Raw genomic sequence first — 72,089 nt, forward strand, 5'->3', positions numbered from 1 at the left:
CTCCGGTGGTGGAAGAACCCATGGCACTTTGCTGCTCACAGTCTTATCAAAGTTGAAGCTATTATTGAAGAGTGTGTTGACCTCCTGCTGGACGGTATCCGGCGAGGTTTGCCTTCTCATCTGGCCCCGCCTCTTCCCTCTGTTGCCATGGAATCTGCCTTTACCATACCGTTGACCACGCCCTTGGTCATGAGAGTGATACTGGTACTCATATTGCCTCTTGTTGCTTCTCCACTTGTTGTCATGGTAATGTCCACGGGGTGGGTTTTTTTGCCCTTCTGTTTCCATCATGGAATTAAGTTCACGGCAGATTAAAGCACATCTGATGAAATGATGAAACAAGATTCCAAAATCCCCAAGACTGCCAAAGGTTGCGTATCTACGGCCTGGATGATTTGAAATACAAATAGTGGACATCATGATGCAAATTCAACTGAGATGACTTCTTCTACTGATCTTATCCAGAAAAAAATAAAATAAAATAAAATAAAATTGTACTTACAGCAAATCACTAACTACATTTTGTATATCCAAAAACAGAAAATGCATGAGACAACACACTTTTAAAATTGTATTTGACCGTCTGTTGCTTCGCAGCAGCTGTGTGGACAAATCCTCATTTGGATTCAGAAATTCCTCTGAAACATAAACAAATCACAATCCTCATCTTTTAATCCTTGAAAAAGAAAATATATATCAGTAGTGGTGCAATGGACACCTCCTTTATCTAAAAGATACTCAAAGGATAAAGGATATCAATGATAATGATGTTACAAAAAATGTAGAGTAGGATCCTACACATAGTAATAGTAGGGGCCTATATGTACAAAGTAGGTCCTGCAATCAAACACTGCAACACCATAGTCCATCATCACCCTTTTGGGCTTTTGGCCTTTAGAAGGATTTGAAAACAAAAATCCAGTTTGGTTTAAATGGTCATGAAGTTACCTGACAAACGAGTTGCCTATCAAACCGTTGTCGATAAATATATTATTATTGATTTTTTATTGATTTTTTTTTTTTTTAAATCAGATTTTCCTTTGTGTGACTGAAATAATTTTCCTCCCATCTAACTTTGGTCCAACTCACTCTGAGTCACTGTCACACACAGTGACCACTGGTGATACAGTGAATGAATGAGTGGCATATTGATTTAATTATGCAAGATTATGATTTAAATATAACATCTGTGAGACCCCACACTCACAGCTAAATTTACATCTACACTATACAGTACAAGTGTAGAACCCCAATCCATCAAGCATACATCAAAAAGAGAACGAGACTTCATCTAGCGCACTGCTGCCACGAGTAGTACATTGTAGTACCTGTTTACTAGTAGTAGTAGCCTAGTACTACTAGTCATGCTAGTAGTACTAGACCTAGTAAATTTAGTACACATAGATCTACAACGTTTTGTTACAGCGTGCACTGCAGCTGCAGTGCCACTGGGGCACTGCTACTTACTTTTTTGCACTGTACATCTGGCTCAGTTCAAGTTTTGCCTGGTTCTTGGATCCTCATTGGCAAAATTAAGCCCAAGACAGCCAAATGATGTATCGTAAAATACGGTCATTCGATGCAGATCGAATGGGGCAGCAGAGGATTGGGTGAAGCACCGACGACGTAACCCTCTAACGTTAGGCCTCTGCTGCCTGACCGCCGCGGTCCTGCTCGCGCCCTGTCCCAGGTGTTATTCCAGGTGCGTAGGGCTAGCAGCTCCCTAACCGCACCTTTGTTGACCAGCGACCCCAACCCATACCGACCGAGTGAGCGCCCCGCGCCGGGGTTAGCAGCTCCCATGCATGGCCCATGTCCAATGGTGCGGCATGAACTGCGAGCCTTTTTTTTTTTTAAGCTTTTCCAACTTTAAAATGAAATCGAGTAATATACAGCCTCGACGATGCCTACAATCTGGAAATCTTCATCGCCTTTAGTGGTCGTCCCAGGGTACATAATACCACATTTTCGGGCACAACATCAACACAGCATCATCGCTTCCCTAATCAAACATGGACGCATGACCTAGGCCAATAGAAAAAGGCGGGTACTTAGTATTCTCAACTAACTCGGGGATTCCCCCTCACAACCGGGCCGTGCGCGCGTGAGTTAACTATGTAGGCCTCTATACATCAAAATTGCGGGAAATTTCCCCTCGATCAGATCACATGCAGAGTAAAGATAGGACTGGTTCAACAAAAAGTGAATTGTGTTCATAAAATGCATGTTTGAATTTTCATGTAGGCTTATTCGTATTTACATAATTTTCGAATGAGCATTTCTTTTTTTTCTCTTTTTTCTCTTTTTTTTTTTTGAAGAATAATTTATCTATTCCATATCATATTCAAATTCCATTTGATTTTGTATTCAATTTCAAAGTATGAGTAAACTTTGTATTGTGATCCTGTCCAATCTGTGGAACAGCTCTTTGATGTTGACATCAAAACTTGCCCATCTGTCTAGCAGTAACTGTAGATCTAAATCTAATATATATTCTTTCACACGATTTACCCTTCCTACATTATATAGATGAAATTCAATTCAATTCAATTCATTTTCACAAACCATTCACATGTAACACAAACCCTATGTCATGTGAGAACAAGTTTTTTTTTTATAGAATATACAAAAAAAGAACTACTAGTTCTTTAAAACTAGTAAGTTGATGTTTACATGGAATGTTGCGAGGGACCTTGGAAAAGCATAGCTTGTTATACCTTTTGTCTCATTTCGTCGGTGAAAACATGAACCGACGTTTCCGACCCGCAAGTGCGCAAATGTGAATCGGAGAAAAACGCGTTTGAAAATATGGACTTTTTCAACGGATGAAATCACGTAGTTATCGACTGTTAATCTAGACAAACGTTACACCACAAGAACGCCCAAGACCTGTTCTTTCTAACCATTGTAAATTTATAACATGATTATCTGCATGCAGTGAGTATTGACGTGGGGAAAATCAGGTTGAAATTTCGAACAGTGATTTTCTGCCCGTTACAGCGCGCGAGGAGGTTTGCGTCGGTTCATGCAATCAAGTCTTTTGCGCGTCTGGTTGTAAACAGACGTATACGCTTAGATACGTCGCTTCATTCGCGCACAGTAGGTGAACGCGTAGCGCAAGCACCGTCTCATATGGGTATGCTTACACAGGCGCTCAATATGGGTCAACGAACTTTTCTGCAGACTCGAATGCACACGTTGGTTGGGTTTTTGCGTATTACAATATTTACTGTTTTCTAACTGAAAAATTCAACATGTTTGTGATTTGAATGTACGGTGAATATACCTATGACTTTTCATATCTTATAACAGCCCACTTAGTGCCAAACAAATTACACTAAGAATTTGACAGATTGCTCTGGCAAGCGAATGTAAATGAGTGACATCGCTAAATGAAGCAAACGATTACTTTTACTTTATGCAATATTGATCTTTATTTTTCAAGTGCTCATGTGAGGTGACTTGTACCAGTGTGTACTGGAATTTTGTGTACATTGTAAAGAAAATTATGCATCTCTTATTTCTTGCTGCTATCAACCTTGTAAAATAGTGCCAAATTACGCCAAATTCGGGATTTTACATGGCCGGTGCCAAGCTCCCCCCCCCCCCCCCCCCCAAAAAAAAAAAATAATAATAATGATAATAGAATAAAAAAGGGGACACTTTATTCTTTTGTTGCCACTCCCGTGTTACATCAACTAACATGCAAAAAAAATAATAATAATAATACATAGTACAGTGAAACCCCGTTATAACGAGTTCGGTTATAACGAGGAACCGCTTATAACGAGGTGATCGCGTCGGTCCCGTTTTCCTTTGCGTGTAAACCTATGGCAGAACGAATCGGTTATAACGAGTTCGGTTATAACGAGATTCCAGTTATAACGAGGACAATTTCGGTGCATCATGATAAAGAAAAACATAAGCAATTTGATCGGATATAACGAGGTTCCATTTCTTGACTAAATTGCCGCTTTCAAACACGCGACAAACGAAACCCTGAAAACCGAATCACGCTATCCACGTCTTTTTCCGTTTTGCAGAGAACCGTTCCTTCCATGTTTTCTTTTAAATCACGCGATAAGACACAGGAATGTCTTCCGATGTTCCTACTAAATCATTAAACATAATCATTCGATTTTCTTTTCCGCGAGATACGCGTGCGTGATATTAGGGCAGACCACACCGCAACGAGAAATAAAAAAGATAACGCATTCAAAAACTTTTCATGTAGCGACACTTGTGGCCAAAAATGGACAATTGGAATGCGTGTGCAACTCATTATTATATCCTTTCCATTTTTAGTTCCGACTTCCAGTTCTTTTGCTGCTTAGCAAATATGAGTGTGGATGATTAAAGCCGAAATAATTAATGAAATCATCGCGATCCCGTCGGGTGACAGTAGCGTAAAAATAGTTGAATAACGCATGTTAATCTCCTTAATCGGTGTTCAGAAAAAGAAACGAACGCATTTATTAATTTGAATAGATCTGGATTTGTTCATTATCATTAACAAATGATTTTAAATATGAGTGTGTATAATTAAAGCCGAAATAATTAATGAAATCATCGCGATCTCGTCGGGTGACAGTAGCGTAAAAATAGTTGAATAACGCATGTTAACCTACTTATAATCGGTGTTAAGAAAAAGAAACAAACGCATTTATTAATTTGAATAGATCTGGATTTGTTCATTATCATTTAACAAATGATAATTTAAATATGAGTGTGTATGATTAAAGCCGAAATAATTAATGAAATCATCGCGATCTCGCCGGGTGAGAGTAGCGCAAAAATAGTTGAATAACGCATATTAACCTACTTAATCGGTGTTCGGAAAAAGAAACAAACGCATTTACTAGTTCAAGGATGTACAAAACGCGAAGAGATTTTCGAAAGAAAGTAAAGAACGCATTTTTAATCCCGTCGGACGCAACGATCATACATTGTATAAAATTACAGCCGAAATGATTCATGAAATTATCTAATTCCCGCTGGGCTCCAACAGCGTAAAATACCTCTCAAGTTAACGGTAAATAACGCATTTATGTTACTCTGAAATTATCGCGATCTCGCCAGGTGACAGTAGCGTAAAAAAATAGTTGAATAAGCATGTTAACCTAAATCAGAAAAAGAAACAAACGTATTTATTATTTTGAATAGATCTGGGTTTGTTCATTATCACAATTTTAACACTGCATTTCACAATGAAGATTTTTCTTTCTTTCAGAATGGTCTATGAGGTACAGATTTGCGTAAAAAGGATCACAACGTAACCTTCCACATTCAATCCTGTCGCATATTTTTCAAGAACGGATGTACAAAACGCGAAGAAATTTTCGGAAGAAAATAAAGAACGCATTTTTAATCCCTTCGAGCGCAACGATCATAAGATTATATTGTACAAGATTACAGTCGAAATGATTCATGAAATCATCGCATTCCCGCTGGGCACCAACAGCGTAAAAATACCTCGCAAGTTATGGTAAACAACGCCTGTATTTTACTCTATTTGCGCTGGTGTTAGGAAAAATTAACAAACAAGAATTACAATAAAGAATTATCTCATTTCAACATCTACTTTTTCGTCTAATTCACAAATAATTTCCCTTTATTATCTCAATAATAATGATCCATAATCGTGTAATAACAACGCAAAGGATGGGTATATTCCGATGTCGTGCTTATGTTTTTCTTTGTTTTTGATGCGTACGGTTATAACGAGGTACCGGTTATAACGAGGTAATATCGCCGGTCCCACGGACCTCGTTATAACGGGGTTTCGCTGTAATAATCAAAAGGCCTTCAGCGGGAAAAAAAAAAGGACCTATCACGCTCATACTTTTGGTTTCATCTTTCTTCTAGTTCCACTACCGTGGTAAAAAAAAAGAAAAAGAAAAAAAAGTAGGGGCATACTTGTGACACCCTAGGTATTCCTATGCATCGTCCAAATAAAATAATAATAATAATGATAAAAGTGGGGTGGCATTTTTTTGTTCTTAAACAACAATTAGAAAATTTTCTAAAATTAGAAAAAAAAAACACACACGTATAATGCTTACAAGTTATGGTGAGCATTCAGTTGCCACACCATTTACTTCATTTTTTTAAAGTGATCTCTTGTACATTATCACTGCTAACAGTATGGAAAAATTGATAGAGACAACACAAAAGCAAACTCATTTTTTTTTTTTTACATTCAAGATCAATTCACATTAAACACTTATAGTGGTTAAGATATGTATTACTTGATTTCATCTTTAAACAAGATGATGCCTCTGACAAATCAAGATTTACTACCAGTTTGCAATACTGAAACTGTCTTATTGTTTTTCTAGCAATCTGGATATTAGTGAATCGAAATGAGAATAAAATCTCCACATGACAATATGTGCGCTCATCCATCACACACATCTTCACACATGAAACACTGCACATTTTTTTTTTTTTTTTAATGAACACCTTTATTAACAGTAGCCGGTAGATACTAATACATAGTTGTATACATAGTACAAATTGTGCGTCAACAATATTACTCAGGACTTACTATCATCAGAACATACAATACAGAAACATGACAGACCTTCAATTGAAATTAAAATATAAGTTGGTAGATGTAGTATAAACAGAAGTTTGTTAGAGGACACTACTATGAGCTTACTGCACAAATACATGACAAATTAATTTGTACAAACAAGAGTGATGATATAACGTGATTATGTTCGTAATCTAAAAACATTACCATTAACATGGGATATCAATAGTGTGAGCAGCTTGTATCTACTGTTACAGTAGCTAAAACGAATACAGTAGCAAAGAGAATGACAAGTAGAGTAGAAAAATGGAGAAAATCACAACTGCATTTAAAATAAGAAAAATGTGCAATAAGTCTGTCAAGCAGTAGAAATCCAGCAAATGCAGCATCATTGCATTGCAAAATCAAGTCTTAGCCACAGTACAACAGCATGTCACAACAAAAGCATGCAGTATAGTCAAATAGAAGTGTCCATTTCAGCATGTGGTATCATGGCATATTTTGACTTAAAAAAATAAAAAGGCAAATGTCAAGCAACATCTCACCTGCATACTGCAGTTTGTGAGTTGAGTACATTTCAACATAAGTTTATGGACCTTTGACCTTTAATGAGTTGACGACAACAACGACTGAAAAGTGACACTTATGTCTTCCTTCTGCTACGCAGGCAAGACAAAAACAACAACAACAACAACCACTTCTGGTAATTAGTGCATTCATGTCCAGGGAGCAAAAACACACTAGCTTCCCTTCCAGAATGAATTTGATAACACACAAATCTTTTAAGAGAACATAATGCATTCAACTGAAATCCACCAGTGGAATGTATTCCTTGATAGCCACAGAGTCACAAGAAATGAATTACTAAAGCTTCTAATTCCTACATGGATTTCTTAGAAATTTTTACAGTACTGAGCTGCAAGGCATTTTATGTGTGTTCTTAGCCTTACTAGTATTTGGTTGTGTGCATGTGGGGAATAGGGAAATTTCACACACACACACACAAATGAATAAAAAACATGACAAGCCACAAGAAGTTCAACAAGGCAAGGGTAGGGAAAGGAAAGGAAAGCAAGAATGTTGGGTTATATTGTATCTTAGCAACATTGACATTTGTGCAATAGCACAGCCGTCAACATGAACCAATCAAAACTACACTGTACAATGTACCAAATTCTTGGTAGAAATCCACTTGTACACTTTCAATTACAATGTACATTTCCTATTTAAAACAACATTATGATATCTAGAGTAAAGGAGAACCAGAATTATGTTTCCAGGCTCAACACTACTAATTAAAGAAAATTCTGGAAAGCTGGCAGCTATGCAGCAAATGAGAAATTAAAAGCATGGATGAGATTTGGGGAAAAAAGTCAGGTGTGTTATGCTGAAATGGTATATTGACAGGCATGGAATAGATGAAGATGAGAATGATTAAAGACAACTCAAGGGCTGGTTTGATATTCTCAACTTATTTTTTGGTTTCTGAGATTTATGGCAGATAAACAAAATGATTATGCTGTGAGGGAAATAGAAAATACAAAAATTTGAACGAAGAATAAGGCTAATAAAAAAATATCACTGCATTGATCATAAGAATATTGACATGGATTCATGATGCGTGCATTCTTGTGAATCTGCCAATTAAGCCCTGCTGTTCACATCTGCTACACATCAGATCTTGACAAAGTCATATTTGTCCATTCTCACTACCATTGCAATTGACCTATGATATGAAAAAAAAAAAGTGAGTGCAGGAACAGATGACACCTGACAATGTGGTATCCTTGGGTAGAGTGGTACCCTTGCAGTTCCTTTGGAGGGACAATTACAGCCACTTTTTTAACATTGGGAGCAGTGATCAAAAAGAAATGCTCATATCATCGCACATGTATGGTTCATTTGTGTCACGAAACACCTTGGCGTACAAAAATTTTGCAACAAAACCACAAACATAAGGAGATAGTACTAATTTTCTCATTAAACTATCACAGTGACGGTTTATTCTAGAAACGGTTTTTATTCAACTATTGTGAACAGTTTGTTTATCTTACAATACCCTGTACTTAACACTGATTGAATAGAGATTAATATTTTCATGTTGGTGATTTTTTCTCCCTGACTCATAGTTAGAAACTACTTTGAACCACGACAACAGTCTGTTTTCTTCATCTGCAAATGTTAGCAAGGTGTTTTAAGTGCTGCTGTAACTGCCATTGAAGAGGTGCTCTGCACTTGAAAAAACAGTACCTGGGTGGATACCAAGTGGTACTGTTCCTGCCATTGAAGGGGTGCTCTGCCCTTGCAGACCAGTGCCGTGGTGGTGACCAAGTTGTGCTGTAGCTGCCATTGAAGGGGTTCTCTCCACATGAAGACCAGTACCTTGAAGGGGACAATTAAAGTCACTTTTTAACATTGGGCACAGTGATTAAAAATATGCTAAAATCATCACATTTGATGCACATGTATGCTTCAGTTGCACTGCAAAACACCCTAGCATTTAAATAGTTTGCAATATTGTCCCAGTGATGGTTTATTCTAGTAACAATTTTGATAAAACTATTGTCCACATTTTGTACATTTTACAATACCCAATACTTAACATGAAATAAATACAGATAAACATTTTAATGTTCATGATTTTCATCCCTAACTCACATTTAAGAATTCTTTTGAAGCACTAAACCATTTTTTTTTTTCTTATCTGCAGTTGTTGGCATAGAATCTGGGTGGATACCTTTTGTGGTACTATTCCTGAAATTGAAGGGGTGCTCTGCCCTTGTAGACCAGTGCCATAGTGGAAATTACATGATGATGCTGTTGCTGTCATTGAAGGGGTGCTCTGCCCTTGAAGACTAGTACCTTGCTTGGGAACAAGTGGCATTGTCACTGCCAGTGGAGGGGTGCTGTGCCCTTGAAGAGTACCATGGGAGGGAGCAAGTGGTACTGTTCCTGCCATTGACGGGGTGCTATGCCCTTGCAGACAAGTATCACGGTGGGGACCAAGTGTTGGCATTGAAGGAGCACTGTGGTCTTGAAAACCAGTGCCATGGCAGTTGCCGATTGGTGCTGTTGTTGCCTCCGACTGGCTGCAGCAGCTCTGCCCCTGGTCTGTTCGGCTTGCACAAGCTGTACAAATAGTATAATCCCATGCAGAAGAGCCTGAATGTTATACGTGTGCATGTAATTTATGATGTATGTGGATAACAATATTAAGAAAATATAAAGAGACTACTGCAAAAATTCATTAAAAAAATGAAAATAACACATTCCATCAACTTGATGCAGACATAGGTTATGGGTAGCAATTATTCCTCCTGCTTTCTGAAAGTGGTTAGTCAAGTGCTCTTTCATTTTGATAGAAAAGTTGATTTTCGGCTCCAAGGCCCAAATTCACTAGGGTGGTTTAAATTTAGACCATGGTACAAAATAAGCGTAAAATGGGTGTACCTTTGATGAGTGCAGATCAACGTGCGATTGTTATTGAGCATCTGCCAGCGTATGTATGCTGTCACATGCATTTACGCAGAGGGAATTGCATAAACCATGGTCTAAATTTAAACCACCTTCGTGAATTCAGGCCTAAAAGTACAAGTTTTGTAAAAATCTATATCCATTTACGTAAGTATACTGACACTAGAACAGCGCAAGATATCTAAAGATAAATACCTAACATCATCATTAAGATAAAACTCATTACTAAACCAAATTCTGATCGTTGATATTTGCTTCCTACAGAGATTATTTGACTGTATGAACTACAATGACACTGAAGTTGTAATCCACATATTTCTTATTCAAATGGACCTCTGTAAAATGTAGGATCTTGATGTAAACAAGTTAAATGACAATACCCTGATTGATTTTAAGGTCCAACCAGACCATCTATCTTTTCATACAGCTTGATAACTCTAGAATCTGAACAATGTCTCTCAATCTTAGCAGTTGTCGTTTTTTGCAATAACCACTCACCATTACTAGAGATATTTCTTTTACACGCACTGTTCTCTCTCTCTCTCTCTCTCCCTCTCTTGTTAGTATAGTACTGCACACACCAGACATCAGCTTCGCAAAAATCACTCTCCCATAGACTTTGCATGTTTTCAAATGCCTCCATCAGAGTCCATGTTTATTTCCACATGACTGACAGCGGACAACATTTTGTTGTATTGCTTGTTGAGGCAAGGTCCCAAAAGAGCCATTTCAACTAGTTCTAAAATCTGATTAATATGAGTGGATTTTTTCCTTTTTTTTTTTTTGGTTTAGACCTGGAGAAAAAAAAAAAAACATAGCCATAACGTAGGCGTAGTACAAGTACTAGGCTCCTACCAACCTAGTAGAACTACTGCTACTACAACTAGCCTAGGCTGGACAGTGTTTTGATATCTAGGGTAGACGCCTATTGATACAATTACAAATAGAAAGTACAATTAAAATAATTTTGTGTCTTTTGTAGATATCTACATGAATGGAAATTTTCTCTAACGCAATTAACAGGGGAGCTTTAGTGAATTCTAAAGCGAAAATAAGCTTTTAGTGAGAGGTATTCAGATACAGAATCTGTTAGATAAAGGCTACAATGAACACAAAGAATTAAACTCTTGCTGATTGTTCTTACACGGTTACTAATGAATGGGACTACAATAATTGAGACGGCAACTAGGTTACATAAAACTATGAAAATTACAAACTTGGTTATATTTCCACGACATAGGCCTCCAAAAACAAATGTGAATGTGAAATAGGCTGTGATATACACCTCATAAGTGAATTTTAACAGAAATTTATTCTTCTTTACCTGTTTGTCATCTTGATCACTGACAATACGCCACTTCATCCATTCACTGAGGATTCGATGACGAGCAGAGGACCGGCGTTTCTCCCCCGAAGTTATAACGTGCGATCCTATGCGATGCGTCGGTTCATTCACGCACTTGCAAAATACGCGCTAGTTCATGAACAGACGCATGCGGATGCGTCACTTCATGCAGTCAGTGCCACAACAGCAGTGACAAAATAATGTACGGCGTGTGCGGAGATCATAGCTTTTGGCTGTAATTTGAAGTCCCCAATTTGCTACGATGATAGGTGCAAGAGAGAACAGTGGAATAAGGCAAAAATCTCATTTTCGATAAAATTGAAAAAATTTCTCAGATACGTCGGTTCATCTTTTCACCGACGATTTGTAGGGTCTATTAATTGTCTCTTAATTTTTGTCTTTGTTTTGTTTTCTTGTAGGAATACTTGTATGTATATTTTGTCTTTGTATTTTGTTTAATCAAATGTCTGTTACTTCTCATGAGATAATGAACCCTTGGCAGACATTTTGATGGCCCTGAATCCCACTCAATGAATTATGTTCGTATTTTTTGTTTATATATTTTGTGTTTGAAGTTGCTCGCATGGTATTTGATTCAATGCAGTTGTTGTCTCGTTTATTTTTGTGGAAATTAATGAGAAAAAAGATATTAATATTCATAAGGAGAGGCTAGAATCACCATCAATCTGCCCATTTGAGATTAGCGTGTATACTAAGGCGTGTGGCAAAACGACTGCATGTATAACAGCGTCGATCAAGAACTGAAGCATTAATTACAGTTTGTAGCCCCCCCCCCCCCCAAAAAAAAAAAAAAAAAACCCGAAAACAAACAAACAAACAAACACGATTAAATGACATTACTATAGGTGGGCTTATATGCACTCTATGACGTGGTCCAGCTTTTATGGCCCAAAATGAGGTTTGCAATATCGGGCAGGCCTACAAGCAGCTAGAGACAATCACAAGCTGTGAGTTAGGCATTTATTACAGTCACGTAGATGCAATTTACAGAATAAAATATCAAGTATACAGCTGTGTCAAATTGATTTTGATGCCATTGTTTCGAATAAAACGACCATAAATTTTTGAAAAAGAGAAATATGCATTATAAACATCCCCATTGGTTAATGTGGCGGTCGTTACATTTTAATTATGACAACTTTAAATGGATGGTACATTATTGGTGGAGATGAGAATTGGGCTTTTAACTTTTTGCGAGATACCAAGAAAACACTTATGATATAGTACAGAACATACCATTTTAAGGGGAATTCAAAGTTTATTTGATGAAAATCGGGTTTGGAATGACTGAAACGTCCAAAAACAAAGTAAAACAAAACGATCGTAATAAAGTGTGGGTCCCATACTTTATTAGAATCACTCTTTTTGGATATCTCGGCCATTTCAAAACCCATTTTCATCAAATAAACGTTGAATTCCTCATAGAATTACATGCTCTTTCATATTTCATAAGAGGTTTCTCATTATCTCACCAAAAAATGTTAGAAACCTGAAATTAGGTCTCAACCAGAACTGTACGATCCCTTTAAGTGTAACAAAGAAAATGAATGAAAGTTAAGTAGGCCTACAATGAATATCAATGAGCATGGTAACTCGGAGATGAAGAGGCTGGTCCCTCTAACAAACATGATAGAGAATAGAGAAATCCGCAGGGGAAAAAGAAAATGTATACTAGTCGCTGATGAATCATAATCATTGATAGATACGTATATAGATAGATAGATAGATAGATAGATAGATAGATAGATAGATAGATAGATAGATAGATAGATAGATAGATAGATAGATAGACAAACAAGATAGATAGATAGACAAGATAGATAGATAGATAGATAGATAGATAGATAGTTAGATAGATAGATAGAAAAGAAAATATAAGATGGCAGATGATTAAACCACCATCTTGTTCAGAGAAGAAACACGGGAAGTAGAGCAGAGCAGAGAAAAGACAAGAGAAGAGACGAGGAAAGAAAAAGAGGGTATAATAAAGAGCAGAGAAGGGATGAGAGGAGAAGAGAATGAGGAGATATTTAAGATAAGATACTATAATTGAAAAATGTGTGTGTGTGTGTATGTGTGTGTGTGTGTGTGTGTGTGTGTGTGTGTGTGTGTGTGTGCGTGTGTGTGTGTGTGTGAGAGAGAGAGTTTGTGGGGGGGGGGGGGGTACCCGGAAGGGATGAGGACTGTTCAAACATCATGTTGCTTTGACTCACAGAAAGAGGAAAACAGCATGAATCCCTGACATCATTGGTGTTTCAACTGCAGAAACAAGCATTTAAGCAAAACAAACAAACAAACAACCATGCAAACAAACATTTAAGAAAAAAAAATATCCAGCTTTGTTTGACCTTATTATTCATACTCAAAAGAAATCAGGAAAGTGTGATCAGGATTGTCAGTCATTCTCCCTGAAAGATCCCCCCCCCCCCAAAAAAAAAAAAAAAAATACTGTGGTATAAGGATTTATCTTGTTTGTTAATTACAGTGTGATTGTAAAGTCTCATTCCCCTTTCTTTCTTTCCTTCGCAGGCGCTTTCGTCACAAACTATGAGACATGGGCTGTCAGGGACGATATACTATGTTGCTTGAGTTTGCTGGCGCTGTTTTTGAGTTGGTATATTACGCATGTTATGTGTGATTGATGTTTAGTAACAAAGTAAATTGAATAAGAGGTTTTGTCATCGAGGAACTGCAATGACTCTTTATTCTCCCCTGATTGTTATTATCTGCTAGTCTATCCATCTATCTATACGTCCGTCCGCCTATCTATCTATCTATCTATCTATCTACCTATCTATCTTCCTTTCTATTATCTACTTATCTATCTATCTATCTATCTAGCTATCTATCTATCTATCTATCCATCCATCCATCTATATCTATCTATCCATCCATCCATCCATCTATATCTATCTATCTATCTATCTATCTATCTATCTATCTATCTATCTATCTATCTATCTATCTATCTATCTATATCTATTAACTTGTTTATCAGGGTCTTAAAATTGCATTTATATGAGATGCCTCCTGTTTGTGTTAACTTTCACATGAATGTGCTTTCACTAAATAACAGTCATAATATACGATAACGATATGTGAATACTGGTACATGAAATGTGTGGACTTAAACACCCTTGATTAATGAACGAGTAAGAATAAAAGTAATCATGGATAAAAAACTATCAGTGCAGCACAACTTGATATGAAAGGTTTTAGCCAAACCTCTTTCTTCGGTGCAGCGCACAAAGCAGAAGAGAAAATAATGGCCTGAAAAAAAAAAAAAAAACCCAACAACATCAACAATATGAGCTGACGAGAGGGCGCTATATTGATCGGCGCAGAGCGGGTTGATAGATATCTATCAACCCGCTCTGGATCGGCGCAGGATCGGCGGCACGCAAGCAAGAGACTGGCAGCCGACCTTTTTACCTACAACTCACGAGCAGCGACCACAGCGACTCGCCAATAGTATAGCATAGCATGCATGCTAGCAGTGTATGAGAATTCCCATATCTTACAAACGGATAACAGTCTTCACACACATTGCATGTGGTTAGCCTAATCGTCGAACATATGGGAAATTCGTTGAAGTAACCATGAGTTTACCAGCATTCATCAATATTCCAGAGGCGGAACAGGTAACATTTAACACTTGAAAGGTTTTGACTTGGTGTGGAATGAAAACTGCTTTTTCAAAATGGCCTAATCTTCACAGTTGCTCAGTGGTTTATAATACAGGCCCCATATTATTTAGATCTGTGTAAGTCAACTGATAAATATGCACTTCCATGGATTCCAGACATGCACAATGCATCATGGTCCATCATGATGAGTATCTCAACTCACTAGTTCGTCTAGTGGTCTAAGTTAATATAATGCAGTCACATCACTCTAACAGTGGACTTTTGCCTGAACTTACCGGTTATGCACTTGTCAATGTAATGACGCACTCCACTATACCCCCGGACATGGGTAGCTAACATGGGTGCGTCATGGTTAGATACTCTCATAGGAAAATAAATCTACACTTAAACTTGTCTAGAGGACTGTCACTGAATTCAGATGTATATCAAATGTCATGCGTGATGCTTGCTTTTTAGGATATTTGTTTGGAATCCAGAATAAAAAGAGAGAAAACTGTCCTTGAATATGTCTAAAAGTATGTAGATCTAGGTCCTAACTAGGCCTATACTAAAATTCTGTCCCATGAGAATTCGATACAGTGAAACCCCGTTATAACGAGTTCGGTTATAACGAGGAACCGCTTATAACGAGGTGATCGCGTCGGTCCCGTTTTCCTTTGCGTGTAAACCTATGGCAGAACGAATCGGTTATAACGAGTTCGGTTATAACGAGATTCCGGTTATAACGAGGAAAATTTCGGTTCATCATGATAAAGAAAAACATAAGCAATTTGATCGGATATAACGAGGTTCCATTTTTTGACTAAATTGCCGCTTTCAAACACGCGACAAACCAAACCCTGAAAACCGAAGTCACGCTATCCACGTCTTTTTCCGTTTTGCAGAGAACCGTTCCTTCCATGTTTTTTTCTAAATCACGCGATAAGACACAGGAATGTCTTCCGATGTTCCTACTAAATCATTAAACATAATCATTCGATTTTCTTTTCCGCGAGATACGCGTGCGTGATATTAGGGCAGACCACACCGCAACGAGAAATAAAAAAGATAACGCATTCAAAAACTTTTCATGTAGCGACACTTGTGGCCCAAAATGGACAATTGGAATGCGTGTGCAACTCATTATTATATCCTTTCCATTTTTAGTTCCGACTTCCAGTTCTTTTGCTGCTTAGCAAATATGAGTGTGGATGATTAAAGCCGAAATAATTAATGAAATCATCGCGATCCCGTCAGGTGACAGTAGCGTAAAAATAGTTGAATAACGCATGTTAACCTCCTTAATCGGTGTTCAGAAAAAGAAACGAACGCATTTATTATTTTGAATAGATCTGGATTTGTTCATTATCATTAACAAATGATAATCTAAATATGAGTGTGTATGATTAAAGCCGAAATAATTGATGAAATCATCGCGATCTCGTCGGGTGACAGTAGCGTGAAAATAGTTGAATAACGCATGTTAACCTACTTAAGGTCGGTGTTCAGAAAAAGAAACAAACGCATTTATTAATTTGAATAGATCTGGATTTGTTCATTATCATTTAACAAATGATAATTTAGATATGAGTGTGTATGATTAAAGCCGAAATAATTAATGAAATCATCGCGATCTCGCCGGGTGACAGTAGCGTAAAAATAGTTGAATAACGCATATTAACCTACTTAATCGGTGTTCGGAAAAAGAAACAAACGCATTTAACAGTTCAAGGATGTACAAAACGCGAAGAGATTTTCGAAAGAAAGTAAAGAACGCATTTTTAATCCCGTCGGACGCAACGATCATACATTGTATAAAATTACAGCCGAAATGATTCATGAAATTATCGAATTCCCGCTGGGCTCCAACAGCGTAAAATACCTCTCAAGTTAACGGTTATGTTACTCTGAAATTATCGCGATCTCGCCAGGTGACAGTAGCGTAAAAAATAGTTGAATAAGCATGTTAACCTAAATCAGAAAAAGAAACAAACGTATTTATTAGTTTGAATAGATCTGGGTTTGTTCATTATCACAATTTTAACACTGCATTTCACAATGAAGATTTTTCTTTCTTTCAGAATGATCTATGAGGTACAGATTTGCATAAAAAGGATCACAACGTAACCTTCCACATTCAATCCTGTCGCATATTTTTCAAGAACGGATGTACAAAACGCGAAGAAATTTTCTTAAGAAAATAAAGAACGCATTCTTAATCCCTTCGAGCGCAACGATCATAAGATTATATTGTACAAGATTACAGCCGAAATGATTCATGAAATCATCGCATTCCCGCTGGGCACCAACAGCGTAAAAATACCTCGCAAGTTATGGTAAACAACGCCTGTATTTTACTCTATTTGCGCTGGTGTTAGGAAAAATTAACAAACAAGAATTACAATAAAGAATTATCTCATTTCAACATCTACTTTTTCGTCTAATTCACAAATAATTTCCCTTTATTATCTCAATAATAATGATCCATAATTGTGTAATAACAACGCAAAGGATGGGTATATTCCGATGTCGTGCTTATGTTTTTCTTTGTTTTTGATGCGTACGGTTATAACGAGGTACCGGTTATAACGAGGTAATATCGCCGGTCCCGCGGACCTCGTTATAACGGGGTTTCACTGTATCGCGATAACGGCTTGCTATCGCTAGGCAAAGGCTACTACGCGTCCATTACGCGCTCTGAAATACGAATCTTCTGCTACCAGCTCGGTCGCTAGCCTCGCGAGATTGCGAGCCGCAGGATGTGTCGCGTCCGGTTCGTGTCGCCACTGCTTTCGCCGCCCTGAACTCCGGGGGCCAAGGCCCACCACCATAGGGCCGTAAGTTGCGTGAGCCGCCGAATTCTCCATCCTTTGCAAGTTTACCGTGCCACTATTACTAGCGCATGTTGACAGTGAATGGACCAGAATAATGCGGTCATCTGCATTTTTATCATGATTTATCGTAAGGAAACGACAGTATGAAACTGCTTTGGACATCGACACATACAAAATTCTGCCAACGAAAGTACTCTTGCCATCATCGCATCATATTCATACTGTACCTCCATTCACGCAACACGTTATCGTACTATACAGTATAAATGCATAGACGCGCGCTCGGTTCCTTCCCGCGCCACGGCATTCCCGCGAATAACTATACACAGTCCAGTCGCTGTACGCAGAGATTCGCACAGCGTACTCTCTAACGGTGTTCGCGCATCTGGTCGGGTTATCCCACGAGCAGAAAATGGCATGCGGCAGGCAGTTTCTTCTGCTGCCGCTTCTTTTACTGTCAAAAATTCGCCTTTGTCACCACAAAACATTATTTAGACGCACATTGTATTGGAATATAAACAAACTTTCTACAATAGCAATGTGTGTTGGTGTTGCATCGCAATATGCAATAGGCACTAAGTGTTTCGACAGTAAAGGTTGAACTAAGTTGTTACATCGCTGAACAGTCCCTGGTTTGAGATTGAGTGTGCATGATTTCATGGGTTTGTTGGAGGGAAAATGTGAGGAGAAAGGGTGGCTTTTAAATCATTTGCTTGCCAGATTCTGGCAAGCATTTTCCCCTCTTATTCCAAAACGCTTCCCAACTTCGATTTTCACTTGCCGCGGGAAAGCGCTCACTGTAATTTCACTCGCGGTACGTGTATCCGGTACTGGTATGTTAGCGTGCAAAAATGTGTGCAGTTTTCCATAGCCAAGTTGCGTACCATGACGCACTCCTTGGTTCAGAGTAATGCGTGTTATTTTCCATAGCCAAGTGACGTACCATGACACACCCCTCGGTCAAAAATTTGACCGACAATGGTGGGATTTTGACGCACCCCTCGGTCAAAAATTTGACGGACAAAGCTGGTAAAATGACGAACACCTGGGTCACAAATTTGACGGACCAAACGAGTAAATGACGCACCCATGTCCGGGGGTAGTGGGGTGAGTCATTACATTGACAAGTGCATTACCATCACTAGCAGTGCTTCTCAATGGTTCTGTATGCAATGGTATGTAAGTTACTTGTAAGCAGGGAAAAGTAGTAAAATGTGTTGATTGGTTTTCATCGTTGCCAGGCCATGCTGAGCTAACTTCGTTAGAGCTTAGCATTAACTACTGTACATTACTTAGTAAATCTTTAACTATTTTTGCTACTTTTTTCCTGTCGATTTTGTGACAATTAGACGTTCTCTAATCTCTATTTGTGACATTACACTTTTATTTCACAATCGCACAATTAGCAGTCCTCAGAGAACAATCTTGAAATCTGATTTTTATGAAATTTGAGTTCTCTTCTGAGATGACTAAACAGACAATTTCCTACCGCAGCATGGTCATGCCATGCCAAGTACGCAATTTAAATTCTGTGCGCAAACTGAAACAGGAGCTTGTCACTGTTGTCAGACAAGATTTTGACAAATTTCAGTGCAGGGCCGGTCTGCCGCAGCAATATTTAGTCAGCACACCAGGCGGGCAGGCCCGGTCAGAGCAGATGTGCTTGTGCATGCGCTTGACTGCATACATTATTATGCAAGCAGTGTTGAGCATGCCAAACTCTTCCACTCAATGAATGAGAAAAATCTGGGCAAAGCTGGAGGTCAAAATGCTGTATAACTGTATTTTGCACAAATACTAGCAGATTTTGAACTAAAAAAGTTTTTAAATGTCTACATAAGGCAAGTAACTAGATACATTCTCGGGTATAATTTATCTTCCTGCAGAGCTTCAGTTTTTTTTTAATGGTTTTGACGAATTATATGCCTTTTTTGAAATATCATTTTTATGCTTTTATATGCATAGAGTATTGACTATTAACAAAAATAACTGTAACTCTTTCATAAAGCATAGCGAACACATTAGAATATTGCACAGTGTACATATCTCTATGGGTTCAATATGAGAGGATTTAGTATTTCCAATAGATCAATTCAATGGGGCAACTGTCACACTTTACTATATTGTCAAAACAACAATGTGTACAGCATGTCTCACCTCATGATAAATTTGGGGAACTCTGTTAACTTTGTGTCCTTCCTAGGCAGGAGAGCTGCGCTCATTTCTCCATGAAAAGGGGGCCGATATTTCAGAAACGATGAGCGAGGGCGGCCTTCAGGTTGACCTGGAGACGATAATCGACAATGTAGGAGTTGTATGGAAGCTCTCCGATTTCAGTGGTAAGTGTCATCTAGATATCTCCAAAGCCCTTGGTCTCATTTCTTTTAGGGCATTACAACTTTATTTGAAAAACAAAACATATCTGTGCAGTCATAAAATAATCAAATGGCCCATTGTGAATTGACTGCAAAAGCAACCAGATTCTGCATAGATGTATCTTCTTTGTTGTAAAAGAATCTGTTTTGTGTTGTTTTATGTTTTGTTGGTGCAACTGAAAAAAAAGAAAAACTGTCATTCATACTGACTGAGTAGACTGCATGCTGAAGTAGCTGATTGATGTACCAGTAGTAGACCTGCAGAAGTGCGAAGTGTCTAGTTCAGTTCAAATTTCATGAGGAAAGATAACCACATACTGTACATGCTCATTATTCAATTTGGGGTCCATTGCTTTGGACTGAAAAGTGACTATTCTATAAGTGTTGTGACCTTGTGTGTCTTAACTCTTTGTGCGCTCTGAGTGTCGATTGGCACAAAAAAAACCCATACCTTTGTACACACTGTTGGAAGTCCCGCGGCACAGAAAGGGTTATGCTTGTTTATTCTTCTTTTTAAATCTTACACAGAAATTGAGGGAGTCTTCAACAGTATCCTGTCACTCATCATCTACTTCCCACCGGAGACGATGGAGAAGCTAGTCCCAAAGCTCTGCGATCACCTCACCAAAGCCGGCACCCCGGAGCAGTCCTTTACGAGACTAAAGATGTAGGTGCAGTGCAGTGTCTTCTCTGCGTTAAGTCTTGATTGTTCCATGTTTCTTAAAGGTCCAGTTTACCTTTGGGAGCAGTGTTTTCAAAAATGTTCAAGATATCACATTTGATGCATATGTGTAGGTCTGTTGTATCATAAAACATCCTACCATATGAAATATTTGCAATAAAACCTGAAATATACGATCAATACATGACTGGGTGACTGCAAATAAGCTGGCCCTGAACTTACAAAAAACCCAGTACATGATATTTGGTTCGCCACATAATTTGTCAAAAGTGTCTCACGGTATTTGCATCAGTGTAAATGAACATCAGCTTTCACAGGCTGACGCTTTCAAATATCTTGGAGTCTGGTTAGACCCATCGCTCACATGGAAGGAACACATTCAAAATACCAGCAAAAAGATTGGCGCGAGAATTGCTCAACTGTGCCGCGTCAAAAAATACCTACCACGAAGTAGTTTGAAACTTCTTGCAAATTCACTCATTATGCCCCTCTTTGAATACTGCTGCAATGCCTGGTCAAATTGTACACACAATACAAAGGATGTAATAATCAAACAGCACAAAAAGATGGCTAGAGTTATTACAGGAGCTGATGTTCGAACGCCGACTCAGGCAGTATTAGATGAATTGAGATGGGTACACATTGAAGAAAGGTGGAAGTTTCACAAATGCAAAATGGTATACCATGCTTTAAGTACTGAATCACCGTGCTATCTGTCAAACATGTTTGTCCAGTCTCAATCATTGCATAGTCACAGAACTAGAAGTGCTGTAAATTTGGGTCTAATCTTGCCAAAAACTCGTACACAGATGGGAAGACGCAGATTCTCCCATGAAGCAACAATAATCTGGAACCAACTCCCAAATCATATTAAACAGGCATCCTCAAAACAAGCTTTTACAAATCTGTACTGGAGGAGATGGTGAGACATATTTGAGAATGAGCGAAATAACTGGGTTACTAAGTTATCATTTTTTTTCAATTGACTTTCTCTTTTTCATTTCATTTTTTCATATGATATTAGTATGTGTGCCAAATGTTTTGTAGTGAAACATTTTTTTTTTCTAAAAGACAAGAGTAACAGGAATACTGTGTTATTTAAGTGTAAGAGACAAATAGTATGTTTTGTATAGTATTTTTTTGTGTTAAAACGGTGTTATTGAGAGTGATATATGGAATGATAGTAATTCCGACTGCAGATGTAATATTGAGAGTATTTTTTTATTCTTTTCTTCATATGAATTCTGTGATCTCTAGTGTTGTATTTCATATCATGATGTACGTTTCATTATGCATGGATTGTGTACAAAATGATATCCAGTAATGTATTTTTTTTTTTTTTTTTGTTCAGAATAATGTGTATGAAATGATTTTTTTTTTCATTTATTTGACAGCGTCTTAATATACTTTTTTATTTCCTCAAACAATGTTACATATGGTTGGATATTACGAATTCTACACCATCAGATATGATACTGATTGAAACAGGATTTTTTTCTCTCTCTCTCTCATATGCTATAGTATTTCAGTAATTACATTTAATGAATGAAAGAAAGGTTCTGTGAGCAGGAAATTTGTGTTTATTTAGCTAGCCTGTTTTTAAAGGCCCTGTTATCATATAATAATAATAAAAATGAATGAATTTGTGTGTTGATTGTTTCTGAAAAGGATTACAATTAGGCCTATGTAATCTGAGGTGATATGAAGAATTATGGATTATGCAATATATACATGTGCTGTAACCTAGACATTTTGATTTTTCTTAGATATGTCTTGGCATATCACTTTCCAGTGAACTGTAATGATAATAATGATGTTATTTATTCTTTTTCTGCCATCCTCCGCAATGCTCAATTATTTGGCCATGTTGTAAGTGTACTGTAATTGTACATTATGTTATTTTTCTTGGTAAATGTGTCTACAATGTATTTCGTGATGTACGTTATTATATGTGTAGGGCCTCTGAGAATAACAGTGTTTAGCCACTGACAGAGCTACCCTACTGAAACAAAACAAATAAATAAATAAATAAATAAATAAATATAAGGAGATATCAGGGTTTTTCTCAGTAAACCGTAACTGTATACGGTTTAGTCTGGAAACATTTTTATTATAACTATTGTTCACATTTTGTGTATTTAACAACACTTAACATCGATTATACGGATTCAAATTTTGACAGTGGTTGTTTCTATCCCTAACTCACATTTTAGAACTATTTTAAAGCACTAATGCTTTCATCTGCAAATGGTGAATTATGCCTTTAATCTCTACTTTATGGCTTTAGCTTTGAAGCCATGTATCTTTTAATGCTGTTGTTGCTCTTGTTTGTCCTGAAACATTTAATGAAATGTAACTTCAAAGTACATATAACAATATTTTCTACCTACACATGTTAAAGGTCCAGTTTACCTTTGGGAACAGTCATTTGAAAAATGTTCAAGATATCGCTTTTCATGCATATGTGCAGGTCTGTTGTACCACAAAACATCCTCCTATGTATTTTTTTTTTCTTGCAATAAAGCCTAAAATATAAGGAGATGCCAGTATTTTTTCTCAATAAACCGTAACTGTAGACGGTTTAGTCTGGAAACATTTTTATTATAACTATTGTTCACATTTTGTATATTTGTATTGTTACGGAGGTTAACTTGGCCTAACGAACCATCATAACCCCCCAAAATACCCAGACTCTCAAACAAGGTGTTTGGTCGATCACGGTCATCTTGTTGAACTCTTTATTTACATATTCCTCCGCGGAACAATCAAGTGCCCAGAAATGATAGTACAATGCACATGTATCCATAACAGTATATTCAAATTTTCACAATGGTTGTTTCTATCCCTAACTCACATTTTAGAACTATTTTAAAGCACTAATGCTGGATTTTTGTTTCATCTGCAAATGGTAAATTATGCCTTTAATAGTGACTCTGACTGTGAAACAGGATTTCAATTGTCAGGGATGAAACATGAGTGAAATAATATTTTCTCCGTCAAATTAGATTCACTTGAGCTGTAACTTTTTAGGGGCAACTAAACATTAAGAGCCAAAGATTTGACATGTAATTTCTTGCTCTGTCATACTTGTAGTCCTTGTCCTCACAAAATTGCTTTGCATTGAAATCACTCAAGTAGTCTTTCCTGTCACATATGTGAATACACATTTGCTGATACTAATCTTACCTGGCTTGTTTTCTCTTTTGCACAGCTTAAATAGTTTATTCCATGGAGTTGGAGAGTCGAATCCCCTCACATATCATGTCTACTGCGCCAGTTTACGAGTGGCTGCCAAATGTGAGAGCACAGAACAAGTCATCACAGACCTCGATAAGGTAATCTCCTTTGCAAGTAGAGCACTTCTTAAAAAAGGTAGATGTAACTTTGTTAGAAAGAAAGAAAGAATAAAGGAAAGACAATACAATTGAGAGAGAGGAAGAATTGGAGAGGAAGAAAAATGATATGGATTGTAGGAGATGACAGGGCTGAAGAAAGGCAGAAATAAAAGAAAGTAAAGGTAGGAAAAACTAGAAGAGAGAGAAAAGTATGAGCACAAGAAGTGGTATTCAGGAAACCAGTGAAATTATGTAGGTACAGATGACTTTGACTGTTACAAATAGTGGTGATTGTTATCAATAATATCAATATGATTGTTAAGTTTTAATGTATTTTTGTATAGGTATTCAATATTCTTCTTAACCCTATTCCCATCGGGAGGGGGCATTTTGGCCCCCCTCAAAGTTTCGCATGATTATTCCACAATGCGATGCTGTCGCTGCGACATTTTGTGACTTTTTTCTTTCAAGTATCGCGCAACTTTGGAGACCAAATTTGTTGCTCCCGGGCATACCGTTTGAAGCCACGCCCCTTTGAAAAAAATTTGTCGACCCAAAAATTGCTCAAAAACATGAGTTTGTGTACAAATCCAATGTAAATTGTGTTTTTGCAATTAATTCATATAAAAATAAATATTTGTACTTACAATGGCTGATAATGATTTATTTTAGCCTGATTATGCTTTAGAAAGTTTCTGCGACAAATTTTGACGAAAAAACAACAAAACAAAAAGTAAAAAAAACAACGAAATACATAAGAAATTCAATAAACAATAGAATACATAAGAAATAATTATGAAGCCAAATTTTTGCTTCAATATTATTGTTGAAGACATAGAGAAGAATATGTTCACGAAAAATTAGAAGTCTTGGAGCTTTGTTTCTTTTATTTATAGGCAAAAAAAATATTTTTGTATAAATTAGCATAAATTAATCAATATAAAATACATAAATTCAAATTTGAAAAATCTATCTATGCAGTCTTGTAGATTACAAAATTCACAATTTTTTTTTTTTCTGTTGCTGTATTCTCTAGAAACTTCCACATAACTACAGCTTAATGCCATCAGAATATTCTTTTGCATGTCTTTGTTGAAACATTAGTGTACTGCTAAACATGCAAGGGTAAACCTGATGGTTATGTTAAGTTTGTTCAAAGCAGTTTGAAGGGGTAATAGGATATAAATGCAAGAGTCAGGGTGTTACCGGTCAGCTTTGAGAGTGTCTGAAAGTCTGTTGCTATGGTAACAGCATCATGCTATACCCCCCCCCCCCAAAAAAAAAAAGGAAACAAAAAACAAATTGATCTACTGTGAGTGATATTTGTACTGACTTCTTGTGTTGTCCCTTCTATAGGTCAAGAAATGGACTGTCCAGTGGGAGTTGAACAGAGATAGAATCAATAATGTATACAGACTTCTTTATGAGGCCCTCAAGGAGAGCAAGCAGAGGTGAGTAGAAAGAGAGAAATCCAATCTGTAACTCTTTCTACGTCAGGGATTTTGTATACTATGTACAATGCTGTGGGGTTTTCTGTGCCATTGGATACTAAAGCACACAAGGGGTTAACCTGATGCCATTTTGCAGGAGGGATGCTCTGTGAGGTGAAGATTTCATTACATATCAACATGCATTTAACCTTCTAGTTCTCCATGGGATTCATTTCTCCATTCTTTCAAAGAGAAAAGTGAGAGGTGCAGTTTGTTACCTGTATTGATATTTTGATGTCTTTCTCATCTCACTTTTTTGATGTCCATGGTTAACAGTTTGCATGGGTAAATGGAGCTATAACCAAACAGGCATTGTTAGTTGATACTGACGAGCACATCAAAATATTATATAGTGAGATTGATGACATAAATGACCAAAAAGAAAAAAAAGAAGATAGAACACCACAGCATACACAGACAGCAGTATGCTTACTTTGTGACATCCTACACCCTCTTCATTTTTTTTTTTTTTTTTTTACCATCACTACACTGTATCTCCGTTTTAAGAGACTGTGCTATATTATGTGTAATGATAAAGTCCATTATACTCTGTATGACCCTTATGAAATAAAAAAAGAAATGCCTCTCAAACATTTTTATGGCATTGAAATACTCAAAGTTTTACAAAGTTGTAACAGCAGAGGTTGACAGTATAAGGATTCAGTGATATCCAGGAATATCTACCATGCCAGTGATCATAATTATATACAAGCCGTGAGGAAAATCAGTCGTAATATAACATGTATGTCTGATTCATAATATGGATCAACAGCGATGATGATAATGATATGCAAGCTGTGAGGAAGATCAGTCGTAATGTATGTCCGATGCACGATGTCCTTCGACAGCGATGAGGCAAGTGTCGTCATGGTGGAGCTCCTCGGAACGTACACAGAAGACAACGCGTCCCAGGCCCGGGAAGAAGCCAACAGGTGCATCGTCAACGCCATTGCTGACCCCAACGTCTACCTCTTTGACCACTTGCTCACACTCAGGCCGGTCAAGTTCTTGGAAGGAGATAGAATTCATGACGTGAGTGGAAGGCTCTTGCAATATGCGACTAGTGCTGTAATTAGATTTTGTAAACTTCAAGACTGCTGTGTTTGTTTATTCTTGCAACTTTTTTATTTGTGCAAATCTAACTTCAAGGTATGAATATAAGAGTCACATGTGATGTGCAAGCAGAGTAAGTTTTCATTTAGAATGGCTGTAGACACAGAGAAAGAAAGAAATTACTAAGACATCACAGATGTCAGTATACAGCGCACTTTCGTTATAACAAGCTCAATTAGAACGAAATTTCAGATCCAGTGAAGTAATATTCACAGCCCAAAATTATCATTTAGATATCTTTATACACTTCATTTGTTTGATAAGTAACAAAATGTCATTATGACAAAAGGACACAGCCGTTCCCATGGGCTTTGTTATAACGGGAGTCGCCTGTATCAGTCAATATCTAACACAGAGATCAGATCTTGACTTGTGCCCTGACATTCTGTGACAGCTAAGTATGCTGCAAAGAATCACATACTGGACACATCTGAAGTGATTGTGTTTGCTCGTCTTTGTTGATATTTGCTTTCAGTTGCTGACCATCTTCGTATCAGGGAGATTAGATGACTACCTGAATTTCTTCAACTCAAACCAGGACTTTATCAAAGGTTTGGGTAAGTCAGGCTTGGTCTCTTTGTTGCTTTCATTTCATTTCATTTCATTTCATTTCATTTCATTTCATTTCATTTCATTTCATTTCATTTATTCATTGTCCATAAAATGGAAAATCTTCATGCTTACATTATTTTTGCTTTGTTTTTGTTTTTGTTTTTTTCATAAAAGAAAATTTTGGTATTTTTTTGGTGATAATTCGTGATGATGAAAAAACAATGATTTTAATCAGTGTGATAATGACAGTAATAAAGATGATAGAAAAAGAAGAAGAAGAAAAAGAATATGAAAAGCAAAAGGCAAAAAGAAAAAGAAGGAAAAAGAAAAACAGAGAAGAGATGAGTTAAAGAGAAGGAAAGGGAAAGGAGAAAGAAAGAAAGAGAAAAAGAAAAAACAAGAAAGAAAAAAAGATGAAGAAGAAAAAAGGAGAAGATGAAAAAAAGATGAACAGAAATTGATGAATGAGGTGTGGAGAATGAGAACAAAAGTGATCACTCTAACAGCTGCATTCAAAAGACCAACAGCAGTAACAAAACTACCACCCAGCAGCCAAATGGATACCTGCTTTTGGGCGGCAAAGTACTTTCCCCCAGAGGGCCATATATTTTAAATGTAGTGAAAAGTACACTGAGTGCAGTCAAAATGAAGCAATGCTCAAAGATGATTACTAGTTACATTTTAGTTGCCATGTTAACTGCAATGAATGTGGCTTACAGTTACTGTAAAATGAGCCCAAATTTTATTGTTGCATCAGTCAAACTGTTAGGATGTGATGTTTACTTAGTTGTGACAAAAGTTGTTTTGGAGATTAGAATCAAACATTTTCTACATGAGGCACATGCAACATTTCTCATGAGGGATAGTATAGTATTGGTTTAGGTGAAAATTCAGCACTAAATTTTTTGCGAGATACTTAGAAACCACTTAAGAAAAAGTTATAAGGCATACAATTATAAGAGGAATTCAAAGTCTATTTGATGAAAATTGGTTTGAAATGGCTGAGATATCAGAAACAAAGTAAAACAAAGTGCTCCTTATAAAAGGTGGGTCCCACCTTTTATTAGAATCACTTTGTTTGGGACATCTCAGCAGTTCAAACCAATTTTCATTAAATAAATTTTGAATTCTTCTTTGAATTCCATAAGAAGCTTCTCATTATCTCAAAAATTCATCTTCAAAAAAAGATGTTGGAAACCTGAATCCCATATCAACCGAAATTGTACTATCCCTTTGAGGGATAACTGCATCTGTGGTAGTCACCTGACCTGACTTTTGTCACCTGACCCTTTGCCCCACAGACCTGTCACATGACGAGATGATGAAGAAGATGCGAATCCTGACCTTCATGGGGATGGCGGTGGACACCAAGGAGATCAGCTTCGAGCGTCTCCAGGAGGAGCTCAAGATCTCCAGAGAGGATGTGGAGGGTTTCGTCATCGACAGTAAGCACTCCGGTCACTTTTTCTGGAGCACTCTTGCTCACTACCCACAGCAGTACTTTACATTATATAAGAAATGTCTGTTACAGATACAGCACTGCAGCACACAGGGGCACTTTTTTTCCAGAGTGCTCTTGCTCACTACCTACAGCAGTACTGGCATTATATGACAAATGTTTGTTGCCAGCTAACCCTCTTCCATGTCACTGAAAAAGAAGAAGAAAGAAATGAAGTAAAGTGTCACTTAATATTACTGCCTTGCCTTCAAAACCTCTCTGACAGGAGAATACTCTCAGCTTTAAAAATTATTGAGGACGAGCTGATTCTGCTACATAGCAAGCATATCCCTAGATACCTGCCTGAGTATAGGGCCTACTCAGGACTAGTCTTCAACAGGTTAAAGTGTAGCTTGTCGACCCACTCAGCTTAAATGAAGAAAGCATCGCACTTCAAAATGAGTCGGGGTGAAAATGAAGAGATCATTATGGACTGTTCATAAGGCTTTAGTTGTTTGTGTCTCCCAGTAATATTGTGTAAAGTTGGGTTATTGCCACTAGTTGTGAGCCGAGAAACAAGATGCATCAATATACACCATTCAGATTGGGCGATATCATTTCCTTTACACTTTTTTGAGAACTGCATCTGCCTTTCTTTTTATGGGATGGAGTATGACAGTCAAAAAGATTTTCATTTACATGCTGATAATAGTAATGGATACATGTAACTTGCAATGCATACTCATAAGATAAAAAGTGAACAAAAGCAGCATGAGAAAAAAAAAGTTTTACCAAAAATATCATACCTGCCATATTTATGTCCAGTTTCTTGAGTGCACTTGTCAGGTTATGCTGGACTGAGTTTCCATGAAAATATGGCCAAGAAAAAAAAAAGAATGAAAATGTGAGAAAACTATACTTTACCAGTCCAAGTTTACCAGTGAGTAAATGGTTATCAGAACAAAGAAAAAAAGAAAGAAAGAAAAAAAAAAGAATGCAGTTGCCTTTTCATAGACTTTTGTTAGCAGGTTCAGAGAAGTAGTGATGTCATCATCGCCATTTGTTCTTGTATATTTTCAGTTGTCAAATCCAAGATGGTGAAGGCCAAGATTGATGAACTCCAAGACAAGGTCAACATCAGGTAAATATTGTTTCATCTACATGGAGCTTGTGGGAATTTGTGGTGTACAGCATGGAGAGACGGATAGTTGGAACCAGGATGGATAGATAGATGGAGGGAAGGATGGATGGGTGGAGGGAGAAAGAGTTGAGAGAGGAGTGGAGAAGGAAAGAATATTTTGTACTTTCTGCTTGAACCTCTGGGCTAGTTGCAGATTTGGTGTTGCTCGACTTTGATCAGTCGGTACCACCCAGATGTTGTATGCTGCTATTTGTAGGTGAACTGTGGTTGATAAGACATGGCAAAGGGTAGATGTAACCTGCCAAGACTGGCATGAGAAATGTACTTGTAGCCGTAGTTACCACCTTGGTGTACAGACCACCTGTAACTCATGGTCTATAGAGTACCTGTATTTTACAATCAAATTCTCAATGGATCAGTGAACATGTAGACTACAAGTTCTACCTTTGCATAAAGGTGTCCTACAAGTCCACAATGGTTAAAGGGATTGTATAGTTTTGGTTGAGACCTAATTTCAGGTCTCTAACATTTTTTTGCTGAGATAATGAGATACCTCTTATGAAATATGAATGAGCTTGTAATTCTGTGAGGAATTCAACGTTTATTTGATGAAAATTGGTTTTGAAATGGCTGAGATATCCAAAAAAGAGCGATTCTAATAAAGTGTGGGACTCACACTTTATTACAATCACTTTGTTTTACTTTGTTTTTGGATGTTTCAGTCATTCCAAACCGGATTTTCATCAAATAAACTTTGAATTCCTCTTGAAATGGTACTTTCTGTACCATATCATAAGTGTTTTCTTGGTATCTCGCAAAAAGTTAAAAGCCCAATTCTCATCTCCGCCAATACTGTACCATCCCTTTTATGTATTTTCTTCCCTGTCCTATGGATAATCTCTCTCTCTCTCTCTCTTCAGGCCACTGCATACTATAGGACTTTCTTTTGCACAACTGACCGACTTTGGATCCGAAATAAATCACAATAGACTCAGAATGAACACGCTTGTTTATTTCAGATCCAAAGTCGGTCAGTCATGTGACCGAAAGTCATATAGTGTGCGGTGGCCTTAAAAAAGTAAAGAAGGAAAAGTCTTAATCCACCTGCTAGAGCTAACTGTTTCTCTGTCCCCTGCTTTGTTTCCCAACTCCTAGCTATGTGACCCACCGGACCTTCGGCCGACAGCAGTGGCAGCAGCTGAGGGAACACCTCGTCAACTGGCAGGGCAACCTCTCCCACGTCCGGGGGCGTCTTGAGGCCCTGTCCCAACAAATCATGGCCTGAACTGAAAATTTCAAAAACTTCTGCCCGTCTAGACCCTCTCACCTTCCACCTCCTCCATCTCATTCTCTTTCTCTTCTTAAAGTATTTATGTCTGGATTATTGTGTAGAACTATTTTATTTCTCCCTTCCTCACTTTTTCTCTTTTTAGTTGGAGGATGAAAACGTTAGAAGTAACTGTGCATTTAACTTCAGGTGTATCAGACCAATAAAATAGATATGTTTATGATAAGTCTCTCTCTCTCTCTCTCGGGCAAAATTGATGCCACCTTGTACAGCTGTGTACCAATATTCCACCGGAGATTATAACATAAAAACAGACCGCTCAAAGTGTCATTTCTGTTCTCTTCACTTTCATCTTCTCTCGATATTGATGATTGACAGTATATGCCATTATATTTAGCTAGTCTAATTGTTGCAAATAGGGACTTCCGCCCAATTTAGCAAGTAGTCAAATTTGCGATGTGAAGTACAACAATGGACAGAGAAAGAAGTATATCACCCATTTTTATGAAGAAGTTTGTGTGTATCCGTTCACACAGTAGGCAAGGCAATACTTTGGGTTACTAACTAAGGTGTATCATAACACGCCTTGTTCATGTTACTGTGTACTGTGTGTACCAGTATATGCACACATGAACGTTGAATTCATGTCCGGATCAGAGTCCATATTTTTTTTTGTGTGTGTGTTGTCAAATTCACAAGTAGCACCAAACTCGCAAAATTTGCGAAAATAAAACCCCCACAAAATATATTGTATATGCTGTAAATAAGCAAGAATACAAGCAAACAGATCAGTGAAAAATCACCATGATCGAAGAAACTGAGAGAGGGTATACAAAGCTAATGTTTCTCTTGTTTGTAAGCTGGGATTGTGTTAAACCCTCTTACCCCACCAGCCTAAAACCCTATTGACCTTGTACATTGACATGTTACCCATGGGGCTGAAAGTGTTCATTCAGAGTGTGACAATATGATACCAAGTCTGCACACAGTTCATGCCAGTGTAGCAAGGGCTGGAACACCACAAGATCACTCTTTAAACTTTAAAACCATTCCCCCACTGTAGCTGTGCCATCATTTTGAAGTGTGATAAATACCAATTTAGCAGTATTCATTAGAAAAAAAAATTTCATACAGATGTGCACACCTTATATTTTCTTATATAATGTTGACACCTTATATTTTATTTTAGTTCCTTTTTTAAACACAAGTGTTGGTACTCTTGACTGAGAAGCAAATTGAATTAAAAAAAAAAAAAATCTGATTGAAGATACAACAGACATTTGAGTCTCCTCACTTTGCGGAGATTCAGTCATTTAACATGTCACCAAAATGGATGGGGGAAAAAAAAATAGATGCCCATCTACCCAGGACATACCATGATTTATCATTTACCATATTCCAAGATGGCCTTCTCCATCAATGCACTGATGAAGGCTTTGAGTTACTTGTTAAAAGATAGATTATCTATGCTGTTGTTCACCATTTCCATACTGTGCATTCCTGTTGTCTTACGAGTACAGAGTAAACTCAGCAGGAGTCACGGTTACACACTCTTAATTTCTGCCCAGAAAGTTGAAGTATATCCACATTCTCATATTTATTTACTTATTTTCCCTTAGTCTCAAGGATGTCTGTGAGGACATGCAATGTGAAAGTCAAATTTAGAAGCAGAGCGCACAAAGACCAAGATTTCAATAATACAGCCGTATCAACACTGAAATGATCAATGTCACTGACAGTGTGTAGTCCCATGCACCCAAATCTGTGTTTCGCTGTTTGTCGGGAGTCTATGATCCATGATAAATTTTTGCAGTTTTGTTTACATGTGAGCAGTGTATCAAGCTTTTTGTTGCTTATGATGTGGGAAGTTGAAAAAGTCACAAAATGCCTTTGGGACATTTCCTGTCATCTATAAATTTACCACAAGGAATGCTGTACACAATGTGTAGATTGTCACATTTTTTTCTTTTGTTTTGTTTTTTAAAAAACTTTATTGGCACTAGGCTAGTAATATGTAATGCTTATTGCCAAGACTGCACTGTACAGTGTACATTATATAATGTATGTCTGATTTGTTTTCCCCTTTTGTCCTTTAAACTGTAAGAATCTTGCAACAAAATTATGAGACGTTTATACAATGTACATGTGAGATACCTGAATTTCCAAAATGCCAAAAGGCAAATAAAACAGAAAATGACATTCTCTTATGCATTTCATTGTAATGTTTATTATGTAATTTGTATGCTTTACTGTACAATAACAAGAGATGATTACACACATTTCATGCCTTTCTTCTCAAACAAATATATAGTGTACAAAAATAAGAGCAGCTAGCACTGTATCAAAAACCAGTACAAGTCATGGCATAGTGAGGTCAGAAAGACATGTGGTGTGATTTCAGGCAGGATTGCTGTCTCAAACTCTATGCATTCATGATTTCATACAGTACAATTCTGGCATAGACATTGAGGGAAAAGGCTTAATTGGTACTCTCATGGTTTGTGATACATGTTTATCATCTACAATAACACGAGCAGTATGCATTTAATGCCAATACTCATATTCACGGTTCTTGTCACGAGACACTGCTCAAGAAGCATGCATTTACTGCTGTTTTTGCTTTTCTGAGGAAACCTGATTCACATTTACATCTTTTCTCTTTCCAGTGGCCTGCACCAGACATGTCCGAAAAGAAAATAATCCTTCATATTTCTCAATTCAGATACTTATTGAATCTAGAATCGGTACATGTATTTCAGTAAAAGAACAAGAAAGCTAGAAGGAAGGAGTTTGTTTAAATGCAAGAAAAGAAAGATTTCACCACATACCGTGATGAAAAATCGTGACTGCAAAATTTACCTTCTTAAAAGTGGTACCTCGCTGTAAGCGAGCTCGTTATTATAGGCAAGGTTTCCCTGTACATTTTTGCCTGTAGACATATACATAGTGTAGGCATGCTTGGTATACTCAAAGAAAAGTGTGAGTAAACCCATTTAACTTCCTCTTGCATTTGTAAACTTTCGAAACCAAAGGGACCAAGCACAGAGATATACTGTGTATATATGATGTCTTGCTTGTGAGGACATGCACATTCTATACATACAGGCCCAGTTCAGTCTGAAGAGGATATACCCTATAATGTGCTGTCAAAATCCATGTAAGCAAGAAATCCACATGAGTTTATGAGTACGATCAATTAAATAGACACAAATGTAATCCTCTGTACTGTGTATACAAGTGGGTGATACTTGCAGGGTTGTCTGACTCCACCAAGAAATCAAATACTCTCATCTGAGTTCACTTGTTAGGGTTTTTTTTTTTCCAACAAATAATCAACCATTTCTTGCTGAAGAGAGCAGAAATTAGTTTGCTGTGCAAAAAATAATATCTTTCTCTTTTTTTTTTAAAACCGCAAGAGATTAACCCATAGGGTGGATGATCATTCAGCATTAGTGCACAATCCTGCATCTTTCCCTAATTGTATATATCTTAATAACAATGAAAGGTAAGAGGAAGAGGTCGAGTCCAAGGTCGCTCACGATTGGCAATGTGCTGACACCTGAGATACATCATAACGTTCTTACAAACGTTGACATTTCCTGTGATCAGCAAGTAAGTGAACATGTGCCTGACATGTATATGCTCCAAAATTCCATCTGCAACAAAGTCACTTCTTGCCTGCTGGTAGCAGTGCCAGACTCTGTCACAAATCTGGTCAGAGAAAATGAAAAAAAAAAAAAAAAAAAACTAAAACAAATGTCACTGACAATGTCCCCTTTCACATACGAGAGTCCAGGAGGTTTAATAGTACAGGCTGAGGTACGCTTCCCTAATGGCAAATTTCCTCTTCTCCTTGTACGTCATGAGTCGGCTCTTTTGCGTCGTTCCCTTGCAGTCATCCGGCATGAGGACGCCATCTGTGGGCGGGATCTTCAGCAGCTGTGGTCCACCGAAGGTGCCATGGAATGCCACTTTTCTATTTCTTGGTACATTGTGTTCATAGGTGCCAGCCCTGTCAATGAACAGAATAATGTGAAAATGCAATATTTCAGACATAAAATATCAGGTCACGTGGAAAAGTGGCACTGTGCTTCAGGTACAGTTGTATGACTTGTTAGAAATAGGAAATATAACATCAGTCAATACTAACAATCTAAAGGGCCCGTGAGGTGCATACGTGTAGAAGTACGTCAAATAGAGTAAAAACAAATAATGAAAATAAACATTAATTTATATATCATAATAATGTAAGGTACATTTATTGCTTCTCACAGTAAGCAAATACCATGTAGAGCTATACACGCAAAGGTATAATTTTTCCCATCTAATCAATGAAACTAACATTATCACATGCATCCAGCAAATCAAATGAAAATTCTATTGTATGGAAGGTTGCATGAAGAGCTTTTACTGTCGCAATATTCTTGCCAGCACAAATTTCTGCATGGGCCAAAAGAGAGGAAAAAATTGATGCAGTGCTTACCCTGGTGTCATTTCGGGATCCTCCTTATTTCTGTAAAATCGGTTTGCTCCAACTTCAAATGGCTTGTTGGCAGTCGTAAATGTCTGCGGAGCTGACCACTTGGTTTGATAGGTTGTCGGGCAAGGTGTCTTTGTCTGTGGGAGGGCACACACAAATCATTTGATGATTAAATGCACTCAAATTCATCTTGTGGTATTGAAAAGTAGAAAACTGCAAATTTGACAATTCGCCTCGTTTGATTGATCATCACCTCTAAGGACTCTAAATCTAAGGTGGCTATTGGTCACAAAATTGATATGTAAAATATTAATCAACCACTGAGTTATGATGGTTACAATGTAAAAAGCTTTCAGTGCAGTACTTACTGTACAAAAGATGTACATACATTAGGATATCACATTCACTTCATAGTAAGGAAAAAAAAGCTTGGAAACAACATTGGAAAAATCTTCATGTAAGACAGTAGAATTACTGTGCAGTATTTATTCACTATTCATTTTCTTAATCACGATTAGAGCCAACACTTACTGCAAATTCTTTTCGTATCCTTGGAGCAGAGCGTGCCCCCATTGTGTAGCCCTTCTTGCTCGTGATCTGGTGGTCTATATCGTAGAGGAAAGTTGTTTTCTGTAATGAGAGACATGGAACAAAAGAAAAAAATATTGAAGATATGAATTAGAACTTGATTTAATCCAACAGATAAAAACACAAAAATTATTGTGTTTCAAATTGTACACCAAGAATTACTAACTATAATGCTTACATGTCACATAATACTTTTCCATGAGCAGATGCAAAACATAGGTCCTATCTTTACAAATCAGGACTGCTAAAATAATTCTGTGAGAACTCAAATTTGTAGAGAACCAAAGCGATGGAATGAGAAATACAACAAAAGTAGCTATAGTAGTGTCCCTTTATGAAAGAAAGCTCAATGCTTTCCCAATTTGAAAATATGTACATTGTATTTGTGTTACACAAAACCATATTTTTGTGAGGTGTTAATATAAACACATAAAGTTGCAAATAATTACATATCAATATTAACATGTGGAATTGCATGCACTACTAAAAATCTCATCAAAGATCTAAATCAGAAATTAAACAATCTTATTCTCGTCCCCCAAAACACAAGTACAAGAATATGGCACACACAACAATCTTCACATCAAGTAGGCTCTATGTAAACTTCAAACATTTTAGTTCACAGATATTGATGTCATACAACTGCAAAACCTATCTAGTATCTTGTTCCCTTTTCAGCAGCAAATTAATCTAGGTATTTCCACCCACCTCAGCATTGTCATAGGATCCTGGTCCACGGTGCGGGGATGTGTCCAGGGCCATTCCATTTCCAATACGGTTGACGGGTAGACTTGCGGGAAAGAGTGGCCTATTTGCCGTTGTCCCGAAGGAAACATTGCTCTTTTTCTCTTTGCCAAGAAGAGCTGCACAGAGAAGTTAAGGGGCATTGTGAATTAAATTATTCATCAACATTCCAAATCATAGACATAATTGTACAACTAGTGAAGAATTTTAAAAAGTATGAATACTACAGGTTTGTAAGTTAATTTTCATCATGTTGAATGAAAAACACTTAACATATATCGAGGCCCTGTAGTTGTCCAAAAATAGAATGTATCATGACTATCAACATGAAGTGTGCACATGAATGGACACATACTGGACAAAAAAAAAATGTATACTATATACCAATATATAAATTATAAATATATATATATATATATACATACATATATATATATATATATCAGGCTCAACACTAACGCATAAACGGTGGCCCAGTGGCCCAGGGCCACCAAAAACGCACGTCGGGTCACCAAAATTTCAGAAATGAAGAATTTTGTGGCCTGATCGGGCCACCAAAAAAGGTCGGATGTTTGCCTTTGGGCCACCAAAAATAAAAGTCAGTGTGGAGCCCTGTATATATATATATATATATATATATATATATATATATATATACCTTTGCGAAGCTTATCGGGAAGTAAATTCATAGTTATCAATATTCGATATGACTTTAAATATAGGAGTAAGAATTACAAGATCAGGTAGCACCAGACACAATAACATTAAAATAATTCATCAATGAATTAACCAGTTTAATTGAGAACGCACGCAACAAACCGAATCCCCAACAAAACCATACACAATCCGTCCGAATACCAAGTTACAAGGCCAATCAAACGGTCACCATCACATCAGCGACATATTGTAAACACAGTTTTACTGTGGTTGGTATTGGTGGTAGACCCTATCTTCCAATTTTGCCGAGGGAGCATATTGCACTAATTTTGAACTTTATGAACACGTACCTTCTAACGAGGGTAATGTTGTTGTCATCGTACTCCTTTCCGATTGCTTTTTTTATTGTGGAAAAATGAAATAATTCCAGATGTATCCTGTCGGGAAGAAGTCACTGTACTCCAAACACCGAGTGAAGTTTCGCGTGTGTCGATACCACTGCACTGCAGGGCGGGCTGTGGACGTGGTGTATAGATAGGTACATGGCTACGGATCGGAGCGTGCTCAAACAGTAAACAGGTGTCTCCATAGCAACGTACAGCAACAGGTGTATTTGCTTCACTTTCGACGGTGTAAAATTACTGTTTAGGGATGACAATGTAGTGAGGGCTTCAAGTGTGTACTCAATGAAATTACATTGTTGATATGATAGAAATATGATATTTTCCCTTGAAAGTGAATCGTAGTGCAAATTTATTTCATTTGGTCCGAAAGAAAAGGGGGGGGGGGGGGGAATCCGTAATTAATTCTTTTATGACGATAGAGGGCGTTTCCACATTTGTTTTGTGACGTCAAGTAAAATATGGCGACTTGCATGCATTTGCGTTCATCGACTGTGTTGAGCGTAATGTGCATTGGATATCTGATGTGCTGATGAGCGAGCACCATTCTTGATTTGGGTCTGAATCTGGATTAATGCGTTTGCATCTACTTCAAAAAGTCAAGATCAGGTCAGTAATCTTAGTTAAGGCCGATGATACAATTTTCCGGGAAACAACGGAGATCCGACCAAGTAGTTGCCCGCGCCCCAACGCTTGCTCGGCGTGATTGCACCCTGCGCGCTGGCTGGCCCCGCCGCACGGTCGGCGTCCCGTCGGTTGGCCGTTGGGTTGTCGGCCAGCTAGCTGCGCAGGCACCCCACCGCCGCAGCGCCGTACATGTACAGGTATGTAGACTCGCTTCTACGTTTAATAGGAGGATCTATGGCGTTTCTGGACGTTTCTGGATCGTATCACTGGACACTTTTTTCTGTTGCTCTGAATTCCATACTCAGAGGATGAAATTTCGGCCAAATATAAATTTAATACTAAATCTAGTCTAGTTATTCACAAACAAAGTCCTGAAAGTTACGAATTCTGCAGAATTAGATCTAACTTATTCACTCCAGCTCGCTCGTATATAAACATAAGGATTGAGAGAATGCAGGGCAAAATCGTGAAATAGGCCCCACCGCAGTGCGCGTGCACCCGTGCGTTAGCAAGCAAGGTTAGGTTAGGGTTAGGGTTTAGGGTTAGGTAGGGTTGTATTTATGGTTAAATTGGCCGTTAAATTAGTCAAGGGACTTCAGGGAGTCCTTCCGAGAATAAAAAGTAGAAGACCAAAGAAAAAAACGGGAGAAAGGGAGGACGAAAGATGCTATGCTGTGGAAATCGGCCCCACCGCCGTATGCATCTCGCGTAAACGCCGTTTGGTGGGGCCGCATTCACGAGTATTATACTGTGGAAGAAAGCCCCACCGCCGTGCTTACCTACCGATGAACGCCACATGGTGGGGCTGAATTCACGAGTATAAACAGGCGAGCCGCCGTAGTATTTGTACGGACACGCAGTGGTGGGGCCTATTTCACGAGTATGCCGAATGCAGCAGTATTGGTAGAACACATCAGTGAAAGTTTGAGGAAAATTGGACAATCGATGCAAAAGTTATGAATTTTTAACATTTTTGTGTTGGAACCGCTGGATGAGGAGACTACTAAGGCTTGTGATGTCATATGAGTACAACAGTGTCTAGATCTCTAACGTTAACGTTAAAGAAAATGTAAAGAAAATTCAACATATTTTCACTTTTATTCGCATAATAAAAGAGCACTTGACTTGCCTCTTTCTGCTAAAAGACAATGGGAATAATATTACCCGTAACATATGTCAGTAGAACGTAGAGTCAAGGGAATGTGTACTTTTTTTCAAAAGATGAAATTTTGTGAAATTCTCTTTATATTTTCCTTATTGTTGTACGCATGTGACATCATATACTGCAGTACCGGTAGTCTTCTCATCCAGCGGTGACTGCACAAAAACTTCAAAAATTCATAACTTTTGAATGGATTGTCCGGTTTTCCTCAAACTTTCAGTGATGTGTTCTATAATTGCTACATTCTCTCAATCCTTATAATAATAATAATAATAATAATAGTGGCTACTTGTATAGCGCACAGGTCCACTTTTCAGTGCTCATGGCGCTTAATGAAGGTGAACTTGTCCTTCAAAACTTTACTCGGTAGACCATCCACGGCATACCGATGGCGATGGCGATGCGATACTGTCTTGCTGGCATGGCATCAACGGTGCGCATCATTTATCACTAATCTAATTTGTCTAATTGCCTGCCCGATATCTAATTGCCTGCGAGTGCGAGTGGTGAGTGTATGATAAAGCAATATGAGACTGTGTACTAGGGTGTAGGCCTAGACAGAAAAATGCATCTGTCAGGAGGAGTTTTGTCACATTTCTTACTTTAACACAACATTCCTCATTCATCTTGTTCATTAACTATACACAGCCCAGTCGCCGCTGTACATACGTAGCGCGACAGGGCTGTACCAACGAAGCTCCAAACACGAAGAGGGTTCAACGATCGCATGCGATCGGATTGAATTTTGATACTTTAGATAATTTTTTTGTCACTTCAAACTCATCTGAAGAACAAAATGATAATGAGACTTCATATCTATGCTATGAATATTGAAATTTAGATTTAATAACTTACCTAAAATGATGGTTATATGCAGCATGTGTGAACGGTTCACGAACGGTACATCGTCTTTCACGCAAGGCCATTTCCAATATCAGGGAGGTCACATGATCTGAATGCCCTTTCAAAAGGTCGCGCTGTCGACCGTGCTGCTACACCAACACTCAAGCAGCGCATCGCACGCACGCAAAAGATTTCCGCAGAGATCAAGGCGCCATTTTGAATTCTGCAACGATGAACCACAATGGTGTTAGGGAATCCGCCAGAAAGTATCATTTTTTGGTTCCACGGACTTATCACGAGGGCTCTCAATGGACTTACGAACCTTCTGTAATACAAGCATGCACTTAAGGTGAGTAACGTTTGGTAACGTGTACATTGTTTATAAAGAACGTATAAATTTTCATAAGTTTTGTAGTTCTGTTGTGGTTCCCCACTTTGAAGGTGCCCGCTCACTGGTCAGACGCTGTATTCGCGTAGCGTATTAACAGCGTCTGGTCGGGCTACTTGTTCATCTGCTCATACATATTTATTAATTTGTATGTACCGTAACTGGCTTAGACATGGTTGGGGATTACAAAATTGTGTTGAATTCAATTTGATGAAAATAGATCTAGAATCTCTACAGAAGTGTAGATTAGATACCGCCGAACCGTTAACAATATTAGGCCTATTCACATTGATTGATCTGCCTCTTAGACAGCTAGACCTAGACCCCTAGTTCTAGTAGCTTTTCTGAGCATTTCAAGCCTTTTTCTTTTAATCGCAAAGTGCAAAGAATTTAGTGTCCTCGTTTTGTTGTTTGCATTGTATTGCTCATGCTCAGAAGATGGCGACCTCATCGGAGGAAGTACTCCTGGTGGTGAACCAGGTACGTTGTCGGAAGAGCAACGGCAGCCTGTACCTCATGGCGAAGCGGCTTGCCTGGCAGGAGGATAACAAAGACGTATTCACCGTCAGCCACTACTATGCTGACATTAGACGTGAGTAGAATAACCCTGAAATAGTAATGATCCCTCCATGATGAAATGCTGAGTACCGTACCACACTTGTCTTACCAGGGCAAGTTTTGCAGCGAATGAAAAAATCTATTTTTAATCCGCCCAATACTATTTTCAAAGATCAGAGAACTGGACCATACGAGACTAATCAAGATTGATGTTAGTAATTAGTCATGCTGCAGGCAGATTCATGCACATGCAATACACCAGGTACTAATATGTGATGCGTGAAAGACATAATTTACAGTGTAATTACATTCAGCTCTGACAATGAAGAGAGCGCAGATATGAACGACTATTTAACTTTCAATTTATCTATAGTTTAGTTACAGTTTTTCATTTTTTTTGTTCATTGCAACTGGTTGACAAATTGTCCTCCAGTGACACGAATTACAGTGTAGCACAAATTATTAAGTATTTGAGTGGTAGCCATGTTAAAACTCATGGGCATACACATACTCTGGTAGGATGATCTGCAACATCCTGATTGTACTTATATTAGACAGGTGACATATTCAGTAGACCACTAAGATTGGATATGGTGCCTGTCTAGCAATCAGGAAGTGGCGGGTACGAACCCCACCCAAGTATGTATGCCCATTATTTTATCATGGCTATACTCTAAAAAACTATTGGTGCTTATTTAAATGTACATTGATGAAGGACAATTTGTTAGTCGGTTGCAATGATCAGTCATCAATTGTAATAATATAATTTTGATGTGAGTGTAAAGAGATATGTTAAGTAATATGCGAGGTGAAATTCTATGTATGTTGCCCAGAGCAAAGGATCAGCCAGGACACCAGCTCCAAAGTGCAGCTCCAAGTCCTCCTCCACAATGGGTCCAGCTCCAAGTTCCACTTTGCCAACCGTGAGGGCGCTGCCGCCCAGCGCCGCGACCGCACCGACGTCAAGGAGCTCCTGCAGCAGCTGCTGCCCAAGTTCCGCAGCCAGGCGAGCAGGGAGCTGGAACAGAAGAACAAGTGAGTTTCAGGTCTAAATTCTCCTAGAGGTCCTATTTTCATCAAATTGGTAAGAAAGGAACTCTTGCTCGAATAGCAACTTCTTGTAGCAGCAGCCAATCAGGAAGCAAGATGCTTGTCATTACCATCACACTTGCCATTGTAGCAAGAGTTGCTATCAAAGCGACTATTTTACAAAATGGGGCCCTAGTAGACTAGTCTCCCTTTGCGTAAAGGGGTGGCTTGACCTTGTTATAGGCTTCTTCTCATATGGCACTGCATGCGTAGTTGATGCTTCTATAAAATTATGCCCTGTCTGTTAGACAGAATACTTTGTCTCTTACCATGGGCATGATAGCATGCGCCATTGCTCAGCAAGATTCAAAACAGTTAACGCACTCTTCATTGTAAGTCCACTTCGCAAAAAAAAAAAATTAAATTAAAAAAAAAAAAATATATATATATATCCACTTTTACAGTAAACAGGTGAATGGATGAGGGCATACAGAGAAAGATCTCGAAAAATCTGTTTAGGGCTAGTATTTGATCATTTTGAATAGTGCCTTTTACCGAAAGTGGCTTTAAACCTTCCATGTGGTAGCTCGAAATCTTTAAAGTGTGTTTATACATTATGCATGGTTGGAGCCCCTGAGTGGCAATATAAGTACATAATTATGCGGAAGGTATAAAGTGTGCAAGTATTACATCATCTCTTTTTGGTCATGACAGGATGTTGAAAGATGACCCCGAACTGTTCCAGCTTTACCGCGACCTGGTGATGAGCGGAGTGATGACCGCCGATGAGTTCTGGGCGAGTCGCATCAATGTAAGTCTTGTTGGCAGCTGGCTCAATGCTAACCCTTTTAATGCCAGGGACTGTGGACAGTGTGTTCAACGTTTTTGGGATTTTGTGCCAATGAGCACTCAAAACACACAAAGGGTTAATGCACTTTGCTGTCATAAGCTGGTTTTAGAAATATAGCCTGTGGGGAACGTGTACCTAGTATTCACCACATCATGTGGCCGTGCAATGATTTGGTACAGTAAACACTCATTGTATGAAACTTACAACCAAAGACGCTTAACTAATAAGACACGAAAGTGCGCGCTAATCCTGTACAAAACAAATGGACAGCGCGCGGTCCTCAAGCGTATATGCACATCACCTGAGACGCGCTGCCTTGACACTTGATAAACAACAGCAGCGGCTTCAGGGACAGCGCGTCTCAGGTGATGTGTGTCTTTGCCTGAGACGCGCTGTCGTTGAAGATGTTGTTGTTGTATCAAGTGTCTTGATTGTGAGATCTTGTTGTTGCCAAATTTTTACCTCCACGAAATAATCCCTATTACTCTAAAATCTCGTTCTTCAAAAAAATCCCCATAATCGAAAAAAAGCTACGACTATAATTTTTAAATCTTTTTAAGATAATAAAGATACCACTACCTCTGGAAATGAATGATGCTCCTAGGTGTACTGAGTTTGTACTTAGCTCTCTTTTGTATCGTCGTGTAGGGTAGCCATTTTGTGTCCATTTTTATCGCGCGCCTTCGTATCTTATTATCTCTACTATCTTTGCTTACAACACATGCAAGCAAAAGTTTGGTGTCAGCATGGTAGGCATCACATGTACTGTATACACCAAATATTTTGCAAGGTTTTTATTTTCACAAATTTTGAGAGTCTGGTGCTATTTGTAATTTTAAAAACACACAAATATATTAACTCTGATCCCGACATGAATGTGACGTGCACTGACATACATTCTACGTTCAGTGCACTGCACTCCACAATGGCAAATTTGACCACTCGTGAAATTGTTGGGAAGTCCCGATTCGCAAAAAATTGGACTCTAAATAAATATATGGTGTATACAGTTTTGTGAATGCTAATCACTCCATAGCATGCCAATTTCCAAGTCCAGTTGATATCATAATTGCCTGTGCAGTGTCAGGTCATTAGGTCCCTCTTACTTATTTTCTTGATGTGCTTTAAAAACAGGAAACAAACTTGTATCCTTACCATCAAATTACTGCACTGTGACTTTCTGGTGGAACGAGGTTGTAGTTGCAAAATTAACAACCAAAAACACATTTTTGTATAATACTGTGGCATACAAGCTTAAATTCTGTGCCATTCAACGGCACATCACACAAAATATCGGCAATAGAGACAGGCACTGAACAGTCATATTGTATAATAGAATTACATTGTACAGTAGAAGATGGGGCAAAAAGTTAACAACAAGAGAAATTTCGTTTGTTCATTTTCCATCTGAGAAGATGGCTGGATAGCCCACATTCAGCTACGTTAAGCTGGTCTTCCATGGGGTCCAGTTGGATGTGAGGTGGGACCACTTCACCGGGTTAAACACCCTGCTCTTTGCGATGAATGAATGAAGCGGGATCTTTTACATGCATGAGTTGTTACTTTCTCATACACGGGACCTCCATTTTATGTCCTATCCAAGGGACAGAGTGTTTTGCCTCTTGCTAGAGGGGACTTTATGCTTACACACAACATTGCTCAGTCCAGACTCGGGTTCGAACCTGGGCCGTGTGATCGTGAGGCAGACGCGGTACCGACTGAGCCAACTCACCGCCCTGAAAGAAATGAAAGTAAAAGGTTGTTATGTATACAAGGGAGAAGAAAATGATAACATTAAGAGAAACTCAAAGATAACAAATCCAGAACATGACAAGGAAATAAAACTAGGAACAATGACCATTTGATCACTCACTTGTGGTCTGACCGTGTCCCTCCTTAGATGGCCCAGCAAGAAAGCGATATGTCATCACTCACCTCGGGCAGCAGTAGTGGTGGTCATGGTGTTGGCGTCTCGGCTGCTTTCCTCTCCGACATCAAACCACAGACGGATGGCTGCAATGGTGTCAAGTACAACCTAACTGCCGACATCATTGACTCCATTTTCCGTATCTACCCAGCCGGTAAGTGTCGGCTGTGTATTTCACTCCTTGTTTGAGTCATATAGGCAATGACTAGTATGTAGTATGTGTGATTGTTGAATGGAAACCAAATCCCAAATATAAATGTGGATTGAGTGAAGCAGCATTTGTATTAGTAGAACACATCGGTGAAAGTTTGAGGAACATTGGACAATCAATTCAAAAGTTACGAATTTCTATAGTTTTGGTGCCATCGTTGCTGGATAAGAAAACTACTCCAATTCATGACATCATTTGGACAATATTGAGAAGGTTTTAGGAGAATTCCACAAAGCTTAATTCTAAATGAAGAGTACACATGTCATTATGTTCATGCGTTGCTGATGTATGTAAAAAGAAGGGCAATATTATTCCCCCTGTTTTCTGAAAGGGAAAGTCGAATGCTCTTTCATTGTGCTAGAATAGTGAGAATATGTTGAATTTTCGTTATATTTTCTTCATATTATTGTTGTCCAGAAATGATGTTAAGGTCCTGTTTACCTTTGGGAACAGTGATTTAAGATTTTTTCAAGATATGACGATTAATGCATTTGTGTAGGTCTGTTGTACCACAGAACATCCTATCATATATAATTTAAGTGATGAAACCTAACATATACGGAGATATCTGTATTTTCTCATTAAACCGTAACTGTAGACAGTTTAATCTGGAAGCATTTTTATTATAACTATTGTTCACATTTTGTATATTTAACAATACTTAACATTGATTTTACAGATTAATTTTTTACAGTGGTTGTTTATATCCCTAACTCACATTTTAGAACTATTTTAAATCACTAACGCTAGGTTTCTGTTTCGTCTGCAAATGATAAATTATGCCTTTATATTTTTTCCCCCTCTGGTCTTCTTTGCAGTGGAAAAGAAACATCTTGACAGCGTCCCACACACCATGTCTGAAAAAGAGTTCTGGACCCAGTTCTTCCAGTCGCAGTACTTTCACCGGGACCGCATCAACGCCGGCAGCAAGGACCTCTTTGCAGAGTGTGCCAGGAGGGATGAGAAAGGTGGGTCCCTTACCTTTAACCCCAGAAGTTAAAGTCAGACTCCGCCCCGTTTTTGCATTTGTATGGATAAAATTGAAGTATTTCAGTTGTATAAGATAGTAAAAGATTCACAAAAATTGAACAGAAACACTCTTGTTCCTTGCATAGGACTGTGTGTGAGAAAGTGGCACCCCACACACACACATATAGGATCCTGCTTCATTCTTTCATAGAAAAGAGCAGGATGCAAACACAGTAAAGTGGTCAGCCCCAGATACAGCACATGCAGATATATGTAGATATACCCGACCAGTCAATCTGTGCGAGTTCGGGGGAAAAAAAAGCAAATGGTGGACTGTACTCTCAACTGGAAAAAGAAGAAGAAAAACTACACAAAAGTTCTGGAATTTTAAAGGTGAACATGCTTTCCCGATGGAGTACCCTCGGCCATCATACATCATTCATGCAAATGGTATAAACATCATGACCCTTACCAGTCTCCCATTCACTTGAAAAGCAATTTCCACCAAGCTTCCTTACTTGACATGACTCAAAGAAGAAAAAGAAATGATATCTGTGACATTATAGGGTTGTATAGTGGCAGTGATCACATGATCAATCCCATGCATACACTGGTTTATAATTTCAGGATATTCCATGATACTCTCCGTGCTAATGCAGTCAATCTGTATGCATATGCTATGTTTGGTATTTTTGGCTGATTTGTAATGTATACCGGTAGTTTTTGAATTGCATTTGTCATCTTATATTGTACGCCATTGAATATTGTATTTTGTCTTTTATTGAAGGGGCTATCCTCCTCGTGAATTGAAATAATTTATGAATAAACGAGATGAAAATCATAATGATTTGATCGTGACAACTTTGGAAACAGGAGGGTGTTTTGGTGGAAATGTTGACAAGCAAATGATTTAATAATATTTTTGAATACAATATCTGTTTTCGAAGCCCCGTAGTATCCGGCCACCAGGTGAGGCTGATCATGTCGTGATCACATATGAACAAAATTGATTGATTGATGTGAAAAATACCAGATTGTGATGTACTAAGACTCATAATATCCATGGTATCTGATCTATCAGTAGACGATGGAAATCCAAACCACCTGTTGTATAGGTACGCTGTAAAGTGGCCCACAAAATAGTCCGAGTTTTACTGTGTCCTTCGATGAAGCTATAATTTAAAGGCTACACTGCTGACAGTTTGTTTACTCTTGTTTCAAATTTGGAACCGCTGACTGCAGAGATGACATTAGAAGCCACTCAGACGGTGAAAGATCCGCTTCTAGATATTCAGGGTCTGTCTGACAACACACTGGATGATGTAAGTGACATTAAAGGAGCACTCCAGATGATTTTCAGATTTGTACATTTGAACAACTATGAATTAGTTATAAAGAGGACAGAGTTTCAGACTTTATGATGATTGGGATGAAGAATAAGAATATTTTTGAAATTTATAACAAATTGCAATGAACAAGGATGATGACATGGCAAGGTCACCATAGAAATGCATGAGTTCAGGCTCAAGAGAGCAGAACAAAAAAAGAAGGCATGCATAGATTATACACAGGTGAACTCGCAAGCAAGCAGCATTGTAATGGAATTACACCTCTACATTTCTGAAATATGTGAGCCTGCTATATCATCATCCTTGTTCTGTGTAATTTGTTTATGGTTTTTCAAAATATGATTTCTCTGCTCAAGAACCGGGATAAATTCCACAAATCTATACATGGAGCTGTTGATTTATGTACTACATGATGTAAAATTATGAAAATCGTCTGGAATGCTCCTTTAAGTGCTGCTTGAATAAAGAATTGTCGTTGTTGTGTTTTACTTTTGTTTGATTGGTCATGACCATACAGAGAAGAGACGGTTTATGTTGCAGGCAAGTACCAAGTGCAGACTAAAGAAAATGAAAATACATGAGACAAGATTCTCTGGAGATTCTTAAGTGCAAGGGGTCATGGATGGGGGAGGGGGGGGGGGGGGGAGAGGCTGGTGTTGACCCCTTATTGTTGACTGCAGGGGTTGTCTGTATCTTTTTCTCTTTTTTTGCCTTGTAGAGTTGTGGCTTATCCAGAGGATATAATGCTATTGTCTAACCTGTGTCGTTTTTGCATTGTCTGGATTGAAAGTGCATGTGTGTAAAAGTCAAGGAAGGGTAACTTAACCACAATATGTAGCCAAACAAAAACTTTCTCATGGTGTGTACACAAATGAGTGATGATACTGCCACTTAGAAGAATGCATGTTACCAACAAAGGTTTACTACTGTAGCATTCTTTTAATTTTGAATCCGTTACCATGCAAATACATACTTGCCAACTAGTAAGATTTTATCAGATTCAGTAAGATTTTTTACGTTAAAAATAGCAAAATCAGATTTTCTGTCAGAGAAATCAGATTTTTAAAAAATATTTAGATATACCTTTCATGTGTATTTTCTGAAGATTTGACCAAAAGTAAGATTTTTAACTTCAGTTTGCATATAAAATAAGTTTTTTGCAATCCACGAGTAAGATATTTCATCTTGAAATGTTGGCAGGTATGCAAATATCTTTGACAGTTGCCCAACTGATTCCATATTTTTGTGGGTTTTTTTACTGTAGGAACTGAATAATATAAAGTTATTGTTATCATTTTACCCTTTTTCAGGGCTTTGGGTACACCATGGACAACATGAAGACCTCGACCAACGCAGTAAACAAATCCATCATTAAACGATTTAACCACCACAACACACGGGTACTGGCTGCCTCTGAGTCAAAGTGAGTTTAATCTTTGTGCGCCAGGGACTTTTGACAGTGTGTGGAATGTAGAATGCTTTGGGGTTTTTTGTGCTTATCGGCACACCACGAGTAAACCCTTGTCATGGGTTATTCCCATTCTTAGGGACTTGGGATTGTCATTGATCCTGTTTTTCATGTTTCTTCTTTCGTGAATTGGTACAGATTATAAAATGTAGGATAGAACAGACTGAGAAGTGTAGATCACTCCTGATTCAGGCTTGATTCTCAGAACAACCTCGACTGTATCATTCCGTAGTCCCTTTGATTAACCCTAATCCCACCAGGTTTTTTGAGGGACTTGAAACCACCGGGGGGGGGGCTTTTTGGGCCCCCCCCCTTCAGATCTCGGTCATGGATCGCGCGATCCTCGCGGAAATTTGCACTAAGGTAGAGGCCAATGTAATCTACAAGACTGTATAGTTAGATTTTTCAAATTTCAGTTTATGTATTTTATATCAATTAATTTATGCTAATTTATGCAAAAATAATTGTATGCTTATAAATAAAAAAATAAAGCTCCAAGACTTCTAATTTTTGGTGAACATATGCTTTTCAATATTCTCAACAATAATATTGAAGCGAAAATTTGGCTTCATAATTATTTCTTATGTATTTTATTGTTTACTGAATTTCTTATGTATTTCTTTGTTTTTTCACTTTTTCTTTTTGTTTTTTGTTTTTGTTCATCAAAATTTGTCGCAGAAACTTTTTAAAGCATAATCAGGCTAAAATAAATCATTATCAGCCATTGAAAGTAAAAATATTTATTTTTATATGAATTAATTGCAAAAACACAATTTACATTGGATTTGTACACAAAATCATGTTTTTGAGCAATTTTTGGGTCGATGAAATTTTTTCAAAGGGGCGTGGCTTCAGAACGGTATGCCCGGGAGCGACAGATTTGGTCTCAAAAGTTGCGCGATACTTGAAAGAAAAAAGTCATCAAATGTCGCGGCGAGAGCATCACACGTTGTGGAATAATCACGCGAAACATCGAGGGGGGGGGGGGGCCAAAATGTGATTCATGCAGAAGTCACACTTGCAAGGCAAGGTGTTAATTATTATCATCATCATCATCGTTATCATCATCATCGTCATTACTATTGTCTATCATCAATCTTTCATCACCCACAGCAAGAGGCCGTTCAGAGACACTACCGACGGACCGTCCAGCAGCCAGACCAGCTCACAGTCATCGTCGTCGTCGTCGATGGCTGCGGCAGGCGGCAACTGGAACGCCAACCACCACCACCATGCGGACAGTGGGGGAGGCGACGATGAGTCGTCCGCCAAGAAGGCCCGCCTTCAGGAGGCCATCGCCATAGAGGACCTGGCCTCGGGGGCTGGGGCCAAGGACGTCTCTCTGAGGCTGGAGCGGACGGACAGGTGAGAAGGGAGTGCCGGGAGAGTGACCTTAATACAGCAAAAAGGGGTATTTGAGGTTCGCACTTGGAAAAATTGCTTTTGCAGTTTGGGTATTTGCATTTGCTTTACAATCCGCAGGATTAGACTAGTGATGAAATTTATCTTAAATGGTTTCCTTTTTACTTCAAATATTCATTTTGAACATTTCTTGTTTTTTCAAACTATTCATCACCAGGATTATAGTTAGTTTTATCTAGGTATGCCCTTCTGCCAACAAAATCGAGCAAGTGTTGCATTAGTCTTTGTATGGTGGAAGGGTGTATCTCGCAGATGCACCATACAAATTAAGTTCTATCTCTTGCCAGTTGTCTAAGAGGCAAAAGGATGTATCTCTAGATGCACCCTTTTGCCATCAAATTTATCCTCAAAATGTGGAAATAACTGAAGATAGCTGCTATTATCTAAGAAACAAAAACTGTAGCGTATAAGAGTTGGCTAAGTGAATTATGTTACATCAAAGAGTGGATTACCTGTTGTGAAAGGAATATATGCAAAACATGATTGCACAACAAAGCCAGCTGGACCTGGCAGTTATAAATGCTTCAAGGGACTAACCTGACCCCCTCCTTCCTTTCCTTGTCTCCCTCCATTTCCTCCCATGGGGGTGGGGTGTGCAGGTACTACCACGGCCCCACCATCATGCAGTCCAGGGACTACTTCTCTTCCGAGGAAGTCGTCGGTGCCATGAGAGCCCTCCAGGAGGAGATGAGCTCCAGTGTTCCCAGACTCAACAAGGTACCAGGGAACCTCATTATGACGAACTGCTTTTGATACCGTTGAAATTTCCTCGATGAATCTGATATCTCATTGTAGCAGGGACAAAAACTAAAGAATACAGAATGCAAAATTATCTCTTTGCATCAGATACTGTAAACGCCATATATTTCACGATGTTTCTATTTTCGCAAATTTCACGAGTCAGGTGCTGTTCACAAAATTAAAGACACATGAAAATAATGACTCTGATCCCGATACGAATGTGACAAACACATATGCATTTCTTCATTCAGTACAGTACTCCACAATCGCGAATTTAGCCACTCACAAAATCGTTGGCAAGTCCGGATTCAAGGAAATTTAGACTTGTTAAATATATGGTGTATACAGTATATCATTATTTTACCAAGGTTCCAGTGAAAAAGAGATTGTGTCTTCTCATCGGTTAGAAGTGTAAAAATAAGAGGGGGTGGGGCATCATGACGACTGATAAATGAAACTGTGTATGTCTGACTTTTTGAGTTGAATAGGTAGTATATTGTGAAAGGAATGTATATATTCTTTTAGAATTGTACCCCCCTGAAAAAAAAAGGAGGAAAAAGACATTAAAGAGTAGTGTAAGATTGCATACAGGCCAGTAAAGGCTTGATAGGCCACCATATCATCACCTTAGTTACATTTGCTTGATTGATTACTATTTTGCAAAGCCATAGCGGACCTCAATGTCGGTACTTTCATATTCTCTTGTCTGATTTTACTGAAAATTGGGCCTGTATTGTCATTTTGACTTTATTGTAGAATATAATAGTAGTAGTAGTAGTAGTAGCAGCAGTAGTAGTAGTAGTAATAGTATTAGCAGAGTAGTAAAAAAAAAGTTGTGTGGCACAAGTTCTGATGATGTCTTCTTTGAAACATCAAAAATAGGTGACACTGGATTCTACAAAGAAGTAACTAAAATGTATATGAATGTGATAACCAATATCAGCTCCTTTGTAATGTTTTGTTATTTCCTTCAGGTCATCTCCAGTAATACAGCAAGAGCTGTCATGAGCGAACTGACACCAGGGGGCGCCCTAATGGGCAGTGCTTCACACCAACCGGTGCACAGTAAGTAGCGTCACCGCCTGTAATGGTGCAGAATGTTTGACTCCATACCTGTAACAGGGTCTTGGCATGATATAGGTGGTATTGTACCATTTCCAACCAGAATCCTTATCTTGGGGAATTAATGACAAGTTTTGCATTCCTTTTTGGTTCAACTAGCATGTGAAGATGACTTATAGCTATGGCAGAGTTTAATAGCTGTGGCAAAGCTCAGTTTGGTTCACCTTTATGTGTACCTACTGTGTTTAAAATACGAAAATAAAAAACAAAAAATCTTGTATAATGCAGGCAATGAACATTTGATATAATTGCATTGAACTCGGTTTTGGTCAGTTTCAATTCTATGCAGTTCAATTTAATTCATTCTGTTCATTTCCTCTAACCTCATACCAACTAAATGCTGTACAAACTGTATGCACATTGTTCACTGCATTTTACGTCCAGAGCGCTCTAAACATTGCTGACTGTTTATACAGAGTTTAGAGCGCTTCAGGAGCGCTCCTGAGCTTAGCTTGGAGAGGGGCATCACTTCAGAGCACTCCAAGGCCCAATTGTGTGTTCATACAGAGTTTCTGAGTGGTTGAGGAGCGCTCCTGGAGCGCTCTAAATCCCTGTATGAATGGGGTATCAGTGAGAATGGACCTTATGTGTAAGTCACAGTAGATTCTGAATGGAAGTGATATCATCAGTGTGTAGAAGTGATATCATCAATACCTCCCCTGTCTGCAGCCCTCTACAGTGCTGAGATCCAGAAGGAACTGAAGCGGGTCTACGCGGCGCTGTCGGAGCTCCTGCGCCACTTCTGGTCCTGCTTCCCGGTGACAAGCAAGTCGCTGGAGGAGAAGCTGTTCCGCATGAAGGGCACGCTGGAGCAGTTCCAGGCTAAGAAGATGAAACCTTTCAGGGAGACACTGGCCAAACAACACATCGGTCTCAACGTGAGTCCCTCTACAGGTTTCCTTTATAACTCTTAGGCCCGAATTCACGAAAGTGGTACAATCTTGTCCATGCTTTAAACCACGTACAAAGACTGTAGTTTTGCATGGGGCGCCAAGTGTCACATGGCCTATTTCATTACGAAATGACAGCATTTCGACGAAATGACTGATTTCGTAACGAAATAGGCCATGCGATACTTGGCGCCTCATACAAAACGACAGTCCTTGTCCACACCACCTTTGTGAATTTGGGCCTTAAAGTGCCATGGTACAACCTCCCTGCGTGCCACATTATTCTGAGACATCACCATAGTCATGCTTTGGGAAAACATTCTGTTTTTCAAATCTATGTAACTTTCCTGGATGCCTGTTTCTATGGACATGTTGTGAATGAAGTTGTGGAGAAACTGCCAAGCTTTTCTTGGATGTAAATTACATGACAAACCTACAATTGTTTTTCTTTCAAATGACTAGTACCTACATTTTTGTAGAGTCATAACTTTTGCACACAAAACAGTTACAAAAACTTAAGATTTACCTGCAAGTCATGAGGGAATACTGCTTGATAATCAGTCACCACATAAAATGCAAGCTAAATGTGACAGAAATGGAATTGCAAGAAACGCTTTCAATGTAATGTGGCATTTGACGGTTTATTGATCAGTTTGGGCGGGTTTATGCATTTGAGCAGAATATGCAAAAACTTGGCACACTGGCGACTAAGTCGGTCGTGTGAACATGGCACATAAAGAGTTAAAGGACAAGTTCACCCAAATATAAGTGTGGATTGAGTGAGTGCAGCAATATCAGGAGAACATTTCAGTTAAAATAGGAGGAAAATCAGACAATCCATTTGAGAGTTACAAATTGGTAAAGTTTGGAAAGTATTACAAATTGGCAATTCTGTGTGATGTAGCTCGTGAGTAGCTCTCCATCCATGTTGTACACAAAATTTCACTAATTTTCATTATTCTTCAATTGTTGGGCACAGACCAAACTTTTCTGATGAGGAGGATATGCAAATACATATCACACTTATGGTTGACCATGAACGGGTCTGAAGGATTTTTTTTCTCTCTCTCTCTCTCGGGAGAAACAAGTAAAACTATGCCAAGTATATTGTAAGCTGTTGAAGAATAGTTATAATAATGTCAGAAATGAATCTGGCAAGCTTACTGTTTGTGTGTTTTTTGTTGTATTCGGTGTTTGTATTTCATGTTCCACATGCTTCTTCAATTGTTTACTTACCTCTATGTCTCTGTACTATACAAATCATTTCATATATTCCTGCATTCATTTCTTTGTGGGTGCATGTGCCTGTCATGTTCCTTGTTTCATACTTCATTTGTTCATTTTCTCATTTATCAATTCCTGTGTGAATTGATGGATTCCTTCATCTATTCATCCTATCTTCCGTTGCCATGGCAGCTTCTCAATCACATGGAGGACCTCCTCCAGACGGCCTACAAGAAGTACGCGGCGTGGCAGAACAAGAGGATGGGCATCGGGAAGACGTGACAGCGAGAGGGCGCCCTTCCCCGTCTTTACAGTCCCCTACACTTCACCTCCAGGGTGGCCGTTACCAAGTGCTATCGTAATGGCTGTGGTAGTGATGACGTCATAAAAGAAATTGTGATGTTAAACGGAAAAAATTTCGTGGAGGGAGTCTCTCTCACATGTTTATTTGTTTTATTTTGTTTTGTTTTTTGAACCCGGAAGACTTGAATGCAGCTGTTACCGTTACCGTTTTTAGGACATCGGCCACTCTCTGGACATCGAAACCACCTTGATTACTCCCACAAAACTTTGATCTGAGCTAAAGAAAGATGTCAGTGCTTGGAACCGGTTTGAAAGTGTGTTGATTGATGTATGTTACTGATGGGACAGTGACTGCATCATTTTTGTGACATCATAAATTGTGGTGGTATTCTCATCTAGCAGTGACCGTGCAGAAACTTCAAAAAAATTCATGAAGTTTGGACGAATTGGCCAATTTTCCTCAAACTTTCACTGATGCGTTCTACAAATGTCACTGCATTCACTCAATGCACATGTATGGATGAAGGTGAACTTGTCCCTGATGTACAAGTTTTGAGGTAGATGAAGGCAACCATAGTCCCCAACCAGTAGTCACTGTCTTTCAAATGAGGCTGGAGCTGATAGTGCCATGTTTTGTTAAATGGTATGACTAGTTGCCCATTCTCAAAACACAAAACATGCTGTAATTTGGGACAAGTTGGATCAAACACCACTGGGACTACATCAGTCTGGAAACAAAAGCATCTTCAGTGCATTTCTCTTCTAGAAGGAATTGTGAGTGCATATGTAAGCTCATGTGAGTATTATTTTCTTTCAGCGAGTGGTGGAAATTTATCATGCAGCACACAAGTGCAGTTTCAACGTGTGTGTGGTTGACTTTGATGAATAGAAAAATGGAACAACAAACTTTTCATCAGAATCATACATTTAATTAGAGGGTCATGTTGCAATTTCATTATGTCCTTTTCAGTTCTACATGTGTTTTGCTATTAAACTTATGTATTAGTCTCAAACCACATATGCAAATTAGATGAGGTAATAAGGTTGTGACCTCACTAGTCTCTTGTTGACTTTCACACAGATCTTTAATAAATGTCAAATCAAAATTAGGTTGGGGAGATTAAAAATGACTCCTTTGCTTCAGGTTATTGCTGCTTTGTAATGTCTTGTCCGTGTTGGCCTATAGGGCAAAAGGGGTTAATAGTTGTTAGTCTTTTTTGAATTATTTTTTTTTTTTATATGTCCACCTCCATGTGATATATTTGTGAAAAGGGGAGTCGACTGAAAGTTGTTCTATTATTAGTGAGAGATATGTGAGGGTATTAATGCCCAAGACAGTGGGAAGATGTCTAAACCCTATGGTGCCTGGATGATCCTTGCAATGCTGTTGACATCTGATAGTAATTACTGAAAGCAACAAATAGATATTACACGATGTCATTGGAGATTGAATTTACAAAATGAAATGAAACATGATATGACCTAGGGAGGGAAACATGCCCCATCTTCACACATTCCCCCCCCCCCCCCACACACACACACACACACGCAAACACATGCCCACAGCAGTGGGAAGGACATGTGCAGTTTATGGATTTGCAAGAGGAGTGGTTTTGGATAGTTCAGTCCCTGTACTACCCCTATCTTTTTTTGGGTGCTGTTCGTTATTCCGAAGGTTCGATATTCCGAAGGTTCGTTATTCCGAAGGTTCGTTAATCCGAAACACGCAAATTCCCTATACCCAGAGGTTTGTTCATCCGAAAATGAAAAAGGGTTCGTTAATCCGAACATTTGTGGCGTTATTCCGAAGGTTCGTTATTCCGAAGATTTGTTCATCTGAAAATGAAATTCGGAGAAACGAACCTTCGGAATAAAGAATCTTCGGACTGAAGAGCCTTCGGAATAACGAACCTTCGGAATAACGAGCTGTAACCTTTTTTTTTCCCCAACTTGTGGCTGAAACCAGCTCAGTACTTGGGTCTGATACACCAATATTCACTTTGCAGTGTTTAGAATGGCAACCAGATTAGTTCTGCAAAACAATGTAGGTGCAAATGAGGAATTTACCCTAAATGTTTTCATTATGCCTAATAATACATGTATGCAAATTTCCTAATTTTGCCAGTAGGTACTGTAAGTGTCCCCAGTGATGACAGTATTTTGTGTCTTGCAAGTTATACACTTGTTGGAGGTACAAGAATGGTTTGTAGAACATTTTCTTTATTTTTGCCAAGTTAGAGATTGCATTTACATAATAAAGATTACATTGACTTACTTATTGAGGCACTTGATGCCAATTGTCCCATTCTAGAGTGGGCATACATGTATGTCTTGGAGCATGCTAATCAAGGGCAATGCAATAGAATTCTTATGGACTTATCTCTAAAGTAAGTGCAAATGTCTATGACCAATCAAAAGTATCAACACAGTATCAAGAATATCAACTGTACAATATGTCAAAAAAAAAATTACAATCTGAATTCCACATTAATAACTTAAAATATGATTAAACTGTCTGGATGCTATTTCAGGGTCTAAAAATTTAACATCTTACCTGTATTTTGCAGAAAACCCCATTCAATTTAGTTAAGAGGTCACAGAGAAATAGGGATCATTGTAAAGCATGTCATGGGTCTGTTTCTTGCAAGTTTAACACTTTGATGCTCTTTGAGCTGCATATTCATGTGTGAACACAATGGACAGAACTTGGAGGGAAGGGATTCCTAAAGACCTTTATTTCTCTTTGACCACTGAAACAAATCGGATGGTTTTGTTTTGTTTTGTTTTTTTTTTGTAAAATGTGGGTAATAAAGTTATAGTTTCATACCCTGAAATTGCATTTGGATTGATTCATTATTTTTTTAAGTAATTGTTGCAGAGGGTACTGTTGTAATTTTTTTTTGGAATTCACATGCATGACCCTGTTTGCGAGTGGTAAATGCTTATGAGAGAAACTCAACCCACCGAAGTTGTAAGAGATTGGACTGTTGGTTGTACAAGTGTATGTGTACATGTATAAACAGAAGATGGATCGTCTCTTATTTTGTGGGAATATTATGTTGTCATATGAGAAAACATCCCAGCAAAACATTCATTCTCTTGAATCCGATCACGATGGAAGATACGAAGATTATGTTTGTGTTATGAGATGCATTGGATGCAATTACCATTGGGAGCGTTTGACACATCCAATACTGGTATTTGAGATGATCTGATACACTTAGACATCTGCTAGATGGAAATACATGTGTGAAACTAGACCTCTGTTCATTTTAATGTTCAGCTGTGCCAATTTTGTTTAAAAAAACCCAGTTTTTGTATGTATATTGATGACCTTTTAATGTTCCAAGCTTCGTATGTGAAGGAAATGTTACTGTACCTGAAAGATCATTGGGACGGTTACGATGTTGCCACAAAGTGAATGTTGTAGAGTTTCTACCTCATCAGCTGCCGTTCTAACCGACGATGAACCAGCTTCTGCTGCTATCCAGGCATGCCCCCTCCCCCACCCAACCATTTCACCTTCAAGTGCAAATGGATACATCTATGTAATGTTAGTTTGTCACCTGTGACTTCATATAAGCTGACATTTTGCAAGATGATATCATGTCGTGACCATAATCAAAAGTTAAAGGGTGTGTACAGTTCTGGTCGAGGTGAGGATTTAGCTTTTAATGTTTTGTGAGATATTCAGAAACCACTCTATGAGATGTCAAAGAGCATGCAGTTCTAAGGGGTATCAAAAGTTTATTCGATGAAAATCGGTTTTGAAATGGCTGAGATATCCAAAAACAAGGTGAAACAAAGAGATTCTAATAAAGTTGTGGCATGTCGCCTTTTATTATTAGCACTTTTTTGGATATCAGCCATTTGAAAACCAATTTTCATCAAATAAACGTTGAATCCTTCTTAAAATTACATGCTCTTTCATATTTCAAAAGAGGCTTTTCATTATCTCACTTAGGAATGTTCAAAACATGAATCCCCACCTCAACCAGTACTGTACAGTCCCTTTAAGCCGTTTTTTCCTCAGATAAAGCCTCCATTGGCAAGATTCACAATCCAGTCTTAATGGGGAAGTTACTACAAATACATTTGTGGATTGAGTGAATGCAGCAATATCAATCGAGCACATCAGTGAAAGTTTGAGGAAAATCGCACTAGCCCTTCAAAAGTTATGAATTTCTAAAGTTTCAGTGCCGCCATTGCTGGAAAAGGAGACTCCAACAGTAGGTGATGTCACTGCAGAACAATGATATCAAGAAAATATAAAGAGAATTCCACAAAATGTAATTTTGCTACCATAATGAAAGAGCAACTGACTTACCTCTTTTAGAAAGCAGGGGACATATTACCCTCAATATATGTCGACAGCAAGTCAAAGGAACAACTACTTTTCATTAAAAAATAAAAATAAAATAAAAATCGAATTTTCTGAAATTCTCTGTACATCTTCTTAATATTGTTCTGCACTGATGTCATAAGCTGTTGTAGCCATCTCATCCAGTGGTAGCAGTACTAAAGCAGTAAAAAATCCATAACTGTGGAACGGATTATCCAATTTTCCTCAAACTTTCATGGATGTGTTCTGCTAATATTGCTGTATTCACTCAATTCACATGAATATTTGGGGAAACTTCCCTTTTAAATCCTGTAACCAAAACCTAGTGCACTCTGCAAATGACAGCGAAGAATCTACCATTGAGATTTCAAATTTGTGTGTTCATTTACCAACTCACTTTGAAATAAAAAAGTCAGTTTTGTATGATGTAGTTCCATTGCTTGTTCTCTCCATAAATCAGTACATCGTTGTACAAATACGCCGAGTACATATTTTTTAGTCAGATTGATGATTGTGTGTGTGTGTGTGTGTGTGCGTGCGTGTGTGTGCATGCGTGTGTGTGTGTGCATATGTTTGTGATCGATGGGCTATGGCTATATGTGTGAGTATAGACGAGTGTGGGAAAGACCTTTTCAAAGTTAGCGCGCGTGCTCGTAAATCTACGAACATACGAAAATATACATTCATGATACCTGTATCATAGAATGGCGAAGGAACCAAATTATGTCCACTTGAAGAAAGTATTAACCTCATGCATTTTTTTTCCAAATCCTTCAAAGATCAAGCTCAGTAAACTGGAGTAAACTTAGAAAGTTAACAACTTTTCGTTAGGTCAAAACGCTCGTTTAATTTTAGATAACTTTGGGGGTTACTCTGTAAAAGATTCATCCTTGAATATATAATTCGATGCTTATACAATATTGTAGGTCATTACTTTCTGATCTTATTCAGCAGTAGTCTGAATGCATTGTAAATTAAATTTCCAAAGGCAGAAAAATAGTTCGTGTAAAAGCGATAACAGAAGCAGCAACAATAATAATAATATATATATTAACATTTCTACATGCATGTTAGGATATAAGTATGGTTATATCATGGAGTTCCATGGTTACATGAGGCACTTGCGTTTCACGTATTCTTTTTTTCTCTTTTTTTTTTGCAACAAATTTGCTCAATTATCACATAATTTTGATAGCCACGGCCCGCCTATGGCTGATACGGAATTAGTCGGTGCCTTCCGCAGTAGATAACAGAATTTTGTATGGAGAACAGAAGTGATTGACTTTGCGCGTCCCCGGTGGCGTTCATCCAATTACTGAAAACACATGCCGCATTTCATGCGCATATTTCCCACAAAAAGCTGAGTTATGCTTGGCCAAATGCCTACCGTTAACGCGATATACATGACATATATTCTATACCTATCGACTTTTCCCTTTTTGACGTTTTACCTCTTCCATTTGTGTGTTATTGTTGTTGTTCTTTTTCTTCTGTTTCCTCCCTTTTCTTTACCTTCTTTTTTGGCAATGGCATTTTGAACAAACAAAGCATGCAGGCGATCCTGCATATTTCATAAAGCAATGTTATGGTGGGACCGGGGCCATGCATTTTTCAGGCGCCTAAGTGTGCAGTATTTTGCTGGGAAAGATGATATCCGCATTGCCGCTAGCTTTCAGTTAGGCACGCACCAGAATACGAAAAATCAGCCCCCCCCCCCCTCACCATGTCGTGGTGGTTTTATGCTACAGGGGCCGCGGTTTCAGTACGTGTGAACACAAATTGCCCTAATTGCATACCGCAGATTTAATTTGTCTTATTAAAAAGAGGACGCCTCTTCGGTGACGCCATGCATTGGTAAAAAGAAAAGATTGAAAAAATGAGAAACAAAACCTCTGAAAATATGTCACGTATTAAATCGAAAAAGAAAATGTTCGTTGTGCTGATTCTCAGAAAGAATTTAAAGAGCATGAAGAAAAAAAAAAACAGTGTTTAAGACCAGTAAGATTCATACAGATATTTGAAACACGCACAACCTGTACACTGACACAAATTTTGAATGGATAATACGAACTTGAACCTTTGCACATTAAAGGGGCCCTGAAATCCAAATGCATGTTGATTTGTGTTGATTTATGATACCCTCAACATCACTTTTGCAGTGAAACGAATATCTAGAAACATTCCATATATTTTTAACGATTTTTTCTTCTTCTATTTTTCTTCAGATTACTTGGGAACGCCCACAAAAATCCTTCCAAATCCTGTCAATCATTGCTAAAGTACTGAAAAATAACGTTTAACAAAAGACATTGGAATGCACCTTCCCCTCGACTCAGCATAACTTGCATGTTCCCTCGCCATGTCTTTTGTTAGTCACATTAATATCACAGAAACATGCAAGTCATGCTGAGTCGAGGGGAAGGTGCATTTCAATGTCTTTTGTTAAACATTTTAGTACTTTAGCAATGATTGACAGATGAGATCATCTGAGGAATATTGGCTTGGAAGGATTTTTTGTGGGCGTTCCCAAGTAATCTGAAGAAAAAAAGAAGAAATAATCGTTAAAAATAATATATGAAATGTTTCTAGACATTCGTTTCACCGCAAAAGTGATATTGAGGGTATCATAAATCAACACAAATCAAAGTGCATTTTGGATTTCATGGCCCCTTTAATGAATTATGAATGAAGAAGTTTCAGGTCAGTAACTGTTTGGCATAAAGGATGAGGGCGTCACATACATTATTAGGATGTAAGAAGCCATTTTATCGCTGGCTGGACTTAAGTTCAATATCTAATAATAATGTCTTGTTTATCCAGGGTAGCCTCTTCAGTGTTGCAACTGCTTTACCAGAGGGCCCTGCCATTATTATTACCCTAGCGATGCCAGGTACCCATTTATACACCTGGGTCGAGAGGGACATGGTGGGTAAGAAAATCTTGTCCAAGGACGTAAGCTTTCACTGGGCGGGATTCGAACTCGGGTCCTTCGATCGGGAGTCGGGAGTCTTATCCCCTATGCCACAGCGCCCCCACTGTTTACTTCTTTGTTGTTTTTATATGAGATTTTCAACACTGCTTAAGTTTTTGTTTCACATCGCTTGAGACATCAAGGATAATTTCCTTTCCCAGTTTATTATATAATAAATTAATATAGTATTTCAGTTGAAATTACCGGTTGGAGCAAGTAAAACATGGCAAGATAAGCATGTAGATGAAAAATGACTTCATTTCTGTGTACTACACACCTCGACGGCAAAATAATTACAGAATATTCAATGTTTTACAAGTAGTCATGATAAAAACAGCAAAAAATAAATAAATAAATAAATAAAAAATGAGCATAATACTCAGGTTGGACTCGAACCAACGACCTCCTTCCTGATTGCTATACGTAACAGCTGGTGCGAGTTCAACCAGAGTATGTATGCCCACTATTTTTTTTTTTTAATAATGGTTACTACACGAAACACTAACTAGTCGGTGCTTATCTACGTTGATGAAGGGCAAAGTGTTTATCAGTTGAAATAAAAAACAACTGAATTAAAAAATACATTAATTGAATGATATTGTCATTGCTTTTAATCCAACATTCCTCTTCTTTTAATTAGATATTGTGACTACTTTCAATTAATATTTTAATGTAATTCCCTGGTCTTCATTTATTTCATCTTTTATCATCATGCACTGATTATTGCACTGCTTTGGTCACCTTAAGAGTAATTTGGCCTCAGTACCATTGCTAAGAGCGAGGCATTAACCATTAACTCCTTTTCCCCATCTCTTGATATTCATGAGTGAATACATGTTTTTTGAAAACCTTGTTCCTTAAGCGGTGAGTTGGTTCAGTCGGTAGCGCGTCTGTCTCACGATCCAAAGGACCCGGGTTCGATTCCCGAGTCCCACTGAGCAATGTTAATGTGTGTCATAGTAAGAGGCAAAACACTCAGTCCCTCGGATAAGACATAAAATGGAGGTCCCGTGTGTGACGGAGTCACAACTCACGCAAGTAAAATATCCTCCTTTATTCATTCATTGCAAATAGCAGGGTGTTTAACCCGGTGAAGTGGTCCCGCCTAACACCCAACTGGACCCCATGGAAGACCAGATAGTGCAGCTGAATATGGGCTATCCAGCCATCTTCTAAGATGGAAATGAAACAAGCAGTTAAGCAAGCAAATCGGAGAGAAAGAAATCGTAGGGATAATGACGGAGATAATGAAAGTAATGATATAATGTTTTCACAACATTATTATGGTTATCATTATCAATAGTTTTATCATTATCAGCACAATTATTCATGTAATGATAATAACTATTATCATTATAGTTATCATAGTTTTATTGTATTATTGTTTTTATGTTTTTATCATAATCGTCGTCATAATAACCACCATAATGATTATAGTTTTTATAGCGAGGAAAAGACTTATATTCAGATTTATATTGGCACTCATCTTTGTTTTAAAAAAGTACCCGTTCCAACAAATTCTGGAATAATTGTTATGATTGAAGAAAAAATAATTAAGCATCCTTACTATCAAAGTTCTAACTGTTGCAGTTACTTGCGTGACATATAGCGTGTGTAACTTAATTCTTAATGGACATTGGAAGTGGACGACAGACCATCTGGAGTAATAAAAGCCCGCCATTAAGAGTGAAAAACATCCGAACAGGAAACATAGAGAAAGAACAAACTAAATCCGTGGTAGAATCAACACCCGGATATCATCACCGTCACTTATCATCACCACCAAATGACTACAGTCTACATGTACTTCCATAAAGCAAAAAAAAAAGTCATCCCGCCCAGACGTAGAATGGTAGATAGATTCACATTTTCCGTTGCGTTTTTCGATAAACGGTTCCCGAAATAAGTGTTACAGCCACGTACGTCTTTACGCGACCTGTTTTGATTGATATGACAGATTGTCCCTTGCTTGTTGTTCACAACAGGAAAGACAATTTTGCTTCTGAAAATCTTCACAGAAGCGCAGGAGCATTCCTCCATTAGTTTGCTGTATTGCCAGTATTGCAGTTATAACGTGTTATATTTTTATTAATGACACGTGGACAGGAATAACAGCGGCAGTGACGTACGTTTCTCGCAAATAAAATGCAGAAAACAACACACATGGCACAGAAAGATTCGCCCTTTCAATAAAAGTCTGTCTGTGAATAATGTTTCAATGTGACCATATAAAAAGTTACAATGTGATTTTCTTTTTTTTTTTGCATTTAATTTCTTGGTGTGTCTCAAATCATTTTTATTGTGTTACTGCTTATTTTCAAAACAAAGCAAAACAACGTCAATGGTATTTTCTTAAGGTAACCTCATTGCAGTAGATGCTAACTGATAAATAGAAATTATATCACAATATTATAGTTAGTGATACGGTGACACGACATTTGCTCCTGTGAAAATTGCTCAGGTCTTATTTTCTCCATGGACTTAGGGTTAGGGTTAGGGTTGTGAGAGGGTTTTATGTTTAGTTTGATGTGAGGATTAGGATTAGGGTAGGGGTTATGTTTGTGGATAGGTTTTATGTGTGCCTTATAGGGTTAGTGTTAGTGTCTGTGTGCAGATATTGCGTTGGGGCAGTTGTTACGGGAGGAGATGTCATAGAACCAGTGGTGCATGTATCATGTGTATATCAAAATGTTTTCCAAGAACGTTTTGACTCGGCTTGTCTATCTCAGAAACATTCTTATAGTTGAGAACAGTCGAAATAGAGAGAGAGAGAGAGAGAGAGAGAGAGAGAGAGAGAGGGAGAGAGAGAGAGAGAGGGTGGGGGAGAGAATGGGGGAGATGAAGAAGAAGAATAAAGAGGGAGGGGGAAAGATATGTGAAGGAGAACAGAAAGAAGTAGCAGCAAAAGCCTCAGAATTAATAATTTAATAACATGTTTTCCCTTTTTTCTTTTGCATAGCGAAAGAGGATTTTACTTGCCTCCTTAAGAACGCAGGGTCATATGGTCATGTATCAGTTATGATAATTTGAGAAATGTACAACTTTCATTAAAAAATATAAAAAAAACCCTTTGAACGTATTATGTCCGATTTGCTCTAACTTTACATACAGTGTACGGCCTACATATTTGAGGTGAACAATGGCATATGGGGGGGGGGGGGCACCACCCACCCCCTTTTACGGAATTCCTTGATCCGCCCCGGTAAACATTCTTGATTTCGAAAAGGGAGCATTATATCTGGTGCAAGAAAGAATTGATGTTATTCTTGTCCAAGTCTGGAAAAGAATTTATCCCAAAAAAAAAAAAGAAAAGAAAAGAAAAGAAAAACAAAGAAAGAGATACTCATGTCTAGTTGTTAAGGCTTCATTTTTATATATATATATATATATATATATATCATGGGAGTTAAACATTAGCTTTTTTTCCCGCGAATGCTACCTCTTCGCTCCCTTTCGCGTATTTTTTTTTTTCGTGAAAAGCTGATTAATGGCTGCTATCAATATTTGTGAACATAGCATTCAGATGTCGCAGTATGTAAACAACTTCAGTTCGACTTCATTCAAATCTGAAATAATGATAATGTAGGTCAAAGCTTTGCCGCAGTGGTCAACTCGAATGCTTTTTATCTCGAATTTATTACTGAGGGAGTCGATTTGACGCGATGGTCGAGGCCGGATCTTCCCGCTGCGGCGACCCGCCGCGGCACGGGCATAAAAGGATGTCACAAGCGGATGTTTTGATCCGCCGCATTTAGCACCAGAGATTTGATAACAGTCGCCTCTCAATGAGAAGAGATCAAGAGAGAAAAGGAAAAGAGAGAGAAGAAAAAATCAAACGTGCTAGATACATTACATAGAGGAATAAATCACACTCAAGTGCACGTGAGTTTTCTGCCCACATTATCAAATCACACCGGATCAAACTGTCTTATTTGTTTTATGCATTTTTTTTTTCTGTTGTTGTTGTTGTAAGGTCAAGTGCGGGGCTCACGGTTATCACATTGCGGTCAAAACGTAAATGATATACTGTCAGGCATAGGATGTTTGTTCCCGTCATTTCAATCCAAATTGGTCTTCTCTTTGTATCATACGGTCATGCTTGCTATAAATTTAGACCGTCTAAAAACAAACAAACAAAAAAATCCTTACCCTACATATATTCGTTTTCTCCCGCTTTATTCATAATCAGCATCGTCAAGCGAAAACAAGAGGAAGAGAAAGAAAAGGGCGACGGAAGAAGGAGTTACAAGAAGACATAAAAGAGTTAACTTCATTCTTGTTTATTTCAGATATTTGAGTTCAAATATGCTTTAAGGCCAAAGAAAATGATAAAAAATCAACATATTTTTACCGTGAAACTTCAAGAAAATTTCTTGTTGTGTGGCAGGAAAAGTAGCACTTAAAAGATTTCTTTTCATCTGATGACGGACCTATTTCAACTGGTTAAAAAAGTCTTCATATATACATATAAAATTATATATATATATATATATATATATATATATATATATATATATATATATATAAAGTTTGAATGATATAATATATGAATATATTATATATGCATCATTGTAGCTGGACATAGAAGAATATAAAGTTACACAGTAAAAGAGAGAGAGAGAGAGAGATAGAGAGGGAGATGAAAGAGATGAAAACCAAGATGAATGAAGACATCATCTGTTCCTGTCGAATGTATGAAATTTATCATCTTTGCTTGGTTAGGTTAGAAAACGACACAGTTGAAGTCAATTTAAGTCCAATTTTATTCCCAATGTAACATTTGTTGTCGATACAAGTTCAAGGAAAAACAAACAATGTATTACAATAACATGTGAATAGGCCTACATGTTGTTTTTATACACTGTTTCAAATACATTTCATATACGTATGAAACTATTTATTCAAATATATATATGGCCCAAAACCACTATTTCGGCGCAATTGGTCAAAAATCGTGTCGCTTATGTTCCTACTCACCTAGGAGAGATAAAAAGCTCTTTCAAAATGCCCCTGTGATTTTATGTGATGCCAAGGGACATATAAACAAAAACTGAAATCATTTCGAAGGCGAAATTATACCACTAATCCATTGGTGGAGGGTCAAGTTCGGCCAACAGGCTTAAAAGTGCATGTCGCCAACGATGATTTTTAATGTTTTCTCAACTTTGTGGGAAAATATGAGCATAAAGAGGAAGCTTATTCACGGTTTCAGAAAAGTGGCTTAAGGTTCTATGAAAACCTAACACAACTTTTTAAACTAACCATTCTTTATCAACAAAATAACTGATGGAAATGTGTCGCCAGATCCGCTGAAACATACGTTACCATCTTTGTACTGCCAACTTGGTTATGCTATTACAGTGAGTACTACATTATTGTATTGTTTTTCTGACCAAAAGGGGTGTAAGTTTATGTTAAAAGATATTTCATCACTCAGCTTCAAAAGACATGCGACTGCTAATCTCGCAAATATAGATTTTAAAAAGGTAGATTTAAGAGAAGTAACATACGTTACCATCTTTGTAAAAAGTATGAAGGTGCATGGCTCTGAATGATTGTTCTAGAGTTGAGACTAATGGAGTAGATTGTCGTCATACCCATGGGTGGCAAAAGATTCATTATTATGTTGCTAACTTATACGATTTAATCCACAAGTGTAACATACGTGATGTAACTTACGTTACCACCAAATGACAGAAAGCTTAATTACACCATTAATTACCACCTAAATGTACATTTCTCGAATCTGTGCCGTCGATTTGAGGTCATGTGATAGCTCAGCAACTTCTTTCAATGGCATCTTGAGCATTGGCAGCGCGCAAAATACCTTTACATGATGTGTTGAAAAACCGAGTAAGTATTTGATTGTTGGAAATGTGTTGTTGTTTTTCATAGAATCATGCTTTACTTCTGTTTATTGTGTCTTTATTAAGTCAGTAGATTCCACCGTAAAAATCCAGTTATTGCTTTGCTGTACAGGTTTATTCTTTTGAAATAAATCACTCAATTTATTACGTAACGTATGTTTCAAATTTTGGTAACGTAAGTTTCAAGATGTTGTCATGTTGATAACAGACAATCCACAGAAAAGCCCATTTAATTTGAGACAATTTAATTGTTGCAGTTATGATGTTGATGAGTTTCTCCGTCAAAACATATCAAATTCATTTACAGCCGTATGTTCTTGTTTGTTAGGAGGATGCAGTAAAAGGGGACATAATCATAGTATCTTTGAAAAAAAAATCGTTTGGTGGGGTTGATGTTCAACTTGGCTTTAATGTTGTCATATTCCAGGTATAAACAATGAATTTAACATTGTTTTAAGAAAATTCAATGAATAGCTAATAAACTTAGGGATTACGCAGATCTCTACTTCAAAACTATTGGATCAGGTCCCTGCATTAATATAGTAACGTAAGTTTCTAGTTTTGGTAACGTAAGTTTCATCATTTCATGTCATTGAAAAAGGATATTTTAAGGAATGTGCGTGGATAAAAATAACATTTAATTGTTCTAGAACTATAGTTGAAGGAATTCCATAGGGAAATAAGTCTTTTCAATTATATTTATCTTCGGTTATCATAAATCAATATGGTGACTAACTACTACCTGACTATTTTTAACGGAGAAAATTAACTCAAATTTGTGTCGTTATATCGTTGATGATCTCAAAGTGAAGAAAAACACACTTTGAATGAAGAAAAGGTAACAAAAAGACATGTGCATTAAAGAAATGTAATTTTAACTATTACTGAGTATACCATCATAGATTAGGCCTACATGATAATAATGCTAATAATAATTATAGTGATGTATGTTTCAGTAAGATATATGTTTAAGACATCAACATTTTTTGTTCTTCCTTCTCGTTGAAGTTAATGCAGTTGCAATGGGGAAGAGCAGTGCTGAGATTAAAACCCCATATATAGGGAACGTATAAGCTGCAATCAGATTGGCGAAAAATCATATCTCTAAGCAAAGATTCAAGAAAAAAAAAAACATATACCCGTCGCGTAGTTGACAAAAAAAAAAAAGAAGCAAAGTCACGCATCTTTTTTTTTATTTACCCTACCAGGGTAACTATAGGGGAGGGGGTTCGAGGTCCCCCGCCCCTTTGCCAGCAGTCAAAATATAAACAAAAGGAAATAAAAAGAAAAAAAAATGAATCGCAGAATCCTCCTCCCCAGTTTGAAATATACAAATAAAAAAAAAATGAAATTGGGCTTGTACTGGCAGCATAGAATTAAGCTGAAGCCTTTCTTTATATTTCTTCAATTTTCTTTTCTTTCTGTTTTTTTTTCTTGCTTGTCAGTCGATGAAACCCGGTAAAAGAAATGAAACAAAAGAAAAAATGGCACGGGAGCTTTTATTTTTCTCCCTGTCAGGTGATTATAACTGGAAGTAGTCGACTTCTCTAACTCTGACCCCATCCCCCACCCCATGAAAATCCTACTTACGGGCCTGCCTGTAATCATTATCAGTACCTTTGTTGTGCATGTATAGCAACTTGTCCTTTCACTTTTCTTTTGAAAGATTCAGAAACATTTTCCATGCAGGAGACAATTTCCAGATACGGCAAGAATTATTAATGCAAGACTTGTTATTCTTGTTATCGTTGTGGATTATACTGTCTTATGCATACAAAACAATGACAATCGAGTACATCATTTCACTAATGACAATTTCATTCATCCTACCCAGTATTGTGCTAATGCAACTATGTAATTTGACGTTATTTCATCGACCTCATTTGCCATAGTCAACTTAGTAAAGTGGTCATTTATTTAATTAACAAAGAGCATTTCTTGGTTCCTTCTGTCCCTATCTCTTGTTTACCGAGTTCAGAAATTTCAAATACAAGCAATACGGCGTTATTGTTCATTATGAAACACTTTAATAGAGTAACCATCTCGTTTCTGCCGTTTCTTGTTTCATACAAGTGTTACAAATTTTGTGAATACTATTGTATTGCAACTGCTATTTTCAAACTGTTCCTCCATAGAATAACTGTTGCGACAGCAAAGTTATGGAGTCTGTAAAGTTATGGATTCGAAACATATCTTTCAAGAGCATGAAGTGACAGCTGAAGATAACAAGTTACAAGACATCAATATGAAGATAACACGTTACAAGACGTCAAGCATACGAAAACTTCCATTATGATAAAATTGAAGTGAAACCTACGTTACCCACCACTCATTTTATATTACACGTACATCATGACAATATTTTCGTCCGTGCAGGCACGTGAAAGCATGTTCCCAACTCTTATCATTTCAATGCCATAAATTCATAAGTATGAAGCCAATTGTCTTCAAAATATCAGCAGTAACGGATTAATGTTCTACTCCAGAGTTTATACGCGGACATGTTATAAAGTCTTGCAGTTTTACAATTATTTCAATTGTAATTTTTGAGAATTGTATCACCATGATATTGCGACATCTTGTTATAATATACGTTCACTTAGAGTTGACGAGAAATTAATGTAAGAATATATACCAAAACCAAAAAGAAAAAGTACCAAAATCAGTTGCACATGTAGTAGTATTATCTTTGTAACTTACGTTACATTAACGTGAAACATACGTTACGTGGAATCTGACGAATATATTTTTGCGCACATAGATTCACATGTTTCATCAATGATACTCAAGAATTGGTTGGCAATTTGGGACTGATAAATGTTGAAAATATATTCTGAAGAAAGTCTGACATCAAATTATCGAGAAGACAAATGAACATTACATGAAATAAGATTTAACAAAATAGGACATGCTGTCTTCAGTATAGCATACAGGTCATTTGCCATCCTTCCCATCTGCAGGCAGCATTTACAAACATGGCAGCCGATGGTATACTTCACATCTGACGCATAATTATCTCAATCAAAGACTGTAGTCACCAATTTTAAGGCATTTGAAATAGAATGACATGGGTAACGTATGTTACATGATGAAATCTACGCCCTATGAAAGAAATTATCACATCACAAAAATAAAGCAAGATTGTGTGTTCATATTTTTCAACTACAAACTTGAATATTTGTGTCATGGATTGGTATAAAAATGAAACCTATTCTAAAAACTTTAATTTTCGCGTTTTGCGATTGTCCAATTGTGCCGAAATAGTGGTTTTGGGCCATATATATATATATATATATATATATATATATATATGTGTGTGTGTGTGTGTGTGTGTGTGTGTGTGTTACATGGAACAAAATAACAGTATTACTGGAAAAGTGAGGCCCAAGTAAAAGATAAGCTTGTAGAGATGTGGGCCGCTCAATAAATTGAACTTACAATAAACTAGACAAATACTAAAGGAACGAAAGCACACGTACATGCATTGGTCTTGTATTTTTCTAGTTTCTTTGTTTGTTTGTTTTTTATTCGACTCAAATCCAGAATCAGAAGAGACAAGTGAAAGAAGTAACACGTGGACACTGAAAACGTGCAGAGCAACAAGCGACGCATGTCGATATAAAATGAGGGATGTAGAGGAAGAGAGAATGAAAGACAGGGACTATTCTTTTGTTTTCCTGATGCCTCGCGTCTATTCAAAGTTCGTC

At 37.8% G+C, this 72,089-nt stretch overlaps 3 protein-coding genes and 1 pseudogene across 3 annotated transcripts; 2 read left to right on the forward strand and 2 right to left on the reverse strand.

Moving 5' to 3' along the window:
• The window catches only part of LOC140235802 (cap-specific mRNA (nucleoside-2'-O-)-methyltransferase 2-like), a 19,999-nt pseudogene extending 19,629 nt beyond the window's left edge, over positions 1 to 370 (reverse strand).
• Positions 371 to 14,878: 14,508 nt separating this feature from the next.
• On the forward strand, positions 14,879 to 33,441 carry LOC140235577 (eukaryotic translation initiation factor 3 subunit M-like). Its single transcript, XM_072315581.1, has 10 exons — positions 14,879 to 15,016; positions 20,039 to 20,174; positions 20,739 to 20,877; positions 24,104 to 24,227; positions 25,584 to 25,678; positions 26,566 to 26,749; positions 27,306 to 27,387; positions 28,684 to 28,827; positions 29,901 to 29,961; positions 31,117 to 33,441. Exons 1-10 carry the CDS (start codon positions 14,975 to 14,977, stop codon positions 31,244 to 31,246), a joined length of 1,137 nt encoding a protein of 378 aa, XP_072171682.1. The 5' UTR covers positions 14,879 to 14,974; the 3' UTR covers positions 31,247 to 33,441.
• A 56-nt stretch (positions 33,442 to 33,497) lies between these two features.
• On the reverse strand, positions 33,498 to 38,211 carry LOC140235952 (ciliary microtubule-associated protein 3-like). Its single transcript, XM_072315947.1, has 5 exons — positions 38,069 to 38,211; positions 37,026 to 37,180; positions 36,261 to 36,359; positions 35,733 to 35,866; positions 33,498 to 35,261 (listed from the first exon to the last, which is right to left on the reverse strand). Exons 1-5 carry the CDS (start codon positions 38,094 to 38,096, stop codon positions 35,051 to 35,053), a joined length of 627 nt encoding a protein of 208 aa, XP_072172048.1. The 5' UTR covers positions 38,097 to 38,211; the 3' UTR covers positions 33,498 to 35,050.
• A 3,354-nt stretch (positions 38,212 to 41,565) lies between these two features.
• Positions 41,566 to 55,244, forward strand: LOC140236078 (general transcription factor IIH subunit 1-like). The gene is made up of 12 exons (XM_072316052.1): positions 41,566 to 41,731; positions 42,531 to 42,732; positions 43,441 to 43,537; positions 45,477 to 45,657; positions 46,533 to 46,682; positions 47,926 to 48,005; positions 49,343 to 49,455; positions 50,614 to 50,865; positions 51,522 to 51,639; positions 52,638 to 52,728; positions 53,455 to 53,663; positions 55,092 to 55,244. Exons 1-12 carry the CDS (start codon positions 41,578 to 41,580, stop codon positions 55,179 to 55,181), a joined length of 1,737 nt encoding a protein of 578 aa, XP_072172153.1. The 5' UTR covers positions 41,566 to 41,577; the 3' UTR covers positions 55,182 to 55,244.
• Positions 55,245 to 72,089: the final 16,845 nt, after the last annotated feature.

The sequence above is a fragment of the Diadema setosum genome, chromosome 12 (assembly GCF_964275005.1).
Source record: "Diadema setosum chromosome 12, eeDiaSeto1, whole genome shotgun sequence".
NCBI lineage: Eukaryota > Metazoa > Echinodermata > Echinoidea > Diadematoida > Diadematidae > Diadema > Diadema setosum.

Excerpts from the sequence above, each read along its gene's own strand:
- LOC140236078 (XM_072316052.1), top strand. The coding sequence starts at position 41,578 with ATGGCGACCTCATCGGAGGAAGTACTCCTGGTGGTGAACCAGGTACGT. Across the intron at positions 46,683-47,925 it reads TGCCAGGAGGGATGAGAAAG|AGATGACATTAGAAGCCACT; the intron begins GTGGGTCCCTTA and ends CGCTGACTGCAG. Across the intron at positions 52,729-53,454 it reads TTCACACCAACCGGTGCACA|CCCTCTACAGTGCTGAGATC; the intron begins GTAAGTAGCGTC and ends CCCTGTCTGCAG.
- LOC140235952 (XM_072315947.1), bottom strand. The coding sequence starts at position 38,096 with ATGACAACAACATTACCCTCGTTAGAAG. Across the intron at positions 37,181-38,068 it reads AACATTACCCTCGTTAGAAG|CTCTTCTTGGCAAAGAGAAA; the intron begins GTACGTGTTCAT and ends TTCTCTGTGCAG. Across the intron at positions 35,262-35,732 it reads GATCCCGAAATGACACCAGG|GGCTGGCACCTATGAACACA; the intron begins GTAAGCACTGCA and ends GTTCATTGACAG.
- LOC140235577 (XM_072315581.1), top strand. The coding sequence starts at position 14,975 with ATGAGTTTACCAGCATTCATCAATATTCCAGAGGCGGAACAG. Across the intron at positions 20,878-24,103 it reads TCCTTTACGAGACTAAAGAT|CTTAAATAGTTTATTCCATG; the intron begins GTAGGTGCAGTG and ends TCTTTTGCACAG. Across the intron at positions 27,388-28,683 it reads GGACTTTATCAAAGGTTTGG|ACCTGTCACATGACGAGATG; the intron begins GTAAGTCAGGCT and ends TTTGCCCCACAG.